Below are 72089 nucleotides of genomic sequence, written 5' to 3'. Positions count from 1 at the left end.
GCAGCGCGGCCTCGCCTCTCCCCCTCGGAAAAGACTCGGCGTCGGGAGGGGAACCTGTGTCTCTACTGCGGTGGGAGTGGACACTACGCCCGAACCTGCCCTGAGAAACGCCAGCCGCAGGTGAAACGGCCAACCCCAGTAGCCGATGGCCCAGGCTACCTGGGGCCCCAAGCATCGCATGATGGGCCCTCACCAGTGGAATTGCAACACCTCATGATACCGGTGCGTCTATACCCCCCCGGTGGGCCCTGGATTCTCACCCACGCTCTGGTGGATTCGGGGGCAACCCGCTCCTATATGGACTCTGCCTTCGCCACTCAGCATCAGGTGCCGCTTCAGAACAAGCCGGAACCAGTACAGGTGGAGGCAATTGACGGACGGCTCCTACGCTCGGGCGCGGTTACTCGGGAGACCCAGCCCTTGGTCCTGTGCTACCAGCAGCACCGGGAGGTGCGAACCCTGGACATTGCCACCATGCCCCGGTTTCCCCTGGTGCTTGGGATGGACTGGCTGGAGTCGCACAATGTTCAGATCGACTGGGTCAATCGGACTGTACGCTTCCCAGACCCGGGTTCCCATGCTCAGTCCGAGTTAGTAGCAGCTGCCCCCATGGGGCAGGCTGTGTCAACGCTCCCTGCCGTGTACCAGGACTATTTAGACGTGTTCGAGGAACAGGGAGCAGACCAGCTGCCACCTCATCGGTCCTTCGACTGCGGCATAGACCTCCAGCCTGGGGCGCCCCTGCCTGTAAGCCGCCTATATTCTCTTTCGGAGCCAGAGCGTGAAGCCTTGCAGGACTTCCTTCGCAAGAACCTGGAACGCGGGTTCATTAGGCCCTCTACCTCACCCACTGCCGCTCCTGTACTCTTCGTTAAGAAGAAGTGTGGGGAGCTTCGCCTCTGCCATGACTACCGGGCCCTGAACAAGATCACCATCCCAGACCGGTACCCCTTGCCCCTTATTGCAGAATTGCTGGAGCGGGTGCAGGGGGCGCAGATGTTCACCAAACTGGACCTCCGAGGGGCCTACAACTTGATTCGGATCCGTGCCGGGGACGAGTGGAAGACGGCATTCGGGACCCGGTATGGGCAGTTTGAATACCTGGTTATGCCGTTCGGATTATGCAACGCACCCGCCGTGTTTCAACGGTACATCAACCACGTGTTCCAGGACTTGCTAGACAAATACGTGGTGGTGTACCTAGATGATATTCTGATTTATTCCCGTGACCCAGCCCGTCACGAGAGTCATGTTCGGTCCGTGTTGCAGCGCTTGCGGGAGCACCGCCTGTATGCCAAGCTCAGCAAGTGCGAGTTCCACCAGCGGTCAGTGGACTTCCTTGGACACCGACTCTCCCCTGACGGGGTGCAGATGGACCCTGGGAAGGTGGCTGCGGTTCGAGAGTGGGCAGCGCCCCGGAACAGCAAGGACTTACAGCGGTTCCTAGGGTTCGCCAACTATTACCGGACCTTCATTGCAGATTATGCTCATCGCACCACCCCATTAACCCGACTGCTGCGCCCCAAGACACCCTTCTCCTGGGATGAGGAGGCTGAAGTGGCATTTCAGGGGTTGAAAGCCTGTTTCCAGAGGGCGCCGATTTTACAGCATCCTGATCCCTCTCGTCCCTTCGTGGTGGAGACTGATGCCTCCAGTACGGCTCTCGGTGCCATCCTGTCTCAGCAACACGGACCCGATGCGCCGCTGTTACCCTGCGCCTACTACTCCCGGCAGCTCCTTCCGGCGGAGCGTAACTATACAGTGTGGGAGCGGGAACTACTGGCCATCAAGGTGGCCTTTGAGGTCTGGCGCCATCATCTTGAGGGGGCACGACACCCGGTGGAAGTGAGAACGGACCACCGGAATCTGGAGTACCTCCAGACCACCCGCAAGTTGAACCAAAGGCAGATCCGGTGGGCGCTGTTTTTCTCCCGGTTCCAGTTCCGGATCCGCTACATCCCTAGCTCCCAAAACCGGAAAGCGGATGCCCTGTCCCGGAAACCCGAGGACGTCGCAGACACTGTACAGCAGGCAGTACCGACGACTATCTTACCACCAGCCACATTCCTGGCCACTCAGGAGGCCAAGCCACTGCAGGCTCGGGTGCGAGAACAGCAACGGGTCGACGTTTGGGCTCAGGAACGGCTCCGGGAACTGTCTGACGGGTCATGCCCTCGATATCCAGGGCTGGCCCTGCACCAGGGCCTACTGCTGCACCAGGGTCGTCTATACATCCCACCAGGACCATTGCGGGCTGAGGTTCTCCAGATGTCCCACGATGCCCCAGCAGCAGGGCACTTTGGGCGGTACCGGACCACTCATCTGGTAAGCCGGGAGTTCTGGTGGCCCCGCCTGAAGGCTGATGTGGCACGCTATGTTGCTGGTTGCGATGTCTGCCGGCGGGCCAAGGGTCCTACTGGGCGACCCCCCGGTCTGCTCCAGCCATTACCAGTCCCACCACGTCCCTGGCACACGGTCTCACTGGACTTTGTGGTAGACCTGCCCCCATCTCGTCACTGTACCTGCCTCCTGGTTTTCACGGACCATTTCACTAAGATGGTGCACTGTGCCCCCTGCCCGTCCATACCCACAGCTAAGGAGACGGCTCAACTGTACATGCAGCACATCTTCCGCCTGCATGGCCTTCCCGAGCGTGTGGTTTCTGACCGCGGCGTCCAGTTCACATCCCACTTCTGGCGAGCCCTGCACCAGACCCTTGGGACGGAGGTCTGTCTATCTTCGGCCCACCACCCGCAGACCGATGGCCAGACGGAACGGGCAAATGCGGTGCTGGAGCAGTACCTCCGGTGTTACTGCAGCTTCCAGCAGGATGACTGGGTCGATCACTTGCCATTGGCGGAGTTCGCCTACAACAATGCAGTGAACGCCTCCACCCAGCAGACCCCGTTCCAGGCCTCCTACGGCTACCATCCACGTTTGTTCCCGGACGTGCTGCCAGCTTCCGCGGTCCCCGCAGTGACAGACTGGCTTCAGGAGCTTCAGTCCCAGCAACAATTATTGATGGAGCAACTGCGCCAGGCCAAGGACGCATACAAGGCCCAAGCTGACCGACATCGTCAGGAGGGGCCAGAACTCCATGTTGGCGATCGGGTGTGGCTCTCTACCCGTCACCTGCATCCTTCTCGGCCCTCACGAAAGCTGGATGCACGGTTTGCCGGCCCATTCACCATCACTGCGCAGGTGTCACCGGTGGCGTTTCGCCTCCAGTTACCTCCATCACTCAAGGTTCACCCAGTATTCCACCGGTCCCTACTTAGTCCAGTCGCCCCGCCCGACGAGTTCCACCCAGACAATCCACGACCGCAGCCAGTTTTGGTTGAGGGGGAGCCTGAGTATGAGGTGGAGCGCATTCTCGACTCACGATACCGCAGGGGGAAGCTCCAATACCTCATCGACTGGAAGGGGTATGGGCCTGAGGATCGTTCATGGGAACCAGTGGAAAACGTCCACGCACCTGCCTGCCTCCGTGATTTCCATGCAGCTTACCCCAGCAAGCCTGGTCCGGCCCCTCAGTTGAGGGGGAGGCCTGGGAGGGGGGATGGTGTGATGGCCTGGGAGTCAGACTCTGATGCTGAACCTGAGGGATCCCAGCCTGCACAGGATTCCCCGCCTCCAGAACCAGCTGAGCCGGGGCCAGGGCTTGAGCCTGAAGGATCCCCACCTGTGCTGGATCCCCAGGTGCAGGCATCAGCAGAGTCTGCTCTGGCTCCTGATGGGAGGGAGGACCCATTGCCTGCAGGTGCTCCACTCCCAGCCTCTTCAGAGGAAGCTGAGGCATCCCCTGGGTCCAGTAACCCACCAGCCTCTCCTGAGCTACAGAGGCTCAGGGCAGAGAGGCGAAGGGAGTTAAGTGTCTGCAGGAGGAGTGCTCGCCTCCAGGCCCGGAGGAGAGGCGAGTCTCCAGAGGATCGGGGCGGCCCTAAGCATAGGGCCAGATAAAAGCCAGCCAGACCCAGCCCAAGTTGCGTGAGCAACATAGTTGCAAGCGTGTGCTCAACCTGCAACCTTGTGCCTGAACCTGCCTTGGACCTTGACCTGCTCCCTGCCTCGCTCCCCGCCGGACTGACCTCCTTTGGACCCCTAGACCCAGGACTGGACTTGGACCTCGCTTCATGGACAAACCCTTGGGGCCAGCACACTAACTCCTCACATTTCTAACTCCCCACACTTCAAACTTCTAACCTCTCACTGACCACAGGGAGGGGTGTTTTATACCCAGGCTGAGCCCGCCCCTAAGGGTTCTAACTGTCACAAAATTTAACCCCTACCTGGCTTTGGGCTAGTTCTCCACACTGCATTAATTCTAAAAAACTTCAGTTTAGCTGGTGCAGATCTGATGTAGTCATAGCTCAGGTTACAGACGCTTCGGGTTGCACGTTTTCAGGTTGCGCACCGCGCCGTACCCAGAAGTACCGGAATGGGTTATTTCCGGGTTTGGGCACTCACGCATGCGCAGAAGCACTTAATCGTGCTTTGTGCATCTGCAGAAGCACCAAATTGTGACCAGCGTGTGCGCAGATGCGGCACTGCGGGTTGCTAACACTGCGGGTTGTGAACGTGCCTCCCGCACGGATCATGTTCGCAACCCGAGCGTCCACTGTACTCAACATTTTTTTCAACACATTTGGTTTTTGGTTTTGTTTCCCCGAGAAAGATACTGGATAGCTAGGGTTGAATAGCCACAGTTCTGCAGCTGGTAGCAGTTATATCACCAATGGGCAATATACTTCGGTTCCTTAGAGGTATTTTTCTGTCTCACTTCTGTAAGCTTTTCCTTGGATTGAAAATGGTGCATTTTTATGAAAGCAACTTAACGGTGCATTTTAATGAAAGCAACTTAACAAGAGAGGAAAGCCACCTCTCCCAAAATAATAGATAAGGAACAGTAATAGATTGATGGAGTAGGACACACACACACACACACACACACACAAACACACACACACAGTTAGAGGTAGAGCTATAGATACAGCTACAAATACAGATATAGACGTAGATATAGAGCTAGATATATTATGGCTTCCCACCAGATCAGAATTCTTCTTTGGACGTGAGCTGTTTCATAATTATGCATATGCAAATAAAGCTTGGCAAACAGCTGTTTCTGTTTGTGTTTGTATATGTTATAAGCCAATCCTTTTAAAAAAGAAATGGGGGGGGGAGTGTTTGCATGCCAAGTCCTCCTTTGCCAAATTTTAGCTGGGATCTCTAATCCTATGGCTATTGAGCAAATCCCAAAGATGATGTTTATAGTAGAACTGCTGACAGAACGTAATCCATAATTACAGGAGGCTTCTGTAAATATAGAGGCCTGTATGGCGTGTGTATCTATATGCAGTCTATACATACACACACACATGCGGCATGCTGTGTTTTGTCCCTGACATATTTCTGGAAAGTGGGAAATGGCATAGCCTTGAACACATTTGAACAGGAATCTTAATAAGAAAATTACATCTCCGTTGGAGAGCTGCAGCCAAAGCTTTAGCTGGTTCTTCCAAATCAAGATGTGAATCCTCCCTTTTGCAGCTCCTGGCCATGCTTCCCTCCTGCCCTCTTCTCGTTTTCCTGCTTCTCTCTTTTTCCTTTCCCTTCTTTAGAATATTCATTTTCTCAAGTCATTTTCTGAGGCCCCCCCACTCCCATTTCCCTATTACATTCATTTCCACTTTCCAAATGCATTACTTTCTAGTAGTTCTATCAGAGAGTTGCACCAGTGTGTCCTCTCTTCTAGGTATGTATCGTGTAACTAGTTGTTGTTGTTGTTGTTCAGTCGTTCAGTCGTGTCCGACTCTTCGTGACCCCATGGACCAGAGCACGCCAGGCACGCCTATCCTTCACTGCCTCCCGCAGTTTGGCCAAACTCATGTTAGTAGCTTCGAGAATACTGTCCAACCATCTCATCCTTTGTCGTCCCCTTTTCCTTGTGCCCTCCATCTTTCCCAACATCAGGGTCTTTTCCAGGGAGTCTTCTCTTCTCATGAGGTGGCCAAAGTACTGGAGCCTCAACTTCAGGATCTGTCCTTCTAGTGAGCACTCAGGGCCGATTTCCTTGAGAATGGATAGGTTTGATCTTCTTGCAGTCCATGGGACTCTCAAGAGTCTCCTCCAGCACCATAATTCAAAAGCATCAATTCTTCGGCGATCAGCCTTCTTGATGGTCCAGCTCTCACTTCCGTACATTACTACTGGGAAAACCATAGCTTTAACTATACGGACCTTTGTTGGCAAGGTGATGTCTTTGCTTTTTAAGATGCTGTCTAGGTTTGTCATTGCTTTTCTCCCAAGAAGCAGGCGTCTTCTAATTTCGTGACTGCTGTCACCATCTGCAGTGATCATGGAACCCAAGAAAGTGAAATCTCTTACTGCCTCCATTTCTTCCCCTTCTATTTGCCAGGAGGTGATGGGACCAGTGGCCATGATCTTAGTTTTTTTGATGTTGAGCTTCAGACCATATTTTGCGCTCTCCTCTTTTACCCTCATTAAAAGGTTCTTCAATTCCTCCTCACTTTCTGCCATCAAGGTTGTATCATCAGCATATCTGAGGTTGTTGATATTTTTTCCGGCAATCTTAATTCCGGTTTGGGATTCATCCAGCCCAGCCTTTCGCATGATGAATTCTGCATATAAGTTAAATAAGCCGGGAGACAATATACAGCCTTGTCGTACTCCTTTCCCAATTTTGAACCAATCAGTTATTCCATATCCAGTTCTAACTGTAGCTTCTTGTCCCACATACAGATTTCTCAGGAGACGGATGAGGTGATCAGGCACTCCCATTTCTTTAAGAACTTTCCATAGTTTGCTGTGGTCGACACAGTCAAATGCTTTTGCGTAGTCAATGAAGCAGAAGTAGATGTTTTTCTGGAACTCTCTAGCTTTCTCCATAATCCAGCGCATGTTTGCAATTTGGTCTCTGGTTCCTCTGCCCCTTCGAAATCCAGCTTGCACTTCTGGGAGTTCTCGGTCCACGTACTGCTTAAGCCTGCCTTGTAGAATTTTAAGCATAACCTTGCTAGCGTGTGAAATGAGTGCAATTGTGCGGTAGTTAGAGCATTCTTTGGCACTGCCCTTCTTTGGGATTGGGATGTAAACTGATCTTCTCCAATCCTCTGGCCACTGCTGAGTTTTCCAAACTTGTTGGCATATTGAGTGTAGCACCTTAACAGCATCATCTTTTAGGATTTTAAATAGTTCAGCTGGAATATCATCACTTCCACTGGCCTTGTTGTTAGCGAGGCTTTCTAAGGCCCATTTGACTTCACTCTCCAGGATGTCTGGCTCAAGGTCAGCAACCACACTACCTGGGGTGTATGAGACATCTATATCTTTCTGGTATAGTTCCTCTGTGTATTCTTGCCACCTCTTCTTGATGTCTTCTGCTTCTGTTAGGTCCTTTCCACTTTTGTCCTTAATTGTGGTAATCTTTGTACGAAATGTTCCTTTCATATCTCCAATTTTCTTGAACAGATCTCTGGTTTTTCCCATTCTGTTATTTTCCTCTATTTCTTTGCATTGCTCGTTTAAAAAGGCCCTCTTGTCTCTCCTTGCTATTCTTTGGAAATCTGCATTCAATTTCCTGTATCTTTCACTATCTCCCTCGCATTTTGCTTGCCTTCTCTCCCCCGCTATTTTTAAGGCCTCATTGGACAGCCACTTTGCTTTCTTGCATTTCTTTTTCATTGGGATGGTTTTCGTTGCTGCCTCCTGTATAATGTTACGAGCATCCATCCACAGTTCTTCAGGCACTCTATCCACCAAATCTAAGTCCTTAAACCTGTTTTTCACTTCAACTGTGTATTCATAAGGAATTTGATTTAGATTGTATCTTACTGGCCCAGTGGTTTTTCCTACTTTCTTCAGTTTAAGCTGGAATTTGCTATAAGAAGCTGATGATCAGAGCCACAGTCAGCTCCAGGTCTTGTTTTTGCTGAGTGTATAGAGCTTCTCCATCTTTGGCTGCAGAGAATATAATCAATCTGATTTCGATGTCGCCCATCTGGTGATGTCCATGTGTAGAATCGTCTCTTGTGTTGTTGGAAAAGAGTGTTTGTGATGACCAGCTTGTTCTCCTGACAGAACTCTATTAGCCTTTGCCCTGCTTCATTTTGAACTCCAAGGCCAAACTTGCCAGTTGTTCCTTTTATCTCTTGACTCCCTACTTTAGCATTCCAATCCCCTATAATGAGAAGAACATCCTTCTTTGGTGTCATTTCTATAAGGTGTTGTAAGTCTTCATAGAATTGGTCAATTTCAGTTTCTTCAGCACTGGAAGTTGGTGCATAAACTTGGATTACTGTGATGTTAAAAGGACTGCCTTGGATTCGTATCGAGATCAATCTATCATTTTTGAAATTGCATCCCAGTACAGCTTTCGCCACTCTTTTGTTGACTATGAGGGCCACTCCATTTCTTTTACGGGATTCCTGCCCGCAGTAGTAGATATGATAGTCATCTGAACTGAATTCGCCCATTCCCGTCCATTTTAGTTCACTGATGCCTAGGATGTCAATGTTTATTCTTGCCATCTCATTTTTGACCACATCCAGCTTACCAAGGTTCATGGTTCTTACATTCCAGGTTCCTATGCAATACTTTTCTTTACAGCATTGGACTTTCCTTTCGCTTCCAGGCATATCCGCAACTGAGTGTCCTTTCGGCTTTGGCCCAGCCGCTTCATCAGCTTTGGATCTACTTGTACTTGTCCTCCGCTCTTCCCCAGTAGCATGTTGGACGCCTTCCGACCTGAGGGGCTCATCTTCCAGCGTCATATCTTTTATATGCCTGTTGTCTTTGTCCATGGAGTTTTCTTGGCAGGGATACTGGAGTGGGTTGCCAGTTCCTCCTCCAGGTGGATCACATTTGGTCCAAACTCTCCACTATGACCTGTCCATCTTGGGTGGCCCTGCACGGCATAGCTCATAGCTTCCCTGAGTAATTCAAGCCCCTTCGCCACGACAAGGCAGTGATCCATGAATCCATGAACTAGTTAGCACACTCCATTTTGCTGAGCAGAAGAAAGTCTCTGGGACAGCTTGGTTGAACCCGTTTCCTTGCAAGCACAGAGTACTAGAGATTTCTGCTGTTTTAGTAGTATTTCTTACTTGTTAGCTTTGGAAAGCTCAGGAAGCGGCAATCTTGGGGGAGGGAATTAATGACAAGATGAATTGGGGGTCCCCCCCATTAAAACACAATGCCAATAACTCCTGCCTCACAAAGCCTCATGTTGCTCTGTTGCTGTATTTTCCCATGTGTCTGTTTCTCTTTGCAATAAGTGAGGCTGTCCAAAATGCCAAGCAATCAAGAGCTTAGAATTTTTGTTGTTGTTGTTGTTAAAATATAATAGTGGATGATTTTTTTCTTAAGGTAAAACTTCATATAAGGGTGTTTTTTTAATCCTATATTGCTCTCCTTTAACAACAACAAAATCCCCATTGTTTTTTTGTCCCCCTTTCCAAAGGTTTCCAGAACTTTGCAGGCAGCATTGTTGATAATCTCATATTGTGATGCCTGTTGGAAGAAACAAACAACCACCAGAATGAGAAGCTGCAATTAAAACAAAAATGTAGAAGCAAACACTTTGCGCCTGCAATCCTATGCACAGTCTCCATTGAACTTAGCGTGTCTGGTTTCTGGTTAAACACAAACAGGTTCAGCCTTTATGGATGGCATGTTTGTGTGGTAGAGAACATCTCTAGGGCACAATAGATGAAGCTAATTCTGGAACTGGATACTTGCATCCTGCATAAAATCAGAACACAAATCTGCCTGGTAGGTTTTGCCACACATCGGGAATTTTGTCCCATAGCTAAGATTTATTAGTGTGGCAACCTGAAATTATGGAACAGTAGCAATGCATGTGCATCCAAACCACAAGGCTTTAAACAGCCCCTTGCGTGTTCATCAGATAATTTATTTTAGATTATGCACTAGGACTGTAAATGCAGCTTGGAGTGAGACACAAATTGGCCTGTTTTAGATCTGTGTTCCACAGCCCTCAGGCTGTTACCACCGCCACTATCTGAATCCCTGCCAGCCTTCTCAAAGCTAACAGATGTACAGAAGCTTCAGAGAAGGTAGCGAGAAGCAATGCTATACAGGTCTGCTCAGAAGTAAATGCCATTGAATCAAATGGGACTTCTTTCCTGGGTAGGTATAGAACTGCAGTTTGAGAGGGTTTCAGTCACTCCCAACATGTACAACTGATAACTGGAGCCAGCAGCATTAAATTAGTTCAATTAATTTAGAGCTTACTCTTCCCCCCTCTTCAATTAATATAGGCTGAAGGTTGCATTCCTCACCCAACAAAAATCCAAAAACGATGAACGCACTCATAATTTTACCCCCAACCCGAAAAGTCAGTATGAAGAAGAGGCCCTGGTGCCTGAGAATGCCAGGTGCACACAATAGTTCCCTCCTTGTCAACTGCACACTAGTGAAAGGTCTCTCAATGAGTGCTATTTTTCTGGGGGTGCACAAGGGTACGCAGTACCGGCACCTATTTTTTCTAGAAGAAAAGCACTGCTCTCAATCCTCCATTGGAGTGGAGGGATCCCATTCCTGGGAGAAGACAGCCATGTGGTGGTCTTATATGGTGAAATGCCCAGATTCTACCCAGAAAGACCCCTCCTCCAGTGAGAGCCAGTGTGGTGTAGTGGTTAAGAGCGGTGGACTCGTAATCTGGTGAACCGGGTTCGCTTCCCCGCTCTTCCACATGCAGCTGCTGGGTGACCTTGGGCTAGTCACACTTCTTTGAAGTCTCTCAGCCCCACTCACCTCACAGAGTGTTTGTTGTGGGGGACGAAGGGCAAGGAAAATGTTAGCCACTTTGAGACTCCTTAAGGTAGTGATAAAGTGGGATATCAAATCCAAACTCCTCTTCTTCCTCAGCTCAGTCCTCCAACAAACAGGGAATGATCTTATATTCCATACAATGGAGATCGTGCTTCCTCCAGTCACAGGAAAAGGAAATCACAAAATTCTCTAACGAAAGGAGGTGCTAAGGAAAATACATTGATGCAATTTAATATTTGATGTTTTATCAAGTTTTTTATATCTGATGAGTGACTGGGGCAACCCAATCAGATGGGCAGGGTAAAAATAATAAAATATTTATCATCATCATCATTATTATTATTAGGGTGGCAGTATGTCTAATTAATAATAATAATAATAATAATAATAATAATAATAATAATAATAAATGTTTGTACCCTGCCCATCTGACTGCATTGCCCCAGTCACTCTGGGCAACTTCCAACCAATAAAAGCATAATAAAATATTGGACATCAGAAGTTTACCTATACAGGGCTACTTCCCTTTCAGGGTTGTTTTAAGAGTTGCCTAGTCCAAGTCCAGTTTAAATACAGAGAGCCGTAAGAAGGGTTATCATTGTAAGATACTATTTTCCAATTCGGTATCTGGCAGTCCCAGAGATGGAAGGAAGTTAACGTTCCGACCAGAGAAGAATGGATAAACAAGATGATGGACTATGCTGAAATGGCAAAACTGGCAGGGAGAATCAGAAACAAAGAAGATAAGAAATTTAACAAATAATGGGGGTGGGATATATATAGATTATCTTAAAGAACACTGTACACAGTTAAAAACATTAGCAGGATTAATTTAACACTTGTAATGTAATAATTGGCCAAACTGCGGGAGGCAGTGGAGGATAGGGGTGCCTGGCGTGCTCTGGTCCGTGGGGTCACGAAGAGTCAGACGCAACTGAACAACAACTGTAATAATTATTGTGACTCTGTGAGGGATAAACTACAGTGCCCAGAATTCTTTGAGGGGAAGAAAATGTTTCAAATGTGCTTTAAAGGTAAAGCATGTACAGAGTGAAATTTTGTTAGGGAAAGCAGTCTTCCCAAACTGCGTACCAGGGCAGGAGCCACCCTAGTGTGAGGAGAGGTGTTTGCGTGCTGTGAGAAATAATTAAATCAAAATAATTATTTGTTTAAGTTAAATTTTAATTAAAGACTTCTCCGAGGATGTGGGTTTACCTCCTCTCCATCAAGTTCCACATTGTTTGGATGTGTGTGGAAAGTAAGTGCTTTGTTAATTTAACTAATTTGATCGTTTCCTTTAATGATTAATTAAAACATCAGAGGAATCATTCCTTCTTACACTCTACAATCAAATCTTTTTGGATTCAGATTTAAGTATGCCTCCAGTTTTAATCCCTACCTACTCCCCCACCCCCCAAAAAACATAGTGTGGCTCAGCTGTTCAGGAAACACTGACTTCAGGGAACTGCAGTTTAATGAGCATTTGAAACGCAAGTGTTCTGTGTTTGTCAGCAGTACCAAAGGTATTACTGCTGAAAAGATTTTTCCAGCTGTGATTTGCTCTTGGAGCTGTGAGCCATTTCCATATATCATTTCTCCATTTGTCCGCCCTGCATAACAGAAATGGAAATGCACTAGTCATTTGAATCCGACTTGCCATGGAGTCTTCATGAAGACTAACTTCAGAGCAAGAATGTATCTATCAGGGGTCAACATGGACAGCCATACTTTTTTAGGATGGTGTCCCTGGAAACAATGTTGCAACATCAGATAGCTTTCTTCTCAGAGATATTAGTGACTCCCTTTCAAAGCATCAAACGGTCAGCGGTTCGAATCTGCACAACGGGGTGAGCTCCTATTGCTCGGTCCCAGCTTCTGCCAACCTAGCAGTTCGAAAGCACGCCAGAGCAAGTAGATAAATTGGTACCGCTGCGGCAGGAAGGTAAACGGTGTTTCTATGTGCTCTGGTTTCCATCACGGTGTCCCATTGCGCCAGAAGTGGTATAGTCATGCTAAACCCTGTTTAGGGAAGTTTTTAATGTGTGACATTTTAATGTATTTTTAATCTTTGTTGGAAGCTGCCCAGAGTGGCTGGGGAAACCCAGCCAGATGGGCGGGGTACAAATAATAAATGGTTGTTGTTGTTGTTGTCGTTAAAAACTAGAAAGCAAACAAACGCCATTTTCCTTGCCCTGAAAAGTGAGATGAGCGTTGCACCCCATGGTCACCTTTGACTGGACTTTACCCTCCAGGGGTCCTTTACCTTTTTTCCTGCCAAGTGCACATCTTATTTTTTAAAAAAGAAATTAAGAAAGAGCGAAAAAACCCAGACTCCCTTGTAAACAACAGGAAGTACAGCCCACCCCTCTCGGAAGTCAAATGATGTCCATGCCCACTCCCCATCCCCCATGAAAGTCGCTGAATTTCACATGCACACATTTGTGTAGAAAAAAGTTCCGACCAAAGGGGAGCACTTTCCACAGCCCTCCTGGGAAAGGGCTATGGCCAATTCTACACTTGAGGACCCAGAGTTTCTCTCACTTCAAATTAAATTATCCTTCATTCAATGAAACCAGTCGATTGCCAGCATATTTGCCACAGTGGTTTGCTGCAGGTTCCCAGATCCAAGGAACAGAATCCAGAAAAGGCTACTCATCTGATTGTAAGGTCTGTAGCTCTATAATTAAGGAAGAAGGTGGGAGGCTGCACCAAGCACTTCATTTCCCCACACTCAATCTGTACTCCAACCTCTGCCCTGGAGGTTCCAGTTCGGCTTCCTTCTGATCTCAGTGGATTGTGAGAAGTAGAGAAAACCAGCCAATAGTGAAAGCATCCAATCTGCATTAAACAGTGTGGCTTTGGGGAGGTAGGTTCAAAAGGCGGTGATGGAGAAGGGAATGATGCAATCAGCAATTTCAGTGAGAATGCCGGCTTGACTGCTGTTTGTCTTGGTGAGAAGGTACAGTTAGTTATCGGCAGTTACATGGTTTGCCATCAGATGACTGAATATAAACTTGGATAAAAGTTTGTATCGAACTTTGGTAGGTGGCTTCTTTTGTTGCCTGGGGCAGTTTTCAAGTAAATAAGGATTAGTGCTAGTGCAATGGAACTTCTCCATCTCCTTCCTTCCCCCAAACCAACTCTAGAGAGTTGAGGAACCCCCATAACAAATTTAAGGGGCACACAGTGGGGGAGAGGGGGAGAATGTCCCATTGCAGGAGGATTCCTTGCACAGACTGAACAGTTTTCTTAGTACCATGTTGAATACAGTCCTTGGTTTGGGCCTCAGTTCTGGTTGCTCTGGGTTTATATCCTGCAAGTTTTAAACAAACAAACAAACAAATAAATATCATAGCAGCTTCTATGAAATGGGCATGATTGGATTTTTCCCTGGAGACGGAGCTCTAAAAAACAGGACTCTTTCAGCTGAACTGGGATACTTAAAGTATAAAGGTAAAGGTAAAGGGACCCCTGACCATTAGGTCCAGTTGTGGACGACTCTGGGGTTGTGGCACTCATCTTGCTTTATTGGCCGAGGGAGCCAGCATACAGGTTCCGGGTCATGTGGCCAGCATGACTAAGCCGCTTCTGGTGAACCAGAGCAGCGCAGGGAAATGCCGTTTACCTTCCCGCTGGAGCGGTCCCTATTTATCTACTTGCACTTTGACGTGCTTTCGAACTGCTAGGTTGGCAGGAGCTGGGACCGAGCAACAGGAACTCACCCCGTCACAGGGATTCAAACCGCCAACCTTCTGATCGGCAAGCCCTAGGCTCTGTGGTTTAACCCACAGCACCACCCACGTCCCACTTAAAGTATAGGTGGTGTTATTATGTTTGTTACTATATATAGCCTTATATTGTCAAAGAAAGCACACCTAACATGTTTCTGGTGACATAGACAGAGACCCATGAAGGAGAAAAATGGAGGGAAATGGTTATCAATGACAATCAACAGTGGCGACTGAAATCCTATGCATATGTAAAGGGAAGTATTTAATCTTTCCCTTCCTTCCCCTGCCCCCCACCTTCTTCCAGCAGTAATATATACATGGAAATTTCAGTCCTTGATTAAACCCTGAATAGCAAATAACCTTCACTAAGGCATCTCCGCTTTCAAAAGAACTGGACTCTGTAACCTGAGCCTTTCCAATTACTCCTGTTCAAAATGAACTGGAAAGCCAGGATGTCATGTTCAAAGGAAGAGACAATTTGGAAGCAACTTCCTGTTTGGACATTTTGGAGGTTTTTTGATCTTGTAATGTCATGAGCGGGCGGAAATTGCATAAAGGAGATACTTTCTCCATCTGTGTGCCGTGTCATTATTTGCAATTACATAATTTAACAAATGAGGGGTCAATTGTTCACTGTGTCTGCTTTTAGACCGTCAAGTCCTGATGCATATGTTTATAAATTTACTCTCAGCTACACTTCACATAACTAAATGTGTGCTTTATAAGTCTTAAAAAATTTTTTTACCTGGTCATTTTTTAAACAGTAAACACAGTCAGTTTTTACTTTTCAGAAAGTTGATGTTCATCATTTAAAGCTATGCTTCAGCTTTTCAGACAACAACAGGTGAAGGATTTTAAAAGATTATCACCAACAGTATTATAAAAGGGTTGTTTTTTTTTATGAAGCTGACCAAAAGATCAATTATCCCTATTTATATTTCTTTGTACAGTCTTGGTATAATGCTTTAAAATTATGATGGCTTCCAGATTTATTTCTATTGTTACGCTTATGCAGTTGTGTAAGGTTACCAGACATCCCCGTTTCCTGGGGACAGTCCCCGGATTTGCGAATCAGTCCCCTGACAAAATCCATCTGTTTAGTAGGAAGTTGAAAAGTGTCCCCGGAATCATTGAAAAAAAAACCTGGTAACCTTACCATGAAGGCACTTCCAGGGCTTACATAAAATGGATTCTACAGAATAGACAGCCTGTTTCCAGGTTCTGAGAAAAGAGAAACAGTAACAGAATATTCATAAGGGTACTAAATGAACCTTGATTAGATAGCTGCAACAAGTTGCCTTTCCTCATCTCCTTTTTGTTACTTTTGCTTTTCCCAACCTGAGGCCTGCTAGATTGCAGGGGTCAGCAAACTTTTTCAGCAGGGGGCCAGTCCACTGTCCCTCAGACCTTGTGCGGGGCCAGATTATATATATTTGGGGGGGGGGGTTGAATTCCTATGCCCCACAAATATCTGTATACCTGAAGGAGCATCTCCACCCCCATCATTCAGCCCGGACACTGAGATCCAGTGCCGAGGGCCTTCTGGCGTTTCCCTCACTGCAAGAAGCAAAGCTACAGGGAACCAGGCAGAGGGCCTTCTTGGTAGTGGCGCCCGCCCTGTGGAGCGCCCTCCCATCACAGGTCAAGGAGATAAACAACTACCTGACATTCAGAAAATACCTGAAGGCAGCCCTTTTTAGGGAAGTTTTTAATCTGTGATATTTTTGTATGTGATTTTTGTTGGAAGCCGCCCAGAGTGGCTGGGGAAATCCAACCAGATGGGCGGGGTACAAATAATAAATATTGTTGTTGTTGTTGTTGTTGTTGTTGTTGTTGTTGTATCCCAGAGATGCATTTTAAATAGAAGCACACATTCTACTCATGTAAAAACACCAGGCAGGCCCCACAAATAACCCAGAGGTGCATTTTAAATAAAAGGACACATTCCACTCATGTAAATACACTCGGATTCCCTGACCGTCCGCGGGCCGCATTCAGAAGGCGATTGGGCCAGATCCGGCCTCCGGGCCTTAGTTTGCCTACCCATGGGCTACATCCACTTTTGGACTACAACTACCATCATTTCTGATCTTTGGCCATGCTGGCTTCACCTGGTGGAAGTTATAGTTCAGAGTACCAGGTTGGGGGGAATTATGTTATTCCTTCCTGCCATTTTAATACGCTATCTATTGATTTATATAACGCTGAAACATACGTAAATTGCATTATTTATTTATTTATTTATTTATTTAAACATATTATGGACAGTTAAGTGTTCAATGAAAGTTAACCTTTTGGAAGGAAAATGCTTCAAGACTGCATGTGACCAGCATGATCCAGATCAAAATCTGAACATGGAGAGAGATGTCAATGTATGCCTCACTCTTCCTGGTCAGGCACACAGAGTGTGAAAGCAATTCACATTTGTGGCATAGCTGTCAACTTTTCCCTTTTCTTGCGAGGAATCCTATTTGGAATAAGGGAATTTCCCTTAAAAAAGGGGAGAAAGTTGTCAGCTCTGATTTGTGGGGGAATGGGAGCTGGCAGGCCAGAACCTCTGCTGAACAAGGGCATCCTGGTGTGCAGAATTGTAGAAGAGAATTCTAGAGTTGGAAGAGAACCCAAGAGTCATCTAGTCTAACCCCCTGCAACGCAGGAGTTCTGCCCACAGCCATCCCTGGTTGGGCTCAAACCACCAACCTTCTGCTTAATGGCCAGACGCACTGACCTAAAGCTTGCAGCTATTGCATCAGGCAAGGATCTCTGGGTCTGGGTCTATATGTCTATTCCTATTAGGGAATACATGAAGAGAGCAGTGGTTTAGGAAGCCGTGATGGGGAAATAAGGCAATGAATGCAAATAAGAGTACATTTGTTTTCTTTCTTTCTTCATTCTATAGAATGCTTTTTGTCACTTTTGCACAAGTTCTGCTTGAATCTCGTGTGACATGTCACAGAATAACAAAACAAAACAAATCCCACCACATGCACACATTCTGTTGAAATCTGCCAGGCACCATTTCAAGGAATTCCTTGCTTGGATTGGTCAGCAAAAGGATTCTGGAAAGGAATTGGACTTATTTATCAAGTTTGCAAGGTCACATCAATTGACCTGCTTCCCTCTGGTTTCACTTAAAACTTAATTTTGCTCCATGGAAATGACAGGCTCTTCTCCTGTTCCATTCCCTGGAGTCTCTCTGGAAGGATTTCTGTTTTCCACAACGTAATATTTAATCTTTGGGTGAAAAGAAGCATCTGTTCTAACGTGTGGTTGGGAATACACATCCAGTACCCTGAAAACAACTGCACCAAATATTTGTTCAGGCCAGTTCCACCATACTTCAGAATGCATGTCTATCTTCACCCTTCGTAAAGGAGATACGAGATATGAAATCCTCCTTCCAAGGAAGCAAATACCAAACACATTTTGATACTTGATTATCTTCTAAAACAAGGTTGTCGCACTCAGAGCTTCATATTATATTAGAAAAGGACAATACAAGTCATAACTTCTTGTTCTACTGCATTTTTAAAAATCATAGTGGCCATGATCCAGCCATTGTTAAACAACTTGAAGTCCCATTGACCCCCCCCCCCCCGAATGTGCATTTGTTTCACTTTGGTTGGATTATGCCCAGTGTTGGTATTGTATAGATAATTATGGAGAATTGGGCACAATGATTATTTATTCAGGCGATTATTTTAAAGAGTTACAAAATTGGGGGGGGGGGGATTCAACATCACACTAATACGATTGTTCCGAAAACACAAGCATTTCTCCCACCTCTCGAGCTGAACTGGGATTCACTGTATGAGTTCTGCTACTAATGTGACTATTTAATTGAATATAGCCCAATGGAACGCTGCAGATATTACTGGACTACAACTCCCATCATCCTTCACCATTGGCCATGCTGGCTGTGGTTGATGGGAGTTGTAGTCCACAACATTTGCAGGGCACTGCATATGCTATCCTTGCCATAAGCCACTGTTCTGGGTGCGAGCCCCATTGAACTCAGTGGGACTTGTTTTAGAGTACAGATTATTATTACTGTTTAACACACTTATTTAAAAAAAATAGCTCAAAAGCAGCTTACGAAAAAGTAGGGCATAAATTAAAACCAACATGAAACTAAAATGATTATAAGCTAAAAACGCATTCATATTTCTTTAAAAAGAAAAAAGAAAAACACTGAAGGAGGCTGTGAATATCCAAAGCCTTCCACATTAAATCAATCTAATTGTATGCCATTTGCACCCTGTTCCATTTCAGTATGTGCCCTTCCAGCCCTTGTATGAATTACATAAAATACACACATTTGCATAAAATAAACACTTCAGTGCTTTTCACTGCGTTCACTTAGTCAAATATGCATTTTGTATACATCTTTAAAAAAAAAAACCACATAAAATGTGTGTTTCTGTGCACCGGAAATACATTGGAAAAATCCAGAGGAACGAGAGTTGGAGAACTATGGGAAAATAGGGAATTTTAAGAAAATGGGAGAAATTATAAGATGCAGTGAAAAAAGGGAAAGTAAATGGAACTTACGGAGGGGCAGAGGATTCACGGGATCCTTTATGTGTATGATTATGAATACTATTTGAATATAAATGTAAATTGTAAAAACTAATTAAAAATTGGAGAGAGAGAGAGAGCGAGTGAGAGAGTGAGTTGTGTTCTGATCTGCAAGCAAGTTCAGGAGTGTTGGATCAGGTCGCTATTCCCAGCATAAACTATCGGATTTTACTCACTAAGTGTCCAAACTATATTGATGCACTTACACCATTTTTTTTTTTTTTTTGGAATGACAATGCACGTCTCATCCCCAGTAACAGAAAATGTATGATTTTAGCATCTCTGATGAGAAAGCGCACTGCATGACTGAACCGGGACCTCCAGTTATGCAAACAAATCTGAAGGCAGGAGAGGCTGATGTGTGGATTAGTATCTACTGCATGCTTGCATGACAGGCCGCCCAAAATAAAAAAATAAAAAAAAAAATCCAAGATACCGGCTTTGAAGTTGGTGGAACAAAGTCCCTTGTATTGCTGATGTTAAAGAAATACTTCCAAGAAGAATCACATCATAATCTAAAAGCCAACATATTTGATCCATTAGCAGTAATATTAATCATGTTAATCTATATAGAGTTATTTAAGTATTGGGAATAGGCCATTGCAGGTGTTGAGGGGGCGACGGGGGAAACCTTTGGTTGGAATTGGCTTTAAAAGGTAACATGAGAAGAAAAAGCTTTGTTCATCCCTTTCCCCCTCCTCTCTCTCCCTGTAAATCTCATCATGTTTAATGTTGCACCATTACATAGCTCTTATTTTGCATAAATACATGATGATTATAGCAGTATAACCTTGGCAACACACTGTCCCCTTGAGGCAGCCTGAAATAGAACAGAAATGCAGATTATGCCATGTAACCACCCCGTTGGGAGCAATATTTTACGTTGCTTTATTTCCCTTTCCATAAGATTCAATGAAAATGAAGGTAATTTCGGTTCTGCTAGAACAATGAGCAAGTGGAACAAGGAAAAAGTACAAGGCATGCATGTTCCCAGTCGTGACTTCGTGGAAATCCCGAAAAAATAATCACTCAATGTTTGGTTCTTAAGTTGACTTCTGTAACTAAAGGCTAAAGATTTGAAATGACCACTACCAAAAACCAGAGGCGTAGGAAGGGGTGTGGGGGGGGGGTGCGGTCCACCCCAAGTGTCATCTCTGAGGGGGTGACAAAATGGCCCAAAATGGCAGTGTGGGGCTTGCGTCTGCCAGGTGGACTCTGTGGGCAGCTCATCACGGTGACCCCCTGGGTGGATCGGCGCCCTGCCCTCGTGGGCGGATTGCCCCGTCCCCGCCACTCTGGGTGCTGGAGCAGCTAGCTACGCCCCTGCTAAGAACACCTACTGATGGGTGAGCTCTCTCCCCTCACACACACTGATTTGCTTCATAATTAAATTGGTTTTCCCAAGGTTTCTTGGGAAATCCTTTTTGAGTATTCTTTTGCAGAGAGCTGCGAAAAACCCAATGTTGGCCAACTCGCCCGCAGTCTTCTCTACCTTTCTTTCTCCCTTTGTCCAAACTTACTTTGGCAAAGGAGGAGCAGAGATAAGGAAAGATGGTGAGGAGGAAGCCTTTAACCTTATTCTTTAAGGTGGAACATCGACTGCTGAGCATCAACGGCTACCGTGTACCCTGAGAAATGTCTCAGTCCTACAGTCAGGAGAAATGGAGAACTAATGCTGAGTTGAATTTTTCATGAGGTCAGATTTATTTATTAAGAAAAATTACAAACCACCCACTCATGTGCAATATCAAGATGGTGCCCAGCAATCTAGACAAATGCAATGGAACATAAAATACCACAAAATTCTACCTCCTCAATCCATCCATTAAGGAGACATTCACTAAAACACTTTCCCCCTCCAGATTTCCTGAGGATCCTGTTGAACCTTCCATAGCAGGCCTGTTGGTCATCCTGGCCTTCACTTTTGGGAGAGGTCAGGAAGCCAATACCAGGGCTATCTGCCAATGGGGAACATGGGTCCTGAGAAACTAAAGTTATTATTGTTCATTTAACAAATTTATAGGCCGCTTCACCGCATAACGCCATCAAAGCAGTGTATGAGATAAAACTAGAATAAAACACAAAAGCGCAAGCAATGAAATCATTTCAGCAAACTCTAAACGCAGCAAAGCCATATTTACAAAAGCTAAAAATTCTTTAGGCATACAACTGGGTCACACCTCAAGGAAAGCCTTCTTGAACAAAAATAAGTTCAAACATTGGAAGGATTTGGGACTTGGTTACAAAAAGCTCATTAAAAAAACACACCAAATCATACCAGGGGCAGTTCATTTAACGTAATTCTGGATTTTGGCACCATTGCAATAATTCTTAATCTAGGTTCTACCAAGAGGAAGAAACATAAGCAGTTTTGAGACTGCACGCAGTATCAGATGTAGAGAATTCTAGCATGTGGGTTAATCCTACCAGTGAAATCGATGGGATTTAGGAGGCTTGATTTTGCCTGGGCCATGCAGCTTATTATTAGCTGATGATCTCAAAGTGTCGAAAATTCTGCTTTCCGTGAGCTTGAAATACAACATCTTCAGAAAGGAGCAATTACTCTGCTGGGGAAACAGGTAGCCAGAATGGATGGTTTCTGTGTGATGTCAGTAACACCCTTGGTTTTAACTCCCCATATTAAAAACAACATCTCTTACTGTTGTTTTTCGGTAATATTTCTGTCCATTTTCAGCTCGGTGTATAATGCCACTTACATCAGAGAAATTGCCCTCACTTATTTCTAGTGAGGGAGATCGTGTTGGAAAAATAACTTCGAAATAATTCCACTTGTGCAAATCCAAAGTGATGACAATGTGTTGCTGATATTTTAACAAGGTTTCCATCCATATTTTCCCAACTGGTGGTGGATTCTTGCAGCTTTATACCATGAGATAAAGACATCCAGCCGCATCAGACATTGATATGTAGGCCTGCATGTGTTGGCAGATGCCAATAATGCACCAATGGAAAACAGCTTGAAAATTTTGTTTGTGCACACAAATTTGTTTGTGCATTATGTATTTGAAATTTTGTTTGTGCATTTTGTATCAGCCATGAATGGCACACAGACATTTAAAAAGATGTTCTCCTTGGCAAAATACACAGAAGCAGAAACCAGGAAAGAACAGAGTTCCTCTCCAAGGCACTGCTAAAAACACTGATGGTTAATTCTTGTAGGCACCTACAGCAATTGATGTGAGATATCACTTAGGTGCTTAAGTACAAAATGACATGGGTGGACTCTTAAGAACATTGAATCATAGAACTGTAGAGTTGGAGGGGACATTGAGGGTCATCTAATCCTGCTGGATCTGGCCCAAAACCCATTTGGTCCAGCATTCTGTTCTTACAGTGACCAACCAGATGCCCATGGGAAGCCAGCTTAGTAGGACTTGAGCTCAACAGCACCTGTGATTCCCAACAACTGGTATTCAGAGGCATACTATCTCTGACTGGGGATGTCAAACTTTAACCATCCTTGCTGGTAGCCATTGATAGCCTTGTCCTCCAGGAATTGCAATTCAGGTTCTGCATAATGGAGAATCTAAAAACAACTGTAACGTTCCCCCCCCCTTTTGGCCATCTGGTGTCACAGTGTTACAATGCATTTTAAACACTTAAAAAACAAACAACTAATGTGGCTGAGTCTTTGCTCTGCAGACCTGACTCTGGGTCTGATTCAGATTGCTCCAGTCCTACCTTCTAGATTGCCCTCTGATTCTGACTGCTCTTTGGTCCAGACTCCCATTTCACTCCAGACTGTTGCTGATGCCCCAGACCTGACAATTGCCTGGGACAAGGAGGAGTGAAATGAGCTAAAAGAAAATGTAGCTTCGCTTGAAGTGTAGAACCTTGAAATTTTAAAAACACAACACTTCAGCCATCACTGGATGGTGCTCTTATTCCTCGTCACAGAATGAGTGCTTCATTAACATGTGAGCCCATTAATCTCATAGCTGGCATATGAATTCCCACTTGATTTGAACATCTGCCTGGAAGGCGCATCTCTAATTATGTTATTCCACGATTAAAATAAATATCAAAACACATTTCTGCTTCTTCCAGTTTGCTTTTCCTCATTCTACCACTGCCGAAATAATCGTGGCTAAAGCTTGTCAACTCTCAGTGGTGCTAAGATTTCATTAAGAGAGGGCGATGCAACAGAGTAATTCAATACGCATTTATGGAACAAATATCCAAAGGGTTTTATTACTGTCAAATCACGAGGAAAACCAAACAAGCCTCTTGAACTGCAGTTTCCCACACTTAAAAATCCAAATATCTTTAAGTAACTAACTTCTGTCGAATGCTAATTGGTGAAGCATAAAAAATTACTACGAAGTCACTAAAAGCAAATCACTAGTTTAATGCATGTCACATCTGTATATTTGGATGCCTTAATATCTGGAAATGACAGGCACAAGCCAGAGTATAGTGTGAACCACAGAAGCCTAGGGCTAGGATTGACATCCCGAGGATCCTCAGATAATTGTATCATGTGCCTCCCACTTCCTCCACTGTGAGAGGTCCAAGGGTATTGCTACAGGGTTTGTTTTCCTTGGATGAGATAGCACTAGATATTTACGGTGACATGTTATATTTACTTTATTTATTTACAACTATGCAAACAGAGCGTCCTGAAAGCAAATGGGGCCTCACCCCAACAGGCAGCAAAACTTCTGGTTCTGCTCCAGAATCCCGAAAGCAACCATGTAAAGGAAAAAAAGGGGGGAGGGGATATGCCAGATGAGCAATCATCTCTTTTGGTTGTATCTAGCTAAACCGTACTCAGAATAGACCATTGAAATCAATGGGCATAAGTTACTCGTGGCTAATTAAATCCATTTATTTCATTGGGTCAACTCAGTTATTTAGTTGGAGAGAACTATGCGCCTGAGTGCCTAAATTTAAACTGGTGCTTCTTCTAGCTGACTGTTTTGATCCTATTCCACATCCCATTCCACTTTCCAAAACCTCAGAAGTTCCAAACATTATTTACGTAATTATTGGGTCTTCTCTAGTTCAGAATACATGCACACACCCCAGTTCTGTGGTCTTGGATTCATTATTGGTAGGTGAAGGATGCCTTTGTTTTCATTTTATAAAGATCGCTCTAGAATTGTATGGATACTTGATGCTGTGCTTTGTCCTAAATGGTTGATGCCACATTCCTCATGCTTCTCTGAAAGGTATTGTTGCTCTTATTGGAGTTGCATCTTCGTTAACTGCATTTGAAACCAGAGACGACGCGACTGTCAGGTAGCAAACCCAACAATTGCCATGTTCTGAATCTTATTTAGTACCTTTATATCCATCCAGGGGCAGACTTGGGGCTTTCAAATTTCAGTGGCACCCTGTTTGAGGTCAAAATTTTGCACCCCCACATCTAGCTTTCCATTCCGCTCAGTTCACCATGTCAAAGTTGCAGTGCTCTGCAGTGCCTCTAGGCTCAGTGCCCAGTGCAGTGGAACCGGTTGCGCTACCCTAAATTCACCTCTGATCTATCATTCTTCCATCAGGAGGCATATATGAGATTCGGTGGCCATTTTCCATGTGGGTACCAACCATTTGCTATGTGTCATCAAGGTGGCTGAATCAACTGCCCTCAGATCATAGCTTGCTGCTTTCTAGAAACAGCAGGTTTCAAGCAGAGCCCCGTTAACTTGTCAACACTGTCAGTGCTTACTGCAAACTGGCACATCAACTGATGGAAATGCATCTAACTCTCAGTCAAATATTTATTACAGCCATAGGCCAGCATAAGGTAAAAGCACCTACAGTAGACCTTGCTAAATAGGGCAGCTATAGAGGTAAGGGGTTACACATACTCATTTTCTCAATTACGATAGACCAGGATAAGATAAAAACACATAAGGCACATAAACCAAGCAAAATATAAAACCTGTAGGTGTAAACCTTCAGTTTTAGACCTATTGTGTGGCACACACCATCCTCCGACGTATGTCAATCATAGCAACACAATATCTAGTGACTGAATATGTTATATCAGGCTTTATATCTTGGAGCAATATAAAGATATAGAATTGCCCTGTGTGTCCTGGGAATTTTTCCATTATCGGCATAACAAACCTGGCACGTATATTTGTATAATACTGGCAATTGGGGGGGGGGAACCATGTTCAATTGTTTCTATATGCTCAGACCCATTGGGACATTCTCTCTCCTCATAAGGTGTCTTCCTGAAACAACCTTCCTGGATTGCTGAAGGGAGAGCCTGGCAACAAGCTAGAGTGAAAGTTTGTCACTGTTTTGATATTACAAGATTGGTTAAATATTCAATTGAGGAGGTAAGATACCTACTAGTTTCACTGGTGATGAAATTTGGGGACCTGGCTAGATGTGACTGACATTCTATATCAACCACTGACATTCTATATCAACCACTGACATTCTATATCAACACTGTTTAATAGTTTCTTTGGCCTGTTCATAGCCCATGCCAAGTAAAAGCTGTGGGGCAAGACCTAGAGTTAGCATTTTGTCAGATTCCATGTCGTTTGAAAGTCATCCTTTATAATGAAGGGGGCAAGGCTGCAAGGGTAGAAGGATAGTCTAAGCCAGAGATTAAGTGTGGCCATCCACACACTAGCCTCGTGTCTAACTCTGTTACAGTGTATGCTATCTGAAAAGGAATCTCAGTAGAGAAAGCTCTCATTTGAAACTACCTGGTTACTGTGGGTATATATATATATATATATATATATATATATATATATATATATGGCAGACTACATTACTTCTTTTTAAACTTCTGTTGCCCACTAGCTATGAGGGAACCAGCCCCGTCTTATCCATAGGGGCTACTGGCGTAGCACGCCAGGGCGTCGGCCGCCCCCGGGGCCCCCCCGCAATCCCGCTGGCATACCATGTGCCCCCTCCCCAACCTGCCCCTGCCCCCATGGGCGGGCGGGCGGGCACTCACACGCTGCCGGCGCAGCCGCTGCCGCTCATGCCGCTCCCGGGCGGGCTGCGAGCCAGCCGCCCTCGCCTCCCATCCCGCGCTGGGAGCCCCAGCAGGAGCGCTAGAAGGGCGTGCAGAGCCCCGCGCCACTCCAGCATCACGCCCCTCATCCCCCACTCGCCCACCCCCCTCCTGAGGGGTGGCAGCGTGGGAGGGAGGTGGCCCCAGAGGCGGCACGTTGGGGGCGCTGGAGGGGTCGCTGCGCCACGGCTGCCGATCTGCCTAAGATGGCCCTGGAGGGAACACACACCTACTGGGTATCTTCCTGCTCCAGTGTGGTGTAGTTGTTAAGAGCGGTAGACTCGTAATCTGGGGAACCGGGTTCGCGTCCCTGCTCCTCCACATGCAGCTGCTGGGTGACCTGGAGCTAGTCACACTTCTCTGAAGTCTCTCAGCCTCACTCACTTTACAGAGTGTTTGTTGTGGAGGAGGAAGAGAAAGGAGAATGTTAGCTGCTTTGGGACTCCTTTGGGTAGTGATAAAGCGGGATATCAAATCCAAACTCTTCTTCTTCTTCTCCAACCCTGCAAGCCTTGTAAGGGATGCAGTCAATCCACCTGCACACTCTTTGGTGAACTGATTAACATAAACAGCCACAACTTGTTAGCTGATTTAGTCATCAAGGAATATAAATAGCTGGTGCACTATTGTAAGAGACAGGGGAAAGGCTGAGTTGTTGTAAAGTGACATGTGTGATGGCTTCTGTAACAGTTCATAATTGTATGAGGAAAAGAACAATTTAGAAACTTGAACGGCTGGGTCATTTACATGTGTCACTAGACTAGAACCTCAGCATAACAACAAAAGCAGCTACCTTATACCAAGTCAGACCAATTGGTCCATCTAGCTCAGTATTGTAGCTCCTGTTGCTCTGTCCCAGCTCCTGCCTACCTAGCAGTTTGAAAGCACGCCAGTGCAAGTAAATAAATAGGTATTGCTGTGGAGGGAAGGTAAACGGCGTTTCTGTGCGCTCTAGTTTTCGTCACGGTGTACCATTGTGCCAGAAGCAGTTTTAGTCATGCTGGCCACATGACCCAGAAAGCTGTCTGTGGACAAACGCCGGCTCCCTTGGCCTGATAGCGAGATCAGCACCCCAACCCCATTTGACTGGACTTAACTGGTCAGGGGTCATTTACCTTTTAACCTTTTACACTAGGGTTGCCCGGTGTCCACTATTTGAGTGGACAGTCCACTTTTTCACATTATGTTCAATATTTTTTCCACAAAATAGTGGACATTTTTTTATTCAAAAGCTTTATGATGAAATGGTATTTTAAAACATGTTAAAATGTTTGTAAGAAAATATATAATTTAATTTAATTTACCCCCCCCCCCCCGCTTGTCCGCTATTTTTTGGAAGCAGACCTGGCAACCCTATTTTATACTGATTGGCAGCATGTCTCGGGTTTCAACATGGTAGCTGTTGATAAGTAGGCTTATCTGCAAAAAATATATATATGCCAAATCCCCTTTTAAAGCCATCTAAGTGGACCTCACCTTGTGGCAGTGAATTCCATATTTTAACTATGTTGCTGTTGCTGGCATCCACCTGTCTCAAGAGACAATGGAGTGCGTCTCTCAGGGTGAAGTCAAACTGCTGAGTTAGCAGCACTGAAATGACCTCCCCAGGAGGTCGTTTCTAAGAACTCAAGTTCTTCGTTCTAGTCACGATCAGCTGGAATGGAAAGACTCCAAGGAGAGGGTAAGGCACATGTTGCTGATCTTTCAGCAGAGCCAAGGAGAAGGCCCTGCAGCCTCATTTCCCCCTCCCCTATTGCTTTCCAAAATGGCTGCTGAAAGAGGCCAGTTGAAAGAGGTGCCTGTTGAAGTGCAGTAGTTTATTAGATTCACGGATATCTCAGTCTAAAACGTTAGTGATGTAACTGTTGGTTTCCAGCAATTGGAAATGCTTGAATTTACTTAACCTCAATAAAGCTCTATTTGTTCCAGCTTTGGGTAGAACAAGACCGGGCTTGCAGATCTTTAGATATAGGCTAGTGGCTTTGAGTAGAAGCTCGAGTTGGAATGTAGGGCATGGTAAATAAAGCCCCTAGCAACATCAAGTGCTACATGGTTCAGGACAAGGGTGTGTGTGTAAAATTCTATAGGGAGAGTTTCAGATACAGAATTGTCGTTAATTTTAATGACACAAAGGAGGGAGGGAGTAGATAGTTTAGCTGAAGTACAGCATATCCAAAACCCTGACTGTTATACACTAGAGGGGGCTGATTTGTATTTCTATACAATGGTGGAGACTGCAGTCAATATAATCAGATCTCATAATCATCATTAACTGAAGTCCTTCTGTTTACCATTTGCACAACAGCTTCCTGATCTCCGTCAAAGTTCTAGAAAAGCATTCGGAAGAAGAATTGAAATCAAGGATAGCTAAGAAGAGATAAAACAAACAGAATTTCTGTGTGTCTGGATAGGCTTGCCTAAACAAAAATGTTATAAGCAGGCACCAAAAAGAGTACAGTCATACATTGGATCCCAAATGCCCTGGAACTCGGACGTTTTGGCTTCCAAATGCCGCAAACCCGGAAGTGATTGTTTGCAAACGTTCTTTTGGAACCTGAACATCCGACGGGGCTTTCGGGGCTTCCTGCAGCAAATCGGAAGCTGCAATTTGGTTTTTGAATGCTTTGGAAGTTGAACAGACTTCCGGAACAGATTCCATTCGACTTCCAAGGTACGACTGTACAGCAAAGGTGCCTTCCTGATGGCAGTGGACAGGAAGTTCCTGAGTGTAGATGCTGCTGCACTAAAATATCCATTTCTTACAAATGTAAAAACAGGTATTATGTGGTACTTGGAACAATGTCAGTTCCACAGATCAGAACAGTTGACTGGGCATGCATGGGAAGAGGCGATCCCATGAGTAAACTGGCTCCAAACTTTTATGGGCTTTATGTACTAACCGTTTACACCTCCAACCATGACAAGACAGCGCATTGCCTTCCATCCCTACCCCCTGCACCGTCTGTCCATCCCTCTGTCCATCCCCCTGACTGGTGTGTTGGACTGACAATAATTTGAGACCACACCATGTGGACATTTAAGTCACTGAGGGCTATCATCCTGAAATTCTCCACCACGATGCCACGACCATGTCAGCCAACTCTGTGCAGTTGAACACGACAAGGGACCTCCTTGCTCAGGCTTTCCCAAACGTGGGTCTCCAGTGGTTGTCAGACTACAACTCCCATCATCCCTAGTTAGCAGGACCAATGGTGAGGGTTGGTAGGAACTGTACCCCAAAATATCTGGAGACCCAAGTTTGGGAAACCCTGCTTAATGCTATGTGCTTTGCAAAATAAATGGTTGCCAACATTTTTCTACAGAAAAATTATCATCTCCAAAGAATAATTTCAGTTACAGGTAGGTAGCCGTGTTGGTCTGCCATAGTCAAAACAAAATATAAAATCAAAAAATCCTTCCAGTAGCACCTTAGAGACCAACTAAGTTTGTTCTTGGTATGAGCTTTCGTGTGCATGCACACTTCTTCAGATACACTGAGTACCTTGTTTGTGACAATCGTTCCAAAAACGCAGGAATCTATTTCAGCTTTCACACACACAAATGTGATCCAGTTAGATGTGTTCCCCTGATGTGCAGTTCAATTCTATACATGCTTGCTCAATGGGACCTACTTTCAGGTAAGTGTGTGTATAGAATGCAGCACATGCACATTGTTTCCTATGTTCTCTGGGAGGCGGGAGGGGGGGCAGAGAGGAAAGCAATTGCTTGAGAAGAACAGGTACCCAAGAATAATAAAAGTCATGTGGAGCATGTGGACTGGTAATACCTTAGTAGACATTGTGATGAAGATTGCTGCTGCCTTTTTAGAGGGGGGGCAGGGAAGAACCTTTCTGAAATAAGTATTATTTTAATCTTAAAACTGAGAAACCCAAGAGGGAAACCATCAACTTGTGGTGTAACTGACATAGAATTAAAATTCCATCTCTTCAGCAATAAAAAAAAAATCCTGAAAGAAACATTCATTCAAATTGTGATGAGCGAACTGAAAACTAAAGTCGTTATGAAATGTAAAAAGTTTAAAACTTTCAATTATGTGCAGGTTGGACATCTTTTAAAGATAGGAACTTTAGAAGCCATGTCACCCTCCCCGCTTTTCTTAAAGCCAAGTAAAAAGAAGTATAATAAATGTGTCTGGATATTTGTGAGCTTAAAAGCAAAGATGATTGAAGCACACAATTGTTCTGTCTTGCAAGATGATACCAAATCTGCAGAAAAGGACCTGATGAGGTCCATGAGATAACAATTTCGGGACTGTAATGAGCAAAGCTGCTAGGAAATTGCTGCGAAAATGGTGGGATTAAGGTCCATTTACTGAAGAAAATTGCAAGGAAATGGCAGGCACATATTTGGCAAGATATTTATTGTTTCTACAAATTAGCTTTTAAAAAGAAAATCTTGGGGAAAGTACACTTCCTAATTTTAAGTAAGAAAATGCAAACTCTTTCTTCTGCCCTTGAAATTGTGTTAAAGAAAATTCTTTGAGCTCTAGTCTTTTTAATTTTTTTTAAAAAGCTGCAGTCTTAATTCTTACGGGGAAAAAATTAAGGACATTAGGACAATTTGACAAACCCACAATCCAGCCAGGGTCACCCTAAAGCTGTCTTTGGCATGTGTATCCACAGCTGGATAAAGTACTGTGCATGCAAGCAGGAGGCACTCAAGAAGTATTATTTCCCAAATAGGAAATAGGACTCAACTACATTAGTCAAATTATGACGTTATAAATGCATTATAACACTGTTACACCAGGTGGCGCGGTAGAGCTGAAGTCACAACTCAACGATATTTTCCATTGTAAGCATTACAACGGTTTTTTTTAGAGCGTTTCCAGAGTGTTTTTTTAATAGCTGTGTAGATCTAGCCTGAATGGGCTACTTATACAAAGTGCCCATCAACTGCTCGTGAGCAGGAGTTAGGCTGCAGCTCTATGCACACTTACCTGGGAGTAGGCCTCTTTACATTTAGTGGGGCTTGTTTGCGAGCAGACATGCAAAGGATTGTGGTGTTCTCCTCCCCCCCCCCACCAAACAGTGGACTGCTAATTTTACGAAAGGAATACATGGGCAGAAACCCAGCTGCTGAGTTGGATCGCTTCCCACATCTTGCCCTATTTATCATCCTGCAGGTTGTTTGGTAGAGAGATTAGCTATTGCAAACTGGTTGGCAAGAGACTTTGCGGTCTAGAAATGCTACTATACATGTTTATAAATAACATGCAGTAGCTATGTAATATACGTAGGTAACATACTTGTGTCATTCTCAGATAGAAAAACTGAAGGCAAGATATTTAACTGTTCACATATTTAGTAAATAAATTATCTGTGTCTCTAAGTCAATCGTTTCACTTCCTATCAAAGTTTGGATTAGAAGACGGCGTCCATTAATGGCTTGGGCGGAAAGTAGGGGGGATATTATTAGTACTGTAGTTGGCTAGTTGAATTTCACTGGACTCTGCTAGTCTAGGTCTCTTTCAGCTTCAACTACAAGCCCCCTGCCAGACATGAGGATGAAACAGAGGCTAAATTGCAAATCGGGCCTGAGTATGTTGATTTCTCTGCATCAGAGTAGCATATCCAGTTCTTGTTGAATCTTGTGAAACTTGCTTGTACCAATCGAAAGCAGGCACTTAATGTGTGAGTAGATGAATAACAGCAACAATAACAATAATTTTTATTATTTGTATGCCGCCCATCTGACTGGGTTGCCCCAGCCACTCTGGGCGTCTCCCAACAGAATATTAAAAACACGATGAATATTATGATGCAAAAAAGTGTGCAATCTCTGTACTTGGGAGAAAATCCCATTGGGACTTCCTTCTGGGTAAATAGGTATAGGCTAAGGCCGCAGTCAAAAAAGTAGATTGAAATCCTACCGCCATAGTAAGCCACCATCTATCAAGAACTGATTTTCCTCGCCGTGTGGCAACTGATCTTTCGCTTCACATGCTGCTCTCTCTTCAGTCTTGCACAATCCAAACAGCGACACAGCACATCTGTGTCTCACATTAACTCATAATTCAGAAGAACCTTGCATATTGATTTTTCCCTTTACTAAATCCATAGATGTTTCTTTCTCCTCTTCGATACAAATGCTTTGTATTGAAGCAGCCCCCACCTCCAGATTGTTCCACTAACTCTCAATCTCTTGAATCTGATACACGCAGCTGGAGAAAAATGCACACGCTACTGTGTATCACATCTAATTTGGATGTTAAACAGTCAGACTCCATCACAGAATTTGTGCCACCTGGTGGTAAGAAACCAGACTTTTGGGGGCTCTTTCGTGCTCAATAAGAGCAAACAGCAATTCGGGTTTCCCCCGGGGATTGACATTTGTTCCCATCTATCACTAAAGAGCAGGTTTTCCCTTGGAACCGAGTGAGGCAAAAAGAAAACTGCTCAGACTTGTGCCAAGTGGAAAAACCATTCAGACCTGTCCTTTCCAGCCACAGCACAAGTGGAAGTGGGGACGAGCCCTTAGACTTCGTATGCTTCCACTGAATACTGAGGGACTCAGCTACATTAGTTGTTTTGTTTTGTTTTGTTTCTGAAGTTAAATCTTCATTTATTAGGCAGACAACACAAATTATCACTTTGATTTCTGACTCTGTGTGTGGGCCTTCAGCACCTTGACAACAATCTTCTGTTCCTCAATAAGGAATGTTTGTTTGATTCTGTCACGAACGCATTTAGCACACATGGAACCACCATAGGCCCTGCTAACATGCTTCTTTGTTTTTGACAGTCTCATAAGAACTTTAGGGCGAACAGCACATACACCACGAAGTCTTCCTGGGCACCACGAAGTCTTCCTTGTTAGAGGCTGTGTTGTAGGACAACCTACGTCGGTATTTTAGACGCTGGACCATCATGTCTGGAGTGGGAGCTGGCACCGGAAGCTTCGTTGTTGTTTTTTAAAGTTATAAATGTATTGTAACACAGTGACACTAGATGGTGCTGTAGAGCTGAAATCGGAACGCTGTGAAATTTTCCATTGTGAGCTTCAAAATGTTCTTTTTAGAGCATTTTATAGCTGTGTAGATGCAGCCCAGGTCAGTTAATAGAGTTCTGCCATCTCGCATCCTAGATAAGTACACATCTGGAATACTGGTCAAGGGGTAAGCAGCCTGACCCACACATGTGCATTCTTTATGCATGGATTCTGAGAGGACTGAGAAGTGCTATGATTTATTTTTTTGAGCATGCACCATTCACCCACGAAGCATATGTTGGGAATTACTGCAGTTGAAACAAAATGGCTTCCGTGCTGAGCGACAAAACGTCCAGAGGCACATGGAAGATTTGTGAAATTTGAAGTCCATCAATGGAAATTTGAGAGAGAAAACCTTCAAATGTTCAGTAGCGAGTGACAATCCCTTGTCAGAAATAAGGAGGCAGGGAGAATAAACTGGATAAAGGCTGAAAATTGAAAGTGCTCGTCTCCATCCCCACTCAGTCCGTTGAAACTGTATAGGAGTTTGTGCTGGGAATATGAGGAAAATAATTAGATGGTAAAGGATTGGCTAAAGATGGGGGGGGGAGATACAAATTCAGCTACCCTGAGGTTCAGCAATAATAATAACATGGGAATACATTTTATCAACTTTAAGAAACACAGATGGTGACTTTCATCACACTGATTATAAAATGACACCTCCACAGGCAGACTCTTCTTCAGTGCTTCGTTTCTATCCTAAGCAAACAGTCAGTGTGAGCATATGGCTTCCACTCTGTAGAAAAGAATTCATTTATAATCCAGCCATCTAATCCGGCCAATATTCTGTTTATAATCTTTTCTTTCTCCCCGTATTCCCGGTAACCTTAGCATACATGAAAAATGTTGCAAAATGTGAAATGTGCTACAAAGACCCACACAGATGACCAAACTACCCTGGGATGAGCTTTTTCTCGCCGGGGTAGGCTCCTTGCTTGTATTGTTTCCTATGTTAGTAAGGAAGATTTTGCCACACTTTAGGCATGCAGATGTATGGTGGAATCGTGTGACAGGCATCACGGGCATCTCAATTCACATTGAAAGGACACACCAGACAAGAGTTGTGCACGGTCGACGATGGCTTCCCTAACAAAAGTTGAGGAACTTTTGTTTGGTGAAGAGACTGCGTAAAAGCAGTTTCCACAGAATGTGATATATAATGATTGTCCTCATTGTACATATAAGGATGAAGAGTAATCCACTTTAAAGCCTGAAGGACTGAGATCTAGAGTTATTTAAGTCGGAGTTCAGGTTTTGTGACAGCTTTGGCTTGGTCTATGGGTGTCCTCTTTTGAGAGAGGAGCAGGAGGAGTGTGACCCTATTGTAGGGGGTTGCCATACAGCCGGAATTTCCCAGACAAAACTGGAATACTGCAGTCAGAAGCAGTGTCTTGGCAGAAATCACTGAAATGTCCAGGGAAACCCAGATGTATGTCAACAGTGGTCGAAAGTATTTTTTTTGGCAAATTTCCTTAAAAATAGCTCAAAACTATTTCTTAATAATAATAATAATAATAATAATAATAATAATTTTATTTCTACCCCGCCCTTCCCAAGCTCAGGGTGGCTAACAACAAAAAGCTTTTTAAAAAGCGTTTTGACCGGATTTTCACTTTTGGAAATATGGCAACACTACCCTATTGAACCTTTTAAGATCACTCAGAGACTTATTCTCAAAGACACCATCTCCTTTCCTTAGGGTTGAATGTACACTATAATACCCCTTAAGTTCCAATTAATGTTCTCTAAAGTTCAAATCACCTTTCGTCAAGTAATTTGTAAGCAATAAGCTTTAGTGTCCATATATTAGAAGCATGATAAATGTGCTCTTTAATCCTATTTTCCCAAGCACAGTCATCGTCCATTTGCATAACACTGGAGCTCTGCTCATAAAATAACGTTGGCTAAGCAAAAGCAGCTATATTTATATCTTTCCCCTTTTTAACATGCAAAATTTATGAGCTTGAACAAGGTGCATTTGCTTCACTATAGGAGTAGAGAAAAGCAGGGCAGATGAAGGTGGGAAGGCTCCACCCATCATTCTGGTTGAGGGGATGCATGACACACATTACTCCAGCACAGGAGTTAAATACCTCATTTCCCCTCCTGTCCCCATTCCTCCCTCAAACAGGGACTCCAAAATCTAACTTGTCTGCTACTAAATAAAAAAAATTCCTTCCAGTAGCACCTTAGAGACCAACTACCGGTAAGTTTGTTCTTGGTATGAGCTTTCGTGTGCATGCACACTTCTTCAGATACACTGAAACAGAAGTCACCAGACCCTTATATATATAGTGAGAGAGTGGGGAGGGGTATTACTCAGAAGGGTGGTGGGAATGGGTGATTGGCTGAAAGGTGTGGAAAACCTGTTGACGACTGTTAACGACTGCAATTGGTCTTACAGGAAAAAAGCAAGGGGTGAGATGTCTAAAAATAGCTTTGCCATGTATAATGAAATAAGAATCCAATGTCTTGGTTCAGACCAGGTCTCTCCATGGTTTTAAGTTTGGTAATGAGTTGCAATTCAGCAACTTCTCTTTCCAGTCTATTTCTGAAATTCCATTGTAATAAGACAGCTACTTTGAGATCTTTGAGATTTGATGGCATACACAATGTTAGAAGATGAGCAATTAAATAGTCCTGAGATGATTTGTTTGATGTTGTTGGGGCCAGTAATGGTGTTGTCCGGGTGTATGTGGCAGCAAAGTTGGCATCTGGTGATGAAAGGTGTTCCTCTCAGAGCTATTTAATTGCTCATCTTCCAACATTGTGTATGCAATCAAATGCCAACAGTGCCCTTCAGCTCTCTATATTGGACAAACAGGACAAACCCTACGCCATAGGATAAATGGACATAAATCTGATATCAGGAATCACAAGACAGAGAAACCAGTCGAAGAACACTTCAATCTCCCAGGACATTCTATACAAGAATATATGGGGGGGGGGTAACAGGACTCCTAAGCTCTTCTGTTTGGTTTCTGCCATTATATGTGAAAACTCCCTCAAAGTGGGGCACCAGTGGTCCCACACATTGGCCAAGCTTGCCCATATATCTGGGATGCACCACCAACAGCTGAGAGCACTTCCTGGCACATGTTCTGCGATTCTCATTTTGTTTCTGTTTTCTGGGACCAAGTGCTGGGCGAAATAACATCCAGAATTGGTAAACTGGTGGCCAAAGACCCAAAGTTATGCCTGCTCTACATATTTGAATGAGACAGTAACAATGCCCTTTTGTTCAAACCGTTGATTATATTCCTTCTGATCACAGAAGGGTTAGGAGGATTCCTCAACATGTGGTATAAAAAGACTATTGTTTTTTGGGAGAAGCTAACACATGACCTTATAGTCACCAAAGGTTCTGCTGCTCCACAATGTTTTGCAGCCATATGGAGGTGTTTTATGACTCATATGAACACTCACATGATGAATCGCCTTGTTCTAGTCAAGTATGATTTTATCTTATTTGGCCCTTCGTCTTCTCTTTGTGCCTGTTGAGTTTTTCCTCCCTTTTTGGCCCTGCCACTAGTATTAGTTATTGATACCCTTGTCATAGTTTTGCTTCTTGATGATTCTGCGTTCTATGATTTTGTATGTTGTTACTCAGGGTGTATCATGATGCACTTTTTATACATACTGTACATGTTATGTGAATTAAATTGTGTTGTTTTTGTTGTTGATGATGATGATGATGTTGTTTTAAAAAGAACAACACAAAAAAGAAAAGGAAAATGTCAAAGCTTGACTTCAAGTACCGTGACCAAGAGAAGAATTCACTGCCTTATCAGAGCACAACATAATTAAAAAGAGTTCTGGCACTCCTTGTATTAGATAGAAGGTATCTGATTCAGGTTTAAGACTAAGCACATTTCTATTTATAGGAGTGTGTATAAATCTTAAACTACACTGGAATCACATTTTCTGTATTGATTGGCCGGTAGAAATAAGTGTGCGGTTTGTGCTTCCCCCTGCCTTCCACCGCAAAGAGAAGGAGCAGGTCCTTAAGTTGCATTTGCCATATTTCTGATTTTGAAGGTAAAAATCTACAGCTGACAAGCTTGTGAGAAAGCTAGACACGTGAGTAGTCTTTTCCATTGTTTACAAGTCATTCACGGTTGCTACTTTGTGATGTGAAACTCCATTGCCCTCACTAGGTTTGTGAAGGTATGACAGATGGAACCGAGATACGCTGATGATACTGCTTTCTCTCCGCTTTTGTAACTGCATTGACTCTGCCGTGTTAAAGAGATGAAAAACAAACAAGCGCTGGTGTATAGCTCTTTCGTTCAAATGGCGATGCATGGCTTCAGGTGCAAAAATTGAAGCGCTATGATTACTCAGGTGACATGCAGATTTAAAGCCTTTTATGAATACTGTATGCTGCCTGGAACACAAATATAAACATCTAATGACATTAAATGATATAGTGTTTGTTATTGGCTTTGCTTGCAATCCTGCGCACAATTAAGCAGCTTAAACCGCACTCAGTGGCTTTAGTGGGATTTAAGCAGGCCTACTCTGTGCAAAGGATTGCATCAAGGGTGGTGTTTGGCAGCTTAAAGAGTTTTATTGAGAACTTTTTTAGTTTTGAAGATTTCCAAGTGTAACCTAACTAAATACTCTGCGCAAAAATGCTCCACAGGGGTGTTGTATTCACTACTTTCAATCTGTGTACAAAATAGCATACTCGAATTCTGAAGCTACAGTGCTATACATGCTTACCTAGAGGTAAGTCTCACTGTGCTTGGTGAGACTCCCAGGTAAATATGTCTAGGACTGCACCACAAGAAATGCAATAGAGTGACAACAATTCACATTAAGGGGGGTGGGGTGGGATGTCATTTCCCACCTGTGCATGTAGGTATTGAAACAGAGTGTGCTAGCAGTATTATGCAAATCGAAATCTCTGCATGTATACTTGGAGTAATGTAATATGTGTTAGTAATCTTGTAACACACTTTTATGATTCTGCTGTACTCAAAACCACAAGTGTGAAAGGGTGGTACACTGGAGATCTTGCCTTCAATAGAGGAAGGTGGTATTCTGCCCAGGTGAATGCTCCCAAATAAAACAAACAAACAAACACCTTCCCTACATACAAGAAAAGCTACCATTTCACGACAAAACTAGTTAAAACCCTTCTCCCTGCTTTGCTCGTTTTCAATGTGCAATGAGATTTTGGTGTGCAAAAACTGCTTAGTCAAATCAAATCCAACTGCACCTTTGTCCTTTATTCATTAAGAAGTAGGAAGTTCAGAATAACCATGATAAACATAATCTGTCAAAGGACTCAAAAGCTGGACTCGAAAAATCTACCTTTTATCAGCATGGGATCTAAATTCTTTTGAAATTGCCTGGGGTAGGGTGGGGGCTCATTTTTACAAAATCCCAAACTGCACACTACCAAGTGACAGATGTTGCACACTCAGTAAAAAAAACACAGTACGTTATGCTGCCCCCCCCCCCCCGTGCTGCCAATGAATGGACAGCCATTTACTGATTTGGGGGGACAGTTTGAGGCTACCAACCCCAGAGTCGTTTGCGACTGAACTTAACTATCAGGGGTCCTTTACCTTTACCTTTTACACCCAGGAACACCACAAGGGTTAAGCTCCGCCTCTTCATCTGCATATCCAGGCACTGGGTTCTGTTGCTTGAGGTGATTCAGAAAAGTGATCACACCTTGGGAGCTGGCTTTAATATTGATTGATGATGTGCTGTGCTTGACCTTGCAGCATCACGACAGAGAGAGCTTGCAGAATGGCAGCTACTGGTTATCCCTTTGCCCCCGCTAAAGCTAAATCATAGAATCACAGAATTGTAGAGTTGGAGGGAACCACGATGGTCATCGAGTCCAACCCCCTGCAATGCAAGAATTGTTTTGCCCAACGTGGGGCTCAAACACATGACCCTATGATTAAGAGTCAAATGCAAATGTAAACTATACAATAACTATACAATAAGGTGGGGGACAAAGAAAGCAAGCAAGCAAGCAAGCAAGCAAGCAAGAAAGAAAGAAAGAAAGAAAGAAAGAAAGAAAGAAAGAAAGAAAGAAAGAAAGAAAGAAGAGTTTGGATTTGATATCCCACTTTATCTCTACCCTAAGGAGTCTCAAAGCGGCTAACCGTCTTATCCATAGGGGCTACTGGCGCGGCGTGCCAGGGCGCCGGCCCCCAAGGGGTGCCCCCGCAAGCCCGCCGGTATACCGTGCGCCCCCCAACCCGCCCCCGCCCCCATGGGCAGACGGGCGCTCACGCGCTGCCAGCACAGCCACTGCCGCCCATGCCACTCCCGGGCGGGCTGCGAGCCGCCCACCCTCGCCTCCCATCCCGAGCGGGGAGCCCCAGCTGGAGCACTGGAAAGGCGAGCAGAGTCCCACGCTGCTCCAGCGCCATGCCCCTTATCCCCCGCTCGCCCACCCCCCTCCAGAGGGGCGGCCAGCGCGGGAAGGGAGGTGGCCCCAGAGGCAGAGAGGCGGCATGTCGGGGGCGCCGGAGGGATCACCGTGCCACGGCGGCCGATCTGCCTAAGACGGCCCTGGGCTAACATTCTCCTTTCCCTTCCTTCCCCACAACAAACACTCTGTGAGGTGAGTGGGGCTGAGAGACTTCAAAGAAGTGTCACTAGCCCAAGGTCACCCAGCAGCTGCATGTGAAGGAGCGGAGACGCGAACCCGGTTCACCAGATTACGAGTCTACCACTCAACCACTACACCACACTGGCTCTCAAAAAGAGGGCATTGCTTGAGGAAGCTAGGGTCTGCAAATCTCAGATTTGCTGAGTGTTGGGAATTTGACACAGGGACTGAACACTAAGCAGTCAGTCCTCCATTGTCGATTGTGTGTGTGTGTGTGTGTGTGTGTGTGTGTGTGTGTGTAACCATCATGTGACATTGTAGGGCTAGCATGTTTGTGTTTTGCAGGGTGTGGGGGCAAGGGTCCTTTGTGGGGTGTATTTCTTCCCAACAATTATTTATCAGAAAACCTCCAGCCCTTCAGGATTAAATCATTTGGATACACTTCACTTATCACAGTTCTCTATGTTACACAGCTGTTAAAAGGCTCAAGAAGCCTGCCAGAATTAAGGTGCCAATCCTACACTGCTTCCAGATGACTTGTTTATTGTGCATTCATCCTGATTCCTTTGCAGGGAGATTAGATACTGTTGGCTATTTAATGAGCATTCGTTTGTTTGTATGGAGGTTAGATAACATTGCGTAAAAGTTAAGTGTTGTCTCACACATTCCAGTGCATTTTCCCATCATTTTTTCCTTACTGCAAAACATCTGATATTTTGAGGGAGCAGGTTTGCTGCACAAGACATCCCCATCAACTATAATTGTGCAACTTGTATTAAACATTGTCTGGAAGTGCCCATGGCTGCAGATGTGGGCTCTATCAAGAGCATTATAAAGTTTGCTGTAACTGAATTGCATTACAACTGATACCTTAAACACTTTTTTTCTAAATACCGGGTAATAGGTTTAATGTCCTTTCTTTACACCAGTAATACTGTTTTTGAACTCAAGTTAAACAATAACAAGTGACCTGGTATTCACTTGCTCCCAATACTTGTAAAACAAAAGTCACTTATTTTTCACCCTCAAATACTTTCATCCAAAACTTAGAAGCAATGTGGTATATTACCAAGTTTTTCTGCACATACAGAGAAACGTTCAGATTTGCATTTGTGGGGGCTTAAGCATTTTTGTCCACTTACCATACATCACAGAGACAATAAAGTTTTAAACATAAAGTAAACATGAATGAAGCATCGTATAATTATAATCATCACATATTGTTTCAAATTCTCGTGAAATATGTAACTATTATCCTGTGGCCATGCCTGCTTGGAAATACATGTGCGTACACACACACACACACACACGCACAAACACACACACACACACACACATCTTATATAGTTCACTGAACCATTTGGTAAATTTGCCACCAGCTAATTTTGGCAGAGGTGCAACTTGATAATTAAAAAGTATGTTATCTCTTGCCAGCTCATTATGGCCAAGTGTAAACCAACCGTTAGCTTTCCTTAATCCCATCAACCCAGTCTGTAGGAAGGGTCAGGGGTCAGTAACTGCTTCTAAAAACACTGTTCGGTTGAATTCAAACATGCTGTTACCTACTAAGCAGCTGCTCACAAACAATTCAGAATCTGTCCTCATTACCAATTGTGAGGGTTTCCCATTGCAAGAAAAGTAGAGATTTGAATGGGACCTTCGTCGACCATTAAGGCTTTAAAACAGCCTAGGATCTAAAGTCAGTAAATTATTATTATTTTCCCCCTGGCATTAAAAAAAAAAAGTAATTTTTGAGGCCGGTTAAAAGTTGGGATGCTGACTGCATGTCAGTTTTCAGAGACACAGTGCCAAACAGAAGAGTAGAGCTTTGCATAGCAAAAACCACATCGGCTGCAATAAGATCCAGATAGATGATGCACTAATTGTAAGGAATGTTTTCAGGTTCTGGGGACAGGCCTGGGAGTTCATGAGTGTTCCAGAGTGTTCCAATTAAATTGCCTCCTGTCACTTTTCAAGCTGTAGGGAAAGCTTCTGTTAGAGTTGACTGAATGACAGATTCACCCGTGGCTGGTGTGGCATTGTAGGGAAAATAGTCTGACCATTGATATTGTGGTAAAAACCGTAGGTGAATCAGGAAGTAGGGAAAGACCCAATAGCGCTGAAATTCCAAACAATGGCCATTCATATTCTCTATGCCAACCGTCCCAAATGTATGCTTGGTTGCTGGCAGAAAAGAAACAGTCTAAAGGCTCAGGAACAAGTCTGGAAATGGTTTCTGAGTTGAGGAGGGGATGCAGAAGCATCACATTGATTGGGCAGAGCCCCCACATTGCTTTCTAGTGGTGGGTCTCTGTTGTCTACTGGGAGGAAGATGTATAACCACTGACAGGTGCACCAGATTGGCTCTGCTGGTGTTTCTGCACCACAGTTATGTCCCTGACATCTCACCCTCCTAGTAAGAACAGTGATCCACAAGCCCAGAAAGTGGCGTAGCATCCCCAACCAGGTTTGTGTTGTTGTTGTTAAATTTTGTATACCACCCTTCATCTGTAGATCTCAGGGTGGTTCACAACATAAAAATAAACAAATTACATAATAAAAAGAACAAGAACAAACCAATAACATCCCCTTCATTCCTCCCACAAACACATTTAAAAGGGTATGCTTTTAAAGTCCTATTGAGAGCCAGTGTGGTGTAGTGGTTAAGAGCGGTAGACTCGTAATCTGGTGAACCGGGTTCGCGTCTCCGCTCTTCCACATGCAGCTGCTGGGTGACCTTGGGCTAGTCACACTTCTCTGAAGTCTCTCAGCCCCACTCACCTCACAGAGTGTTTGTTGTGGGGGAGGAAGGGAAAGGAGAATGTTAGCCGCTTTGAGACTCCTTTGGGTAGTGATAGAGTGGGATATGAAATCCAAAGTCTTCTTCTTCTATTGGAAAGTTGCCACTTGGACTGGTGAATAGGAGGTCACAAGGGAAGTTCAATGTAATGTCTATGGGGAATTGTGTAAAATTTGAAAATTCAATCTTTTTTAATAAAAAAAACCCAACCAGGTATAGGATGTTAATAAGCCAAAGGCCTGGTTGAGGAGGAAGGCACCAGAGAAACTTCCCCAGAGAGAGCATTCCACAAATGGGAGGCCACTGAAGAAAAGGCCCACTCTCGAGTCGCCACCTCTGGACCTCTTGTGGATGAGGCACAAAGAGAAGGGCCTCAGAAGACCAGGTTGGTTCATAGGGAGAGAGTTGGTCTTTGAGATATTGTGTTCCTGAGCCATTTAAGGCTTTATAGGTTAAAAATGTAGCACTTTTTGAGCTGTGCGCACGATGGCCAGCAAGACTGAAAGCAAATTTTGTGCGCCATTTTCACAGAGCAAGTGCCAAGTGAGTTAGAACCTCCCTCAGGCAAGCTGGGTGGGTACGATGGAAGAGGCACGAGAAACCACTTCCAAATCACTCAGCCCATGGAATCAGCTTACAGTCATATTCCTAAGAAAACACACTGTGTCAATCTGAACACCATCCCACATCCTGCTTGTCACCTCCTGGTGCTCTCCCAATCCCATCATCCCACCAACTAACCTCACCCAGTTTGGCGCAGATCCTTTCCACATAAATCTCATCAGCAGTCCTGCTAAATGAATCGACAAGAGGATACTTACAGTCTCTCTCTGTGAGTCAAGCACGTAGCATCACCCTGCAATGACAGTCCTAAGCATACATATCTGTAAGTGGATCTCACGGAAATCAGTGAGGCATGCTTCCATGTTTAGCTGGTTAGAATGAGGTGGAGACTTTACAGACAGTTGCAGTTCACTTTTCCAGATCTGTACAGCTATCCAATGCAGAGATAATGCACTTTGCCCATGCCCAGGAGCACTCTCTCTTTTATTTAATATATGTATGGGGGAAATCGTACTGGAAAAGAGATCCAGGGGCTGTGTTCTGTTGATGACTGACTCAAATTAAGTCCTGAGAGATGTTTCCTATTTTTATTCATTCATTCATTCATTCTTTCATTAAATTTCTCCTCTAACCCCCCCCCCCAGCAGCACTGTTTTATGTTAGTGGGAGAAGTCTTGCTGTATTCTTGCTTCTTACCAGTCTTTTCATAATCACTAGGGAGCAGGCACCTATTTTAGAAATGTAAATATTCTGTTTGTAAATGTGTCAGTTTGCAACATCAAGGATTTTGATATCTAGGGAAATTGATGACTTTTTAAAAGAACTGCATCACCACCACCCTTGTGCATGGGATGTGAAATCATTTGGCCTAAAATGAGACATGGATAGCATCTGACTATATATTTTTATTCCCAGATTTTAAAATGCCCAATTCTGGACAATTACCAATAAGGACAAGCCAAACAAACTGCTCCAAATTCATTTTAATAGCCCTCTTTCTTTTCAAATAGCTTTCTGTTAAGGATTCCTGTTGGTTGTTAAAAAGTGTTTTGTTTTGTTTTAAAGCCAGTCAAATTCCATCCGGTTGAGTTTATATTATACCGTTGAACTGTTTATACTGAACTTCTGTTCAAAATAGAAGCTGATCCTCTCTCAGCAACCTTTTACATAAATCAACAAAGAAGAAAGTCGGAACACACAGAAAAACTTTATTTACAAGGCTTTAGTTATCTCTTTCTTTTGAAAGCTACTGTTTATTTGCCTTAAAGTCTTAAGCGATAGTAACTTGCTAACAGAGCTGGCTTGACTTAAAACTATGCAGGACCCAGTGAAAAGTATCAGAAAGAAGAACGTACCATGCTGCATTTTTATTTCTTTTCTTTTTTTTTAAAGCCCTTTAATCATTTTTGGCTTTAAAAAGACCTACCGTTCTCTTCCTCGCCTCTGCTCTCTCCAACAACCTCTCCAACCATCTCAGCTGTAGCTGAAAGTTTATTCAGGTGGCATGAATCAAAGAGGACTCACCGATGCAAACTTTCACCTCAGCAAGAACATGGCTGCATCACTGAAGGGGCGGAAAAAATACCTGAGAGAGAAGCAGGCCTGCAGTAATCTACTTGCCCTAGCCAGAAAACAGGGGTGAGGCAAAGCTGCCCTCTCATTATAGTTTGGGTCTCAAGGTTAGAATTAGACCCTTAGGGTAAGCAGCTGTCAATTAGAGATAACTCCAAGCTATGCTTTTCAGAAATCTTGGACTTATCTCCTAGCAACTCCTTCACCCCCCTCCCCTTTCCTGCTTCTTTCAGGACAGCAAACTCCCTTTGCTCCGCCATCAGCTCAAGAGTCATCTTTTGAAGACAGCAAAAATAACCTTTTCAGTTTGGGCAGACGCATAAAGAATTCTGTGTTCAGAGCTGGTCAGAGGCGCCTCCATCTGCAACGTTGTTGTTTTTTTTTAACCCATTAAAATCCTACGCATGCATACCTGGGATTGAGCCCCGTTCAATGCAATGACACTTACTTCCAAGTAAACCTGCATAAACTGCAGTGGCAGATCTGGGCACAACTTGCTTTTTTGGTTTTATTTTTTAAAACTCAGAAACCTGCGGCCCTATTGAGATTTAGGTCTTCGGCATTAAAAATAAAATAAAACATCTCTCCCGCACAATAGCCGCACACACAGATTGGGCGCTGAGATGAGGCAGATGTGGTCATATTGGTTAAAGGTAGCTTGGCCTATTATGTTTGCGTATCTTGGCCAGCATGCCTTCTTATCTGCTGCCTTTTATACTGCGAGAAATTCGCCAACAATTGAAATTTAAGAGTGGCCATGGTTACAACAGGAACTCGGGGCTCCTTTTATCTAATGTGGCAGCCCATCTCGAAAGCTGACAAGGATAAATCCAATTAAGGGGGGAGGACGAAAGCAGAAGGCTTACATACACATTTGTGTAAGCTATACCGCCAAATTTCAGGTGGTGGGGGAGAGAAGTGTTTTTAAAAGGGGGGGGGGTATCCAAAGTGTTCTCTCTTTCTAAGGATTTCCATTCATTAGATTTTGGGTGGAGGTTTTTTTTTTTTACCCATATTGTATAGTTTACCTCGTTTCAGATTGTATGGAGGAAAGACTGAGGGGGAAGGTGGGGAAAGAAAGGTTTCTAGAGGAAAAAAAAATGCATTTCTTTCTTTCTCTTAAAGAAAAAAATAGGTTGTCTTTTGATTCGGTTGGGGTCCATATTCACAAAAGAGTCGCTCAATTTTGTGTGTCTGTGTGTCTGTGTGTGTGTGCAAATCGCATGTGCAGAATGCAAGCCTTCCGAGGGGGCCTAATGTAGGCACTTGTCCCTCAATCAAAGATTCAGCTCAACACGAGTCCTTTGTGTGACAACAGCCTCAACCCCCCCCCAACTCCTGAATGCACAGACGCTTTCTAAAGAGATGCATAAAGAACAACCCTCACACTCACTCACTCACTCACCCACCCCACCCCACCCCCCATCTTCTTGGTGAAATGAGATGGTTTCTCTTCAGATTTCAAAGATAAATCACCTTTAAATGTTGCCTCGGTTTTATTCCCCATCACCACCCTCCCCTGCCCTCCCCAAGCTTTAGCCGAGAACACGGTAGCAAATAAGAAGAGACGAGAGAGAGAAAAGGGGGGGGGGAATCATTGTGGCTGTCATGGTGGACATAGCGTTCCAGTCTGCACATGATATGTATGTGCTTCAAAATGGCTGACATTTATATGCTAGTGAACGCATGGAAACGGAGATGGGTGGTTTTTACAACACACAAGAATGCGCAGCTCCTGCATCTCTCAAGGCCTGTCATCCGGGCATGTCTTAAACATGCATACCTTGCTTTTGGGAATAATATTCCTTATTGGAGGATTCCTCCCTTCCCCCATATTTTTGTTTCTTTAAAAAAAAAATCAGGGACACTATTTCTGGAGCAGGAAAGGAGGATATGGCAGTGAAGGAAATAACATTTTTTAAAAGAAAAATATGGAAGGTGACAGCACACACAGTACTGTCTTTTATTGAAAGTTAAACACAATAAATGGGTAATTCCCTCCTGGTATCAGATTTTTTGTCTTTTATTGTTATTCTGTGAGTGGGACAAATGTATTCTTTTTCTCTTGTTTCTTAAGAAATATAAGGAAATAAAAAAATGCCTTTATAAAAGAAATGAAGTGGCATATAAGATGCATTGGGAGTATAAACAATCACTGTGCAGGATAACTCAGTATAAAACAAAAGACTGTAAATTTGTAATTCAACAGTTTGAATTACTTGGGAGCAATATTCTGTGGTTCAAACACAGCGGCATTTTTTTAAATAAACAAACCCATGATTTTTCAAGAGAAGATCACTGTGTTTCTGAACACACAATATATGCATACAATAAATGGTTAATCCTACTGTACAATGACTGTCTATTTTGCACAATAAAACACCCTTTTGAACTTTGTATTTCAGTTTCATATAAGAATCTTCCATTGGATAATCAAAAGCTGTATGTTTTACTGTGTGATGTAAAGATTAGAATTATGGTAGAAATGAGAAGGCATAAGAAACAATATTTTCTTCTCTTGCTTCCCATGCAAATGATTGCCAAAAGAGGGATACAATGTAAACAAGCTCTGAAATTCTTTGCATTTTGATACATTAAAATATAATTAATACCCCAATTTTTAAAGTCTTGATTTGATGTACATCCCATTGAAAACAATGGTGTATTTCCCAAAGTAATTGTGCGGTTGGTGTAAAAGTACAGAAGATAATCATTATTTGATTTTTCTTCTTATCCCTGTAAGTGAATTAACCATTTCAGCCAGATGTATATCCAGGCACTAGACTTGTGGCTGACTCTTCCATTTCTAACACATGTTTCAAATTACTTTGCAGTTCTTTTGCATGTATATGATCTGTGTTCATAGGTTAGACTTTGAAGAATAAATCATGGCTATAGTAGAAAGGTTTTCCAGTCACATCAGCCAAGGTTTTGCCCTAACTCACTGCTCTCCTATTTTGGCTTGCAGGGTTGCATTATGAGATAGTTGTGTCAGCTAGTGGTTTAAACTGCTTACTGTCACTGTCAGGGTCTTTCCTTCTGCTACTTGAAAACATTGCTTAACTTATTGTGAGCTTTTGGGGGATTTGGTTAGAATGTATATATGTATCCTAACATACAGTGTTCTCGAAGCTACTAACATGAATTTGGCCAAACTGCGAGAGGCAGTGAAGGATAGGCGTGCCTGGAGTGCTCTGGTCCATGGGGTCACAAAGAGTCGGACACGACTGAACAACAACAACAACAAATCCTAACATACAGGGTGTGATCCAGCCTCTCATCCGCAAGCTCAAACCCCTGGCTTCCCTCCCTCAACTGGGAGGTTGATGGGAAATATATTTGCCTTCAGAGTGGAAACAAGGCGCATGAGTAGAACACACTCTTAGTACTGCAACTCCCATCACCTCTCCTTATTGGCCAGGATGGCTGAGGCTGATGGGAGTTGTTGTCCCAAAAAATCTGAAGGTTACCAGGATGGGAGAAGGCTGAGCCAATGGTCTAACTCATTATACAGCAGCTTCATTTCTCTGCACGATGGAGAGAACAGGGGTGTGATGTACTTAAAACCTAGCACCACATATTAGATCTGACTCTATTTCCATCTACCCTGAGTGCCTGAATTAGGAAGGCCATACGTACCGGTACATCTGGTGTGAAGGCTAAAACCTGATTGAAAAACATTTAGTGTGGTGTTTAAGTCCTTTGGAACATAGCTTTTAATGATTACCCTGTTTAGGATTGCAGTCTGTGCTTACATACCCAAATCATGCATCATTGCCTCGGGAATATGTTATAAGAGCGGTGGCCAAGTCTAGGGAGACTGAGCCAAGATTCATACATGGTTTCTGGAGCAATGTTAGGGAGTTAAAAATAAAGGTAAAGGTAAAGGACCCCTGGACAGTTAAGTCCAGTCAAAGGCGACTATAGGGTGCGATACTCATCTCGCTTTCAGGCCGAGGGAGCCGGCATTTGTCCACAGACAGCTTTCTGGGTCATGAGGCCAGCATGACTAAACTGCTTCTGGCGCAATGGAACACCGTGACGGAAGCCAGAGTGCACGGAAATGCTGTTTACCTTCCTGTCGTAGGGGTTATCTGTTTATCTACTTGCACTGGCCTGCTTTCGAACTGCTAGGTTGGCAGGAGCTGGGATAGAGCAACAGGAGCTCACCCCGCCACAAGGATTCGAACCGCCATCCATCTGATCGGCAAGCCCAAGAGGCCAAGTGGTTTAGACCACAGCACCACCAGCGATGGTGGGCGGCTTGGAGAACCCTTGATCTTTTGAATTGGGCTCCAGACCTGTCCCTTCTCCATCCCCTTTTAATTTTTTAATGTTGCTTACAAGGCTGCTGGCAGAGGCAGATTCAGGGGAGCATGACTAGTTCACCCACAATGGTGCTGCAGGGGGCGCTGTAACAATGGCGAAACAACGGAAGACCTAGAGGCTCTGAATTTTGGCGTCACCACTGCTGATGGACAGGCTGTAAGTCAAAGTGCCAGTGAGATACACCCACCATCTTAATTTGCTCTGAAGCTTACATTTTCATCTCTGGGGGTGCATCTGCAGTGAAATGCCTAACATGATGGCATCGCTTTGTGTATTCTCATATCTCCACTGCAAATGGGAACTTATGATATGGAGTACGGGCTGGGAAATGTACAACATATTATTCTCATAAACAACTGACACAGGGGAGAGGAGGGAGAACAAGACATGAGATGGAGCTCCTGTTTTTAGTGGGAGTCATGTTTTGGGGAGCATCTAGTTATACCCCAAAGGCCAAACTATACTAGGGGTTAGAATATACGTTACTTCACTTTAATGTGGGCATTGTGTACGTTTTGAAAACTGTAAATAGTAAATAGCAGCCAGGGAGGGCCGACTGATCAGGTTCAGGATTTTGACATGGGGAGAGGGAGCTTTCCCCCCTGCCATGGTTCTGCCATAAATAAATAAATAAATAAATAAATAAATAAATAAATGCTCCCCACCACAAAAGCTGCTAGTAGGCCCTGGAGAGAAGATTCCATTGGTGCCAGTTGGGATACCAAGTGCCAGTGCAGAGAAAAGGGTTAATTCTGAATAGGGTTGCCACCTTGGTTCTGGCAAAATATGGGACAGGGTGGTGTGAGGCAGTTGGAGGACGATTTCTTCTTCATCATCTGGTGATGAGGTAACTTCAAAGCAGCCTAACACCTTGGCCCCTCTGGAATTTGTCACCCACTCACACAGACACATGAATTTGTAAACCTGTCTGCGCTTGGCTACCCAGTCAATTGAAAAATCCCATGTTTTTTTGTTTTTTGTTTTTGGTCCTTTTTGTAAAAACAAAACAAAAACTCAGCTTTCGGTGGCTTCCTAAAAAGAGGCTCAACAATTTTGGGGTCTTCCTAATATGGCAACTCTATTAAATGCATGAACTTTCACATACCTTTTCTTTCTTTTCTTTTTTTTAAAGATTTTATTATTTTACCATAAAACAAAACAAGAACAACATTAAACATACATAAACACAGTAAGAACATAATACACAATCAACAATATAAAACACAACAATACCATACAAAAAAGAAAACTTATACAAACCTTGCCAAATACTTATCTTAGTTTCTCCACTTATTTTTACTTCTTAGGGGGACTTCCCCTGATCCCTCCTCTGTCTTCAAAAACATATATACTCTTTAGGTAGCTTCATTTCTTTTCCCATTAACTCATGCTCAATATCCTAATGTTCTTTAAGTTTATCTAAACCAATATATTTCTTAACTTATATTCTGTATCTTAACACCTTCTTATACAAATAGATCTATCACATCAAAATTTCTTCTAAGACCATTATAACTAACCTTAAACTTCTAAAGCCGATTCTTTTATATATTTCTGCACAGATATTCAAACATTCAATTTAACATGCTTAACTAAATAGTCCTTAAATTTCTTCCAATCTTGCGACACCTTCTCCTCCCTCTGGTCTCGGATTCTGGCGGTCAGGTCTGCGAGCTCCATATACTCCATCAGCTTCATCTGCCATTCTTCAATTGTCGGTATCTCTTCACCCTTCCAAGTTCTTGCCAATAAAATTCTAGCCGCTGTCGTGGCATACATAAAAAATACTCTATCCTGACTGGGTATCTCTTCGTTGGTCATGCTCAAAAGAAATGCCTCTGGTTTCTTACAAAAGGTAATTTTCATTACCTTCTTAAGCTCATTATAAATCTTATCCCAGAAGGCCTTTACCCCTGAACATGACCACCACATATGATAAAAGGTACCTTTCGACGATTTACATTTCCAACACACATCCGACATTTTAGAATTCATTCTAGCTAACTTAACTGGTGTCAGATACCATGTATATATCATTTTCATTACATTTTCTCTTAAGCTATTACATGCAGTAAAATTGATACCTTTCCGCCACAATCTCTCCCAGTCATCCATCATAATGTTATGACCCACATCTTTTGCCCAATCTATCATTGTTGATTTAACCAATTCGTCTTTCGTATGCCACTCTAGCAACAAATTATACATCTTGGAAAGGTTTTTAGAGTTCGATTCGATCAGTTCTGTTTCCAGTTTTGATTTTTCCACTTGAAAACCAATTTTTTTGTCTAATTTAAATGTTTCATGTACCTGGTGATATTGCAGCCAGTCAGGGACTTGACTTTTGACTTGATCGTAACTTTTCAATTTAAATGAGTCCCCTTCCTGCTGCAATATGTCCATGTATCGTAACCAACTTGCAGACATGTTTGGTCTCTTATAGGCCTTGGCCTCCACTGGTGATATCCATCTAGGAGTCTTTCTCTCCAGCAAGTCTTTATACCTAATCCAAACCTGATACAGAGATTTCCTGATTATGTGACTCTTAAAGGTTCTGTGAATTTTAACTTTGTCATACCAAAGGTATGCATGCCAACCAAACATGTTATCGTGTCCTTCCAAGTCCAGCACATCTACATTCTCTAATTTAAACCAGTCTTTTAACCAGCAAAAGGCAGCTGCTTCAAAATAAAGTCTTAAATCCGGCAGGGCAAAGCCTCCTCTCTCTTTAGAGTCTGTCAAAACCTTAAACTTAATTCTCGGCTTTTTGCCCTGCCATATAAACTTCGATAAGTCCCTTTGCCATATCTTAAAACAGTCCATTTTATCCAAAATCGGTATGGCTTGGAATAAAAACAGCATCCTTGGTAGGACATTCATTTTAATCGCGGCTATTCTTCCCATTAACGACAGTTTCAATCTAGTCCATATCTCCAGATCTTTCTTTATCTCTATCCACAGTTTTTCATAATTATCTTTGTACAGGTTCACGTTTTTTGCTGTGAGATTGATACCTAGATATTTTACAGATTTAACAAAGTTGAGGCCTGTGCCATCTTGTAATCTTTGTATCTGTTCTGCACTCATATTTTTACTTAAAACTTTGGTTTTCTGTTTATTTAATTTGAAGCCAGCTACACGTCCGAATTGTTCAATTAATTCCAAGGCTTTGGGGACACTGCTTTCTGGTTCTTGTAGGGATAGCATCAAATCATCTGCAAAGGCGCGTAGTTTGTATTCTTTCTCTCCTTTTCAAACACTTGCGTTGGGAGAGGACCCCTAACTTGGTAGCGATAGGGGGCAGAACTGAAATACAGGACAAAACTATATCAACAGAACGTAGCATTTAACATTGAAATACGGGACAAATCCTGGCTTATACAGGACAGGTTGCAACCCTAAGAGTGTGCACAAATGATAAAAGGGAAGAGACACCATGGAGTTTCCGTGTTAGGGATGTAGGACCCCAAAAAGCTGCCTTTGACCAAGTGAGGCCATTGGTTCATCGAGCTCAGTATTGTCCACCCAAAGAGTGACAGCGGCTGTCCAGGGTTTTAGACAGGAGACATTCCCAGCCCTGCCTGGAGAAGCTGTGGGTTCAGCCTGGGACCATCTGCATTGCAAAGAAGATGCTCTACTACTGAGCTATGGCCCTGTACAAAGAGGACCTCAGTAATGCAAAGCTTGCTGGTTTTGTTGCCGTTCCCCATTCTCGGGGGCCAAATGCTTCACCAACATAGGAGCCTTTTTTTGATCAGGGCATGATCAGCTCGATGCACTCATTGGCTCACACACTACCGTGTTTCTCCTAAAATAAGACACCGTCTTATATTTTTTTCGCTCAACAAAACTAAGTATGGCTTATTTTCAGGGGATGTCTTATTTTAACCATGTCGCATCGGTACGCTGCATAGCCATGCCTCTCCAGGCTGTTTTAATGGGAGGTACCACGTCACTATGGCTTATTTTCAGGGTATGGCTTATTTTTGGGGAACGGCTTATATTTCGCAAATGCATAGAAATCCTGCTATGGCTTATTTTATGGCTATGTCTTATTTTAGGAGAAACAGGGTATGTGTGCATGTGAAATCCCAGACGTTAACGCTTTTTGGGAAACTGGTGTGTGAACGCAGTTCTCAATTATGAGAAGGCTGCCAGATCTCAATCTGTATGTGCTTAAAACAAACACACACACACACACACACACACACACACACACACACTGGTGATCTTTACAGTATCTGGGCGGTGTTTATTTATTTATTTCGAAACCTGGAAGTCGTTTAAATGCTTTAAATGCATTTAGGCACACATACTTAAATCATTCTGCCAGAGCATAGATGCATAATAGAGACTGGCTTGGATCAGCGTTCCTGCGGCAACCACCAAAACTCTTATCTTAGTTGCAGGAAGAAATTTCTTGCAGTGGTTTAAGTTAGAAATGATGCTTTCATTTAAAAAAGAAGAAGAAATCACCCACTGTCAGTTCTTCCAGTTTTGCATTACTGCTGGTTAATACGCCCCTGGACTAGCTGGTATACCCTGCTGTGTTTAAGCATGAGCTGCGTAGAATCTTCTCAATTAGCTGTACATTCCTCTGTTTGCTTTCCTGATTTGTTCCTTCTCTTTCATCTATCAGATGTTCACAAGCTTTCCATTAGATGTTTCCTGCTTCTAATAGATGTTTGCAATTTGTTTTCTCCTTTGAGCTATTGAGGAGGCACCAATTTGTGTTGAAATAACTAGTTTTGCTTGAGACCGGAGGGAGGAGGGAGGTGGAGGGTTAAGGCATACCCTTGTTGCTTTCTGCAGAGTAGGGGGTGGGGTGGGGTGAGAATTGGGCAGAAATGTTGCTTCAAATATTACTTCCAATATTACTGGGCACATCATCAAGAATAGGTCACATGCTGGCCCTGATCCAACAAGCTGTGTTGACTTTTCATTGAGTTCTGTGGACAAGGTTATATGATGTCAATGGGACTTGCAGCTCAATCTTGTGCATGTCTACTCAAAGTAAGCCCCAAATAGTACAGCACGTAACAAAGTGTGTCTACAGGGCTGCAGTCTTAAATACAGCTAGCTGTCATTGGGTTATATCCATTTTCTTTCACATTGTGCCTCTGAATTGAAAATGCTACATGCATGAATACACTTTCTATTTACATAATATTACAGCTGGTATGTATCAATTGGATGATCTGCATATACAAAAATACAAGAACTATTTTGCTATTTCCTCTTCTCCCCCTTAATGAATTTAGGATGTGGTCCTGCCCAGTGTGGGAATATCCCATTGAAATCACTAGGAGGCATGCTTACTTAACTGTTACAGGATTTTAGCGTTTTGGGGTTTTTCGGTTAGGATGCTTTAATTGAAAGAACCATCTTAATATACATATGATCTTTCCACTGTCTAAGTGCTAGAAACTCAGTTTTAACACTGGATCAAACAGAGCCTCTTAAAAGTAGTTATGGGCAGAAAGGTCTTCCTACAAAACTGTTTCTGGTGTGATTTGGTAACGAAATAGGGCATTGGTCCATCATCATCATCATCATTATTATTATTATTATTATTATTATTATTATTATTATTATTATTATTATTATATGCCATGTATATTTGCCAAGCAGACCCTCCACATGTCCCTATTTCCAGGGACGTCACTGATTTAGAGAAGCTGTCCCTGTTTCTGATTTGATCCCACCATGTCCCGCTTTTCCTTAGGACATCCCTATTTTCATCGGAGAAATATTGGAGGGTGTGGAGTTCTGCGGCCCCTGAGCCATCTGAAGGCAAATCCTGTATAGGGAAAGGTGTTTTTTAATGTTTAATGTTTAATATTTTATTATGTTTTTATATATGTTGGAAGCTGCCCAGAGTGGCTGGGCCAACCCATTAAGATGTGTGGGGTATAAATAGTAAAATTATTATTATGGAATGGGATGTCCCTATTTTCATCGGAGAAATGTAGGTGCTTTGATTGCATAGGAACCCTAAAAAAAAACCCCGACTCCTAATATGTCATGTTCGCTTTGAACTTTTAAGATGATCTGAATGTCACCCAAGCAGCTTCTTGGACTGATATTTTATTTTTATTTTTATTTTTATTTAAAAAAATAATAATGTCAAAAACCTGGACCCGGCGAAGGAGTGCTGACTCAGGAATCCTGCTGGGACTTTGTGGCCCACTGCTAGGCAACCACCCATCCCCGCCACAGCAAACATATGACCACAAAATGGATGATCTCATCTCTAAATCGGCTATTTGATATGCAGATTGCACGCAGACCTCCTTCCAATATAGAATTGCTCTGGCAGCAGGTGCAGCATGGGCCTTTTCTCACATTTTAAAGCCAAAATTGGTCCTGAGCCCTCTTCCCCCCACCCCTACCCCCTCTCTGGGTCCTTCGCAGCTCCTGAAGCTCTGTTATCTTCACGTTTTCGTTGTTATTGTTGTTTTATTTCAGCCTTCCATACCAAGAAAGCAAAGCTCATCTTTTATGTCCCTTTCTTATACCCTAACCCTAGGCCACAACGAAATAAAAGCAATTGAGGGGGGAGGTGGAGGGAGCAGGATCGAGAAGCTATTCTCGCAGGCAAATTATTGGTTTGTTCCTCTAATGCAAAGCAGGAGCATGAATGTAACGCTGGAAAATAATGCATACGTGTGTTTACCTGCTTCCCTGATTCAGAAACCTATGAGATAACACTAAGTGGTTTTTGAGAATTACGTAAGAGCATGCTAGCTTGTGAAAATCAACTGTATGACCTGCATATACAAAAATTCAAGAACGATTTTACCATTTCCTCTTCTCCACCTTCCTGTTAATGAATTTAGGATATGGTCCTGCTTCCACTGAAATCACTAGGAGGCCTGTTTACTTAACTGTTACAGGATTTTAGTGCAGACTTTCTGTAAACTGCTTGTCTACAATACAATTCCACCCCCCCTACACACACACACACACACACACACACACACACTGCAATAGCTGAATGTGGCTGTTTTAGGTCCTTCGTTTGATAATGTGGGCTCATTGAATGGAAGCATTTCCCTGCACAAGGTAGGAGAATAAAAGCTACCATCCTTCTCTGGTGTGGCTCTCGCAGTGGTCCCTTGAATAGCAATAAAGCACATGGCAATATAATTTATATTGTCTGTGGTTGCAGGTTAGGTCCTGAAACTCATAAACTATTGCCGTTTTATAGCCATGCTGCTGTTATTAACTAAATGAAAGGGGTATTTGTTCTAAATCTGCAGACTGTATGATAGCTAATCTTAAATTCATCAAGAGCCACTGATGGAAAAGGTGCAGAAAATGCTACCAGGATGCCAGACACCAAGTGCCAGATCAACGAAGTGAAGGAAGGGGGGTGGGTGGGTGGGTGGAGGTTGTGAATATAACAAAGCTGAGAGATTGCATGGTGCATATTGATTTGGAGCTTGTGGAACCTGCTTTTGTAGTGGGTAATTGATCATCTGTGAGCCTGCAAGATGCATTCAGCTGCTGGTGCTTAAGAAAGAGCTAAATCTTCATAGCGTTAAAGGGACGGGGGGAATATGAATAAATAGATCTCCTTCCCCCCCCCCCCAAGATGTGAGTTGCATTAAAATTTAAATTCAAATAGAAATGCTGCCTCAGTGGGAGGAAGATCTTTGGAGATTTATTCCTCCGGTAAAGTTATGTGCCAGAAGATAATTCCGCAGATATTTCTTGGTGATCTTCAGAAGCCATTGGTTTGCAATAGTAAAATATTTGCAATTCATGCTGCTTTGATCGTGCACAGGTTTTTGTCTGGTATAAATCCCTTTTGGTGGCCTGAAGAACAGAGCACTTACATTTCCAATGCAAATTCTCTGGCTGGTATATACACATAGGCACACATATATGAGAGAGAAAGAAGAGAGGGTGAATTTGCTTGGAATTCTCCCCAATTGCATGCATTCCTTCTGCTGAACTCATTCATAGGATACAAAGAGAAAATAATAAATGTAATAATAATAATAATAATAATAATAATAATAATAATAATAAATACCCTGCCATTATTGTCCAATGAATGGCTATGCATGTATGAATCCAACTGGCTTCCATGTAACTTGAGCAATATGTTCTAGGATGGAATGTAACTCACACAAGTCTTATTGGGTAAGTACTTACCATATGCAGGGATGTCTTAGCCATTGAGGCTACTGGCGCAAGGCGCCATGGCCTGAGGAAGGCGCCTGCGCCCTCCAGCCCCGCTGGCAGCACCGCTCTCACTCACCTCTTCTCGGGCTGCGGACACGGGGAGGCCGTCGGCAAGCCTCCCGTCGGCGCTGCAGCCAGGGTTCCCTGGATGGCAGCGCTGCACCGCCGCTTCGGCTGAGCAGGCGGAGGGGCAGGTGGAGCACAGCTGGCAGTGTTCCCCACCTGCCCCTCCGTGCCCTCCGGCTGCCCGCTGCGCCTGGCCCTGCCCGGCGGAGCACGAGGGGCACCGGAGGGATCTTTGCGCCAGGGCGCTGGATTTACTTAAGACAGCCCTAACCGTATGTGCCCAACCAATATAGATCCACATCCAGTGATCTTAGATAAATGACAGTGCTAACAAGTAAGAGAACTTCAAGATACATGTCAGCTACTTATTTTGATTACAGCATATAGCCAGAGAAAGAAGCAGGCAGGATGGAGTTTCTGCTCAATGTAGGAGTACTTCCTTGCCACAAATTCAGAGGAATGGACAGTGAACAACTCTCTCTTGAACCCATGAATGATCGGCTGGGATCATCCATTCTATCAGGTTACAGCAGAAAAAAGTGAAATAGATCTATTCCATCAGCTCTGCTGGGAGACTAACTCCATTTGGCTCCGCCTCTCCATTCCTGCCAATTATAACTTCCGTGTATGAGTTTGATTGTTTTCCTCTTCCCTCTTCATCCTTTTTTCCTTTCCTGCCGTGTCTTTTAGATTGTAAACCTGCAAGTAGGGACGGATTGCTTGTCTTGATTTACGTAAGCCCAAATCAGGGGTAAAAAAAATAAAATGCTTTAGATAAATAATAAACATTTCAGAGATAGGCAGATGCATCATAGAATAATACCAAGTACATCCAAGATCCATAAAATCATAGAACTGTGGTATTGGAAGGGACCCTGAGGATCATGTAGTCCAACCCTCTGCAGTGCAGGAATATGCAGCCACCTCATACAGGGATCAACCCTGCAACCTTGGCGTGATGAGCACCATGCTCTAACCAACTGAGCTATCCAGGTAATTTCACTGCATTGTAACACAAATCTGGCCTTATTGAAGATCTAAGTGCTGCTCATCTGCACTCCTCTTCTGCCTTTGGTTTGGCAAGTATCTGAGGGCTTCCATTTGCTTCCGTCTACTGCAAGGGCACTTACAAATGCCGTATCTGGTGTCATATCAGAAGGGATTGGGAGCTACTAGGCAGTGTAGGCATTTGGCACTATCATTGGTATTTCGTCACAACAGTCATTGTGTCGTCCACGCTGATCCACGGACTGGTACTTATTGCTAGCGAGCAATTAGTGGTTTCCAGCACACTGGAGGAGGAAGAGGGGGCGGGGGGGAGCACATCGCCCCTGGCACCATGATCCCGGTGGGGTACCATCGCGGCTGCCCCCCCAGCTAGGCGCCACGCCCCTGCAGGTGACACACCTTGCGGGCAGCATGCCACACCCCCAGGACATGCGCCAGCCACGCCCCGTCTGCTCTCCACCCCCCCCACCCCCGGTGCCGGAGCATGAAGCTCTGCCACTGTTCCAGCAACCTTAAGACTTGCCTTTTATCCGTATCACCTGAAAGCATCTTGATCTGTCTTTGTCATGTTCTGCATCATCCTGATTAAATTTGTTATTTGTGTCTGAACCCGATCCAAAGCTCTGTTTCAACTCTGTTGACTGCAATGGGGAATGTAACAAATTATGATTTTATTGTTTGGTTTTTATGTTTCGTACTGTTGTATACCGCTGTGATTTTTTTAAATGATACAGCAGTATGTAAATCTTTTTATCTATTTATAAATAGATAATGCAATGCAACGCAACGCAACGCAACAAATTCAATGCAATACAATACAATACAATACAATACAATACAATACAATACAATACAATACAATACAATACAATACAACAATGGCTATAACTGTCCCTATTCACATTGGATGAAATTTGCCAGAAAACGAGTCCCTCCAGAATGGATTAAGCTTGCCAAAGGTCAGCCAGATCCATCCATGGGTTTTTGTACACACCTCCTTTTTTTTTTTCCTTTTTAAAAGAAATAGCCTCTAGCTATGTAATTTGCTGCTGCAAATGGATGTAAATTGCACGCATTGTCGCTCCATTTGAGGGGATGAAGCCTGCCAAATTTCGGGGGGGGGGGGATAGGTACAGTACACTGGTAAAAACAAAATAAAAAATAAAAAAAATCCTTCCAGTAGCACCTTAGAGACCAACTAAGTTTGTTCTTGGTATGAGCTTTTGTGTGCATGCACACTTCTTCAGATACACTGAAACAGAAGTCACCAGACCCTTCTATATAGTGAGAGAGTGAGGAGGGGTATTACTCAGAAGGGTGGTAATCCCACAAGGACAGACTTGGCCATTCTTGGGTGGGAAAATAGAAACCATTCCCCACCCCCCCACCCCCGAGGGAGATGGGGAAGAGCAGTTTGAAACTTGGGGACATGAGGGAGATGCCATTGGTTAAGAAACCTGCCGAAGTTCAAACAAATAGGCCCAGACACTGTTAATAATTGGGAAAGAAGTAGGCCACCACTATAGTCTGTTTACACTCTGCTGTTACAGCCAAAACTCAGAGGATGACTACCTAAGTTAAGAGAACAACTGTTTCTTCCTTCCCAAAATCACTGTGATTGGAGTACACCGAGGTTGGGCGTGACTAAAAACTAAACCTGTCCATCAAAACTAAAGGTCCCTCTCCTCTACACCCCATCCCCTACTGAGTGTCATGTTGGGGGGGGGGAACCAAAAACCACAGAGAGACTTGGAAGCTTAGGGAATCCCTAATTGACATGAACATTGTGATCTGACTCTGGAACGTGAAAGATTCTGGCAATGTGAGGATTAAACAGAATAATGCAGGGCTCTTTTTCAGCCAGAACTTGCCGGAACTCAGTTCTGGGACCTTTCAGTTGGGTGCCACAATGTCAGGCTTTGGGAAAATGACTTCCTCCCCTGTGACAATAAATAGGCAAATCAAAACGGAAGGAAATTCTTACCATTAGTGGGTTTTTTTAATAAACACAGCAAAAGAGAAAAGAAACCATCTCCCTAGAATGGCGGTGCTCCCAATTAAGGCTCACCCCCCATCCCTATTAATCTATGTCACTCCTACATCTTGTAATCTGAGTTTGTACACTCTGCGCTTTCTGTTCTAACATTTTCTGAGCTCTCCATGTCTTTGGGGAAAGGGGGGGGGGCAATGCTGTCCAGAGACTGTGAATCTGTTAACCCTCTCTCTTCTAGTGTTTCTCCTGCTAGCTGTTCCCCATCCAGTATTTCCCAGCTTCTGCCTTCTGAATTATGCCCATCTGCAAACCACTGTTCCAAATCTATACTGTCCTCCTGCTCCTGGGAAGATTCAGGGTTGGGGGGGGGAGGGGGAGGCTCCTACCATTCCTCTTCAGTGCAGTCCTCCTCAGCATGGTCAATGACACATAAATTGCCATTCTAAGAGAACGAGGGGTGTGTTCATGGTGAGTTCAGGCACCTCTTTTTCTAAAAAAAAATAGCACTGGGATAATGAGATAAAATAGGAAAGAGCTATAAGTCAGTGGTGGAGCACAAGCTCAGGTCCTGTTCCCAGGATTTTCAGTTGCAAAGGATAACCCCACTTAAAAGATCTTGGAAAATCTCAGCCTGGGTCTACCGGTGGCCCAATTGTCTGTTTTGGTGAAAAGCAGCTCCCTATGTTCAGAATCCCATACATAAATAAAATAAATGGCATGGGTTTTCATAGGAAAGGTGCATAAGGATTAACATGCAAATTGTCAAGTACAGTAAGTAGTCGTGGTGTGAGCAGTAGCAGCAGCTGCTGCAACTTCAGAAGTCCACAGAATGGGAAGGACACAATCACATGCTGTTATCATTTGTCCAGGACACAGAAACTTGCATAAATGACTTTCAGATCAGCAGTGAGTGCCATATTAAAAGCAGCAGCAGCGTGAGAATGTGGAGCATGTATAGAGTTAAGCATAGGAGGTTCGTCTTCTCGTATAGTATAAGTATCATATGAACATAAGGGCTTCACTTCCCCCATGCCTGTTCATTACCCAGCGGCCGGAACTTCGAGCAACGACATGCACGTGTGAATGGCTGGACGGGCGAAGATGCGGCGCCACATATGGAATTGCCATATCGCCGCAAACCCGGTGCTCTTCAGGGGTGCCAGTCAAGAAACGGACCGGTGTGCCTGGCAGGCTGAACCAGCTGCAAAGTGATCTCTTGTCTCTTCCCCGGCCCCGGCCCCGGCCCCGGCCCCCTCCTTGCGCTGCCTCCCTTTCCTAGAGGAGATTTAAATAAAAGTACTCTTGGTGCACAGCCAAACAAAAGTCACCATAGACTCCTGTCCCTTGCATTCTTCCTCCCCCTCCCCTTTCTCCTCCCATTCTCTCAGCGTGGTCCTCCTGATTCATGAAGAATGTGTGCTTGGACAAGTTTGGAAAAGATTATCAGGCTCACAAGAGGGTGCAGAACTAGGGCTTTTTTCTGAACCTACTTTGTGGCATCTGCTTGGAATGGAGGCTTTGCTCCCCCCCTTGTGACAGCGCAATGCATGGACGGACACACACACACACACACACACACACACACACACACCAGACCTAAACAAAGGGTACTGCTGTCCATGAGCTGAGGGGGCCATGAAGGGGCAGAGGCTTCTTCCTTCAGGTTGCTGTGATGGGGTGGGGGTGGGGAGCTGAATGAGGGAGATTATTGTTCATGTCTCCTTCAAACAAACAGCAGAGCCCCCCCTCCCTCCCCACAACCCCTTTACTAGCAGCGAGAGGAGAGACTCTTGGCATGGAAAATATGACCACAGACCATACAATAGTCGGGGGCTCTCTCGTCTTCCATTGCCGGAAGCATCCTAATGCTAAAGAAACAAACGGTGGAGAGTGACCTCCTGCAAGAATTTGATCCAGCAGACAGGCAGTGCTGCTGCTGCTGCTGCTGCTGCTGTTACAACAGTTAACCCATTCACCACTTGGCTGTGGGCTAGATAATAACCAAAACAGAAGGTCTTTTCAGTGCATGAAGGCTGCAAGGTCAAGGATTCGCCTAGAAAGTGCACACAAAGGGCAAACTTGGAATTGTCCTGGGATAAAAACATTAAAATATTTGCGCTCGTCTGTATTATTTCAGGTGGATTCCGTGTTATTTTCGGACGGCAGCAAGAGTTATTGCAATATCAAATGATAACGACAAGTCTGTGTTGCCCGACGCAGGCTGAAATGTGCAAAGTGAGCAGACATGCCTCCTAGCATGGAAAGTTGGGGGGGGGGGTCTTTTTGTCAAATCTATCAACTATCCAGGCTTCTATCCAAGGCTTTTTTTCAGCCAGAACTCACTGGAACTGACTTCCAGCATCTCTCAGGTGGGCGCCATTGCCATTGTAAGAGAACAAGGGAGGGGTTCGTGGTGAGTTCTAGTGCATCTTTTTCTAGAAAAATAGCATTGCATTATCTGTCTGTCATCTGTCTATCTATCTATCTATCTATCTATCTATCTATCTATCTATCTATCTATCTAGAATGTGACCTGGAAACTACAACTAATCCTGAATGCAGCAGCTAGACTGGTGACTGGGAGACCACATAACGCCGCTCCTGAAAGACTTACATTGGCTCCCAGTATGTTTCCGAGCACATTTCAAAACGTTGGTGCTGAGCTTTAAAGCCCTAAAAAGCCTCGGTCCAGTACACCTGAAGGAGCGTCTCCACCCCCATCGTTCAGCCCGGACACTGAGGTCCAGCTCCGAGGGCCTTCTGGTGGTTCCCTCACTGCGAGAAGTGAGGCTACAGGGAACCAGGCAGAGGGCCTTCTTGGTGGTGGCGCCCGCCCTGTGGAACGCCTTCCCATCAGATGTCAAAGAAATAAAGAACTATCAGACTTTTAGAAGACATCTGAAGACAGCCATGTTTAGGGAAGCTTTTAATATTTGATTAATCATTGTATTTTAATATTCTGCTGGAAGCTGCCCAGGGTGGCTGGGGAAACCCAGCCAGATGGGTGGGGTATAAATTATTATTATTATTATTATTATTATTATTATTATTATTATTATTATTCTATCATCTATCTATCTATCTTCTCTTGTGCTGGGCAAAGTTTTCAGGATAACCACCCTGAGCAAGTTACTTCCTCAGATGTACAAATATAAAAGGCCTGTTCCTAGTGGAAGAAATGTGCTTGAGCTTTTTGGCCTAGGATGCAGTTTGGGAATCTGCACAGCCAGTTATTCTCTTCCATCACCAAGGAAATTCTCACATCATGTACTCTTTACCTTCCAAAACCAGCTGGGATGAATTGAACTCCTGGATGTGCATGCAGGGCAAAGCCTCTCCTATGATGCTTTTCTTGGAGGCAGGCTTTTCTGATTTGTTCCTGGTGTACGTAATAAGGGCTAGTGAAAACAGAAAGTCCATTTTATCCATTCAAGGTCAGGCCTTGCAGGCGCAAATGTAGGAAACAGTACAAGGTTTTCCTCTCCAGAGAATATGATTATGCATGTACTGATGCAAACAATGAATAACAATTACATTGTTAACAAAAGCAATGCATGGAATAAAATATTTTACAGGAAGCGGTTCTTTCTTCTCTCCCTCCACCCCCTCTCTTGTTTTTACTGATGTCTCCAGATTTAAGTGCATAGAATTCACAAATAAAATATACAAATGTGATTTCGTGTAGCACCTCTGACTGTGTTAATCAGTGACTGAAATGAATGGGGAATATATATTGCTTTTGCATCCGTTTATGACCCCAGTTGTAAATATTGTGCGTTGAAACCTTGCCATTTCACTGTTATATTAGCGCACACTCTTGGCAACGAATAATGTTATGCAGCAGTAATCATAGCAGCTATAACAAAGTAGAACATTTGAATGTTTTCTGCATTTGCACTAGCAGGAAATTGTGAGCACACGTGTGTGGGTTTCTGCCCAAGGCTGAGACACCAATCAGATGGAACTGAGAGGTGCACCCCTATAGCCTCGAGGTTCACAAATAACTTGGAGTAATTTGAGATTATATTAGGATTTGCCAGGAAAATTCAGATTTCTACATTTGTTTATCTTGTATATAGTTTTATTAGGGTCATTAGTTTTGCATCACTTTCTTCATTAAAATATTGCTTTGACATGATCCAAATGATGAACTGATACAAATAAATGAATCTGAAGGTGATGTTAAATTCTCAGCCTTTGAAAAAGAATTCAACCGTTTAAGGCAGAAAGCGGCTTTTAATAAATCAGATGTTCCTGGAATGCAATGTAATTTCTGTCCTATTTGACAACAATATTTGAGATAAGTTTAAAAACAAGACGAGCACCTTTTCAACCACCTGGAAAACTTTGTCGAAACAGAAAAGTCTTCACTTGTTTCCAGAAAGTGCTACTAATGGGCACCTGTCATATCCCAACGGGAATGTTTCAGAGGCAAGCACACTGAAAGCTGTTCTCCGAGTGACTGGGGAGTGGGCATATTTCAGCATAATGGGGCTGTATGAATTGTTGCAAATGAATGTTCTAGTTTAATGTTATGGTGGCCTCTCAATCCTATTTGCAGGCAGAGAACGAGGGAGGAGGAAAAACATTTCCCTGAATTTCTACAGGGAGAAGAGAAATCCTTCAAGTTTCTCAAAGGTGAGACTCAACATTAGCAGTGGCAGTAGGACAGCTTCTTTCTTTTTCCCTGTGATGCCTTGTTGTTGGTTTCCTGCAGCTGCAAAAACAGCAGCGGCAGCAATTGCGTTGACAACCTGGTCGCCATTTTGCATGGTCCACCAGTGCTCTGTGCCTGGCATTCTTCTGGGGTGTTGTGGGGCGGAGGAGAGGGGAAATGATGGCTGCCACACAGGGGTGCCAACCTAAATAAAATAGGGGGGGAGGAGGTAAGCCCTTCCCTGCATAATTGATCACATGATGTGGCACACACACACCACTTGAACAGCAATGCCATCAACTGGGGGGGGAGGACACTCCTCAAATATTTTATTTGGGAGCCCAAAGGGACTTCAGCCCCTAGGAGTTGGCTCCCATGTTTCCGCATATAATGGTGGAGACAATCCAGGGGAAATCATGCAACATTGCCTCCTTCTTGTATGAGGAAACGAAAAAGAAGAATCTCAGAAGTTCTCTTGGTAAATAAATATTTCTGAAAAAAATCAGCTCACCTCTAGGGAAAAAGAGCTTCCCCCTGAAGTTTGTGTGTGAAATGTAACAATGACAATGCGTTAGGGAAGGGAAGCCAGCACATTCCATTTATATAATTGAATATAGGTCAGTATATGGAATGGAAACATATATCTGAAATACTGATACGAGAGCTAGAACATTGCCACTCTAAGTTGGCTGTTGAATTCAATTAATTTCTGAAGCACTTTACCATCCTTATTTTTTAAAAAATATTTCTACAATTATAACTGCCCTGCAAAGTTACTCCTGTTTTACAACGGGGACCTAAGAAAGGTTAGTTTGACCAAGGCAAAATGTGTCCAAGTCTAATGCAGTAGTAGGACTTCCAAACCCAAGACCAGGTTTCTGTCAAAGGCACTTTAATATGTTTTCACCAAATGAAATGTATGGTTTTTTTTCTCCAGTACTGGAATAAATATTCTTAACGTGTAAAACTTTCAGCTGCTCAAGGCAATAAGGCAACTGGGAATTTTCCAGAGTGAATAAGCATCCTAATCAGAAACACAGCTAGATTCTTTTTCCTCCTTTCATTTTAATACATATTGGAGACCTCAGACTGGTAAATTTCAGCCTTCGTGAAGATTTCCATCTACCGGTACATAAACTGTGGAGTGAGGGTGAGGGATGCTTCTGGTGCATCAAGCACAAAGATGGGATGGACACAGCCTGTGGGGCTTGAGCAGGGGTCAGCAAGCTAAGGCCCGCAGGCTGGATCAGGCCCAATTGCCTTCAGGATCTGGCCCGCGGACTGTCCGTGGATCAGCATGGGGATTCTGTTTGTTCAGGCTGCACCATTTCCCCCCTGCGCCATTCCATCCCTCCCCCCCACACACACACACCCTGGTGGCACCTCCTCCCTCCCTCCTCCTGGCTTTCCCCCGCCCTGCCTAGAGGAGGAAGGGGGCTAGGCTGAGTTGGCTGAGCACCATTTTAAACAGCCCATCTCCGGAGCCAGCCCTTTCGCACTGCTCATTTCCCCTCTGCCGCCGCCCTGGTGCTTCTATGGGCCAGGGACCGGAGCAGATGAGCTCGCTCTGCCTACCCACGAGAAGCAGCAGCAGCAGCGGTGGTGGTGGCAGCCCCTGGGAAGGTAAGTGCAGCAGCTGGGGCTGGGGGCTGGGGTGGAGGACTACTTGCCCCACTTGCCTCTTCCTCCAGCTCCCCCCCCCCCACCGGTGCCGTTTCTCCGGCCCGCAACAAGGTCTGAGGGACAGTGGACTGGGACCACGGCTAAAAAAAATTGCTGCCCCCTGGGCTTAAGCATAGGGACAGATAGCACACATCCAGATTCTGGCTTCTAGCAAACTGACTTGCCTCTTCATTGTGGTATCACACATTGACTAGAGGAGGGGAGCAGCCTGAGGAGAGACACAGTACACTTTCATATTTATGCAGCTATGACTCCTGTGTCATAGAGTTGACGGTTGCTGGATTTCTAATGCGCTTCCATCTATGTATATCATCTATCCATGGTTCTATGCAATCACAATGGAGCAGCGGAACCACTGTCACGTCCCCAGATCTGCCAAGCATGCCAGGTGTGGGGGCAGGCAATGCACTCACAGTCTGGAGTGGTGGCATGTTTTTTTTGAGTTCTCTGCCACGAAATCCCCTTATGGCTGGCCACAGCCTCAGTGTTCACCGTCTGTAAAATGGGTAAGTAGTTTCTAGAAGCTTGATTCCCAAACTGCTTAATACATATGTTTTAGCTCGCCTTCATGGGGCTACCTTCTCAGCATAAAGGCTGTTTTCCAATTGCACCACAGTGGTAGTCCGGATCATGTTGTGATCTGTATGAACTTGACATCATGTGTCAGTAGTACTGCTTCAGATCTTGTGCATGGAGTGTTTTTCTTTGTGTGTTGTGCCCCCTCATCCATAATTTTTTTATTTCAAGAATTGTCAACCCACTCGTCCAATCCCTTTGTTTGCCAAAGTACTGTTGTGTGCTGCATCACAGCTCCATTTAGTTAGCATGATAGTAAGCATTTAATATGTCAGTTTCCCCTTTCTCCCCTCTAGGATCATATTTAAATAATGCCTTTATTTTAAGCAGGCAAATTGCATTCCCAGCAGCAACTGCAGCAGCAGCAGCAGCATTAAAGATATGCTAGGAGAAAAATTACCATGCCCATAAGTGAAGCCAAAGGACCCTAGATCTCTTCCACGATTACATCTGTCTTGCTGTTTTGCTTTTATGTCCGTGCACTCTAATGCAGATTAGCAGGAAAATAATTTGGATGTAAATTGCCTCAGCCAATGGTGAATTATGAATGGGTACGTTTCAGGCCACTGAGACTGCCGATTTGCTCAGGGCATAAAGTAAATCCCATAAAAATCCAAGAGTTATATACTGAAGTCAGCAACACTGTTGTAAATTTGGAGTAAGTCCATTTAAACAAGTGTTGCTATTGACTTCAGCTAGTGTGAGTTCACAGAAAGGCTGTGCTTCAAACGGTGCACATTCCATTCAGAGAACTCACTTCTGTGTGAGGGAGAAAGTTTGAAACTCAACATGGGTAGAAGAACCAGGGCTTTCTTTTTTTTCATCCGGAACTCACCGGAACTCAGTTCTGGCACCTCTCAGGTAGGTACCATTGCCATTCTAAGAGAATGAGAGAGGTGTTCATGGTGAGTTACAGCACCTCTTTTTCTAGAAAAATAGCACTCTGTAGAACAATCACATTACTGCGCATGTGTCAGTTTCGCTGTGTGTATATGTACTCTGAACTAAGATTGGCTGTAGCATTTGGGCAACGTTTCTCAGGTAGTTGTGTGTGCAGCGCATGAACAGTTATGTACAGATATTACACAAGAGATGTGTGATGGTTTCAGATTAACTTTATTTGATACCAAAGAAAACGTAATTGCAAAACACACACATACGCGCACACAATCAAGAATATTGCAACTCTCCACCAGTCAGGATCAGAACTCTTAAGAGAAAATGTAAAAAGGAAACATCCAAATTTTACATAACATATGCATGACACAAACCAACTTCGTTTCTATCCTGAATGTAACAAGTACGTAACAGTCAAACCAACTTTGAGAATCGCAGACCTTTCTATGTTTTGCTTGACCATTCGTATGCTTGACAAAGACTTCCAGCTCAGTTGGTGGAGCATGAAACTCTTAACCTCAGAGTCCTGGGTTCAAGTCCCACATCGGGCAAAAGATTCCTGCACTGCAAAGGGGTTGGACTAGATGACTCTCGTGGTCCCTTCCAACTCAATGATTCTATGATCCAATCAAATCCAATTGGTTTTTCCATCTCCATGTGTCCCCACGTTTTGTTTTATTGATGGCAACTGTCACACGCTTTGGGAGAAAACTGTTGTAACATGACATGGGAAGTTTAGGTATAAATGTGAAAGGAAGCATCAGTGTGCCAGAGTAGATGTCAGAGGACTGGGTGCAAAGGGGGGCAGAATTCCTACACCTTTAATAGTGGTGTAAAAGAGGACATTTCAGCAGCCACCAGGACAAACAAAATCTGCTGATATTCTCTCTTCTAAAGGTACAGGTATCCTGCCTTCTTTTGCATCTGGCTACTGGAAGCTGTACGCCGGCTCCCTTGGCCAATAAAGCGAGATGAGCGCCGCAACCCCAGAGTTGTCCCCGACTGGACCTAACGGTCAGGGGTCCCTTTACCTTTACCTTTACCCTAAAGTAGATGCATTTGAGGAGCAGAGCAGCACATCTGGAGCTAGCTTTGGACCAAATCCTGAGTTCAGCAACCTTTAGCAGCAACAAGGACAAGGGAATCAGAATAAAATGCAGGATTAGGGCCTGTATTTTTAAATATAGGGGAAGACAGCCAATATTAGTTATGCGAGTCATTTAGTAACTTGAGTTTGTTGATTCCATTGAGTCTACTCTGCATATTACGTAGCTGGGCACCACCCAAAAATTCAGATATTATTGTTTAAAGCAGATTTATTAGTATCATTACTTTATTTATATACCGCTTAATACCAAAATGGGCTTCTAAAACCACCTATAGAATATAAAAACCAATTGCACAACATTATTAAAATACACAATAATTCAAAATACACCATAAAAAACAATTAAGGAGTCCTATTCAGACATTAAAATATAAACATCCATATAATTAAAATATACAATGAAACATTCCCATTCAATCAAAGTGGTATGCAATAGAAATAATATTACTCATACCCTTTGCAACATATTCAAATAAGGCATAGCTGAAATCCAAAAATATAAATAAAACATGCCATAAAACCTAATTTAAGAGGTTGGGATAGACCAGAGTATTGTTTAGACACTAGTGTATTTATTTACATGGATAAAGCATGGAGAACTTGGAAGATCAACTGATTGAACTATTAGGATTAGTTCTGCCACTAAGGTAAAAAATATAAAAATGTATCATCTATATATGCAGTTGTATTAATAATTACAATAGTAAAATGCTAAAAAAAAAAAAAAGTTTAAAAGCCGAATCCTTTAAAACACTCCCCCCCCCCTTTTAAAGGATAAACAAGAGCAAAAAAGGAGGAGGGCAGGAAAGAAACTCTCTCAAAGAACAGGAAAATTACATCTCAGAGAAATATCTTCTTGTTATCTAGTGAACTGATTCCAATAGTTATCAAAGAGCCCCCACTTTATATGCAAGGCATCCTGCCATCCCACCCTGTTGCCAAATATGTTAAGTTGATAATTTTGGAACTCTTCCACATTTTAATAATAATTTACTTTTTGACAGCACTCGAGAATTCTTCCAAATAAAAGCTATTTCTAACCATGCAGCTGTTCATATATTCAGTACTAATTCAAGATTGCCTGCTTGGATGTACTGTAGATACCTTAGTTAGTAACATCACTTGGGGAGGGAGGCAGAGCAATTGCAAACCTCCCCCCCCCTTTTGTTTACCTAGGGCCACTTTAAACAGCCTCATAGAGCATTGCACAATATATTATCATCATCATCATCATCATCATCATTAATTGATCACTGAGATTGAACGGTTTTTTTAAATTTAAAAAACAAACAAAAAATGAGATTTACACTTTGCAATACTCCTATTGGAGTTTTATGTTCCTCACTCCACTAAAAAACCTTCCCCAGCAAACTTTCCCTGCCCTGAACTCAGCCGGGGTGCAATTTCCTTCCCTGTAGAGGAGGGTCAGAGAGGGCAGTGGAGCACAAGCTGACAACTGGTTTCAGACTGTCCCCCCCCCTGCATCCCAAGCAGTCAGGTCCAGATGAGCAGAAACTGTTTTCTGTAAACAGGATTGCTAGGGAGAGAAAGAGCTGTTAATGGCTATTGTGATGCACACATATTTTAATCGGGTTAATCGGCTGAAAATGATTATCTCTATTGACTAAGCTAAAGGTAGGAATTACCTAAGGTGGGCAGAGGGGAGAAGCCCACCCCCCCCCCACACACACACAAAAAGGTGAGTGTTACATTGTTTAGCTGTTTGCCTTTGCTTAACTCTTCAGATAAAATTCAGGAGTTTTGTTATCTTTAGGCTATCTCTGTTGCCCCGGAGAACAAAAAAAACCCCACTCTCATTTGGTGGTTGTATGGCTGCAAGGAGAGAGTAGGCTGAAAATAACTGGGATGTATCACAGGTGGCACTGTGGCCTAAACCACAGAGCCTAAGGAAGGGGTCCCCAAACTAAGGCCCGGGGGCCGGATGCGACCGAATCGCCTTCTCTATCCGGCCCGTGGACGGTCTGGGAATCAGCGTGTTTTTACATGAGTAGAATGTGTCCTTTTATTTAAAATGCATCTCTGGGTTATTTGTGGGACATAGAAATTCGTTCATTTTTTTTTTCAAAATATAGTCTGGCCCCCCACAAGGCCTGTGGGACAGTGGACCGGCCCTCTGCTGAAAAAGTTTGCTGACCCCTGGCCTAGGGCTTGCCGATCAGAAGGTCAGCGGTTTGAATCCCTGTGACAGGGTGAACTCCCGTTGCTGTGTCCCAGCTCCAGCCAACCTAGCAGTTTGAAAGCACGTCAAAGTGCAAGTAGATGAATAGGTACCGCTCCAGCGGGAAGGTAAACAGCGTTTCCGTGCGCTGCTCTGGTTTGCCAGAAGCGGCTTAGTCATGCTGGCCACATGACCCGGAAGCTTCTGCAGACAAACGCCTGCTCCCTCGGCCTATAGAGCGAGATGGGCGCGCAACGCCAGAGTCGTTCGCGACTGGACCTAACGGTCGGGGGTACCTTTACCTTTAACTAAAATCAGTGAAATTCACTTCTGTGGATAGGATAGGATAATAAGTCCCCATCTCTGTAAATTTTAAGGTGCCCAAAGAAGATGTAAGCAGGATTGTTTGCCCAGGCATTTGGAGTTTTAATAGGGATCATATGGTGTGATGATACCCTAGCTTGTTGTGATGGTCATCTTTTAGTGGGGTGGGGCAAGACTTTTAGTGGATGGACATCTGTCATAGACAGAGCTGTCAACCTTCCTTTTTCTTTTCTTTTTTGCATTGGGAAACAGCCATAGCTGTCAACTTTCCCCTTTTTTTGCAATGGGAAACGGCGCTGGAATAAGGGAATTTCCCGCAAAGAAGGGAAAGTTGACAGCTATGGTCATAGATGCTTTAGCTGAGATTCCTGCATTGCAGGGGGTTGAATTAGATGTCCCTTGGTTCTCTTCCAACT

The 72089-nt window shown here is 43.8% G+C and overlaps 1 protein-coding gene across 1 annotated transcript; it reads right to left on the bottom strand.

Moving 5' to 3' along the window:
* Positions 1-32699: 32699 nt before the first annotated feature.
* LOC117044599 (60S ribosomal protein L34-like) lies at positions 32700-33031 on the bottom strand. Its single transcript, XM_033145409.1, is given in 2 exon segments — positions 32700-32962; positions 32964-33031. Coding segments are annotated over 2 exon segments (282 nt in total). The 5' UTR covers positions 33023-33031; the 3' UTR covers positions 32700-32739.
* Positions 33032-72089: the final 39058 nt, after the last annotated feature.

Source organism: Lacerta agilis, chromosome 3 (genome assembly GCF_009819535.1).
Source record: "Lacerta agilis isolate rLacAgi1 chromosome 3, rLacAgi1.pri, whole genome shotgun sequence".
Lineage (NCBI taxonomy): Eukaryota > Metazoa > Chordata > Lepidosauria > Squamata > Lacertidae > Lacerta > Lacerta agilis.
The sequence above is the reverse complement of the archived record's forward strand: the minus strand, read 5'-3'. Positions and strand labels throughout refer to the sequence as shown.